This window comes from Prosopis cineraria, unplaced genomic scaffold (genome assembly GCF_029017545.1).
Source record: "Prosopis cineraria cultivar Desert tree isolate PC_DT_omini unplaced genomic scaffold, ASM2901754v1 PC4, whole genome shotgun sequence".
Taxonomy (NCBI): Eukaryota; Viridiplantae; Streptophyta; class Magnoliopsida; order Fabales; family Fabaceae; genus Prosopis; species Prosopis cineraria.
In genome coordinates this window covers 11673933-11745283 of record NW_026555335.1, presented here as the reverse complement: position 1 = coordinate 11745283, position 71351 = coordinate 11673933, and the positions used below count along the sequence as shown (strand labels likewise).

Below are 71351 nucleotides of genomic sequence, written 5' to 3'. Positions count from 1 at the left end.
AAGTATTTTTTGTTTTTTTTAGTTCTTCAAAACAATAATCCCAAAACAAATAAAAGATATTTTTATTTTTCTATCATTCAAAACAATCTTTGATTTTTTTTATTCTTCAAAACATTTTTTAAAAATATATTATCAGACATATTTCTTTTTTTTTTGTTTTTAGAGTGCTAAAAATTGTTCACAAAATAAGTTGCCAAAGAAGCCCAATATTTCTTATATGGAAATCATGGTTTTATTCTCAAGCCTCAACCACATAAAAACTCCAATGGATAGTTCAATGATAAATAATGATGAGGATAAATAAAGATGAGGAGAAGGAGAAGTAGAGATTAATATAATGTAAAAAATATAAGAAAAATTATGTATAAGTTTCATAGAAAAAACTTAATCACCAATTAGTCCCTCGAATTTGTTTTATTACCAATAAGTTTCAAGGGACCTGGGTGCACTTTAAAGATTGTGTGAAAAGACAAAGTTGCTCCCTTACTTGAATGTGTTCTTCTGGCTTCTATTGAATCCCAATTTCCAAAATCCCCAACACTTCTACTGCGTCTTCCTCAACCTTCACCACACCTCATGGTTTACTCGATCTCCATTGTCGACCTTCTCGTGTGGGGTCATAGCTTAAGTATTGTGCAGTGCTCCTCCACCTATATTTAACAATTTTTTTTTTGCTTCAAGTGCAAAACTCTTCTCTTTTCGTGCCTCAATTTCAGGTTCACCATCTCTCCCCTCCTCATCCTTCAATTTCTACTATCAACTAAAGCTCGAGTTGAATGGTTTGTCATAATGCTTGATCAGTGATTGCTTGTTCATTGAGTGTGAAAACAATGGGGCCTGCAGATTTTAGATGCGCAAAAATTGATGACTTTTATGTGCATCCATTGATTAAATGTGGATTTCTTATTTCTAGACCAACTCTCTAGTTATTGAATACTTTGTTGCGTCGTTTTCAATAGCATTCTATCCATGAAACTGAGAAGCCTTATAGGTCCCATATAAGTAGCTTTTTGTAAAAAAACATATATTGTACTAATGTTAAGTTAGTACATACTGGTTAGGATAATTTACTTGCATATTTCTGCATTGCTACATTCTCACTTGCCTTCTATTAGCAATTTTGCTCTATAATTTTTTATACACATGATCTCCCTATTTTTTCCTTTTAAAAATTTCATATCATCACTTAATTTGCATGTTATGTTTTGATTTACTTGCTTGTTTACTTACAAGATGGGGTCGCAACAAGATGCATTATCTGATGAGGTAGAAGGAATTTGCAAATTTAAAGAACTTGATGGTTTGGGTATCATGAGGGATGGACTTTGCGGATCAAATAAGGAAAACTAATTGAAGTAAAAGACATAACAAAATTGTTCTTGACATGATGCCAGTCTTCTAAAAATACGAAGTTTATTAGTGGGAAGCGAAATATAGCACTGGTGTTTGAAAACTTCTTGTGATGCTGCAATTAAGAAGGACTCTACACTTTATTCTAGAGCAAGACTAGATAAGGAATCAACTGCACTTCCCTAGTTAGCTAGTTTGTGCTAGATTTTTTTTTTTTTGAGGATTTTATTATCTTGTGGCTCATATTTCTATCGTTGATATTGCTGATGTAAAGTCTCACCTATTTTTTCTAAATTCTTTGACGGGGTTGAAGAGTTTGATTTAAATAGTTATTATTATATCGTGCATTATGCTGCTTATGCACATAACTTGGTTTTGGGCTTCTTGTTTGCTCAAAAAATGCATTGACCTGTGAATGGAAGTGCACTGAATTATTATCTCGTATTGGCTTGTTTGTTGATGGTTATGGACATGAAATTGTAGAAGATGACGTGCTCAGGGATAAACATGGGACAATGTTAATAAAGAGTTTCATATTATGGTAGAAAAGCATGGCTAAAATAGAGAAAACAGAGGGGTTCGTATTGTGGTTATTTTAAAAATGTGGATGAAACAAAAAAGGTTGATGCTTTTATACAAATGGGAGGTTAAAAAATGGCTTTGAAGCTTTGCTATGGGGTTTAGTAAGCCTTCTTCCTCTTTGGTTCATATTTAGTTAAGGTTTCAAAGGGGAAAAGAACCAAAACTTAAATCAAACTACTCAGTTTTCAAATTTACAAAACTAAATCAAGCCTCATTAATGATTGGTTTTATTAGATTAGTTTAATGTGGTCGGTTTTGTTTGGTTTTGCTCACTGTTAGCAATTAACCCTTATTTATTGGCTGTTTGTTTATATTATTTGTTTTATGTGTTTTTGCCGATTTTGTTTATCATTATTAATATTTGCAGAATCAACATAGAAGCCCTTGCTTATATGATCTTTTACCAGCAGCGACGATAGAAATAATGGAACTTAGACCTATTTGCTTTCTATTTTCATTTTTTATTTTTAAAAATTGTTTTATAACACAATTTTAGAATTGTTTTTCAAAACAAAACAAAAATTTATTTGGTTATACTAAATTAAAAATAATTTTAAAATTAAAAAATAGATTGATAATAATAATTGCATGTGCTTAATAATAATAATAATCATTTATAAATCTATAATATTTACTTTTGGGACCATGGCCAACAAGTTTGTGACTTGTATTAGCAAACTGGCATCAAAATGCTGCAAGAATGAGTGAAGAATAATGACAATCAAATATTGCTTTTCAGTTTGACTAGTGTTGGCCCCGGTGAGTTTCACAAAAATTAAGGGCATGTTTGAGTTTTCGTTAAAAAAATGATTATAAAAAATTAATTAATATTATTAATTTTAAATATTATTAATTATATTATGTCTTATATAACTAATTTATAAAATTGATTAATAAAATTAATTTCAATCAAAATTAAAATATAAAATTAAAAAGTAAAATTAAAAAATAGAATTGAAAATCATGTAAAATCATGATTTATATCAAAACACTCATTATACATGACAAAATTAATTATGAATCTAAGACCATGTTTTCCTTGAAATATCCAAACAGCAATTATACATACAAAAAATAATTATAAACCCAAAATAATAATTTTCTTAAAATTATCCAAACACCCATATACATGATAAAATTAATTATGAATCTAAAAATATAATTATCCTATAAGCTACTATTACCTATTTTTCAATTATATATTTCTAAAAAATTATCTAAAAATCGTATAAACTATTTTACAAATCATGATGTTGGGTTCATGATTAATTTTGAAATATACAAAAGTATTTGGATTTTTTAAGAAAATTAAAGTTTTGGATTCATAATTAATTTTGTCATGTATAATGAGCCTTGAGATATTTTTAAGAAAACATTAATTTTAAATTTATAATTGATTTTGACATGTAAGAGAGTTGTTTGGATATATTTTTACAAAATCATAATTTTAACTGATAAAATTGATTAATTTAATTATCCAAACACGCACCTTAACCTATATATATATATATATATATTTATTGGCATATGGTGTACATTTGGCTGTGTCAATGATGGAATAATGAAGCTATTATCGACTTTTAGATTTTTCCTTTCCTTTCTATTTAATTTGGGAGCCATTCTTGAAACTATAAGCAATATTAGATCATGATGGATTGAAAATTGATTAATGCTCTTTCATTATTCGTAAAACGTTGGATTCGATTATTTTGTTGTTTACGCATTACTCATGATTAGTAAGATACTCATACATGTAGCGATATATCGACTAACTTTTTTTATTAAGTGGACTAACATTTTAGCTAATGTCTGTATTTTTGATCCATTTTTAATTATATTATTTTTTCAATCGTAAAAATTGAAACCTCAAAAATCTTATACTGAAGAGTTATGTGTAGATGTATTCAAATAGTTATTTAAATTAGGATTAAGGGTAATTTTTGCTCATCAACTTTACCCATAGAGTCACTAGGCACTAGAAATTCAATTATAGATCAATTATGTCCTTCAACCTTAAATATTTCTTACCTCTTCACCTTGCAATAAACTCAGCTTTTGTTCACCTTTAGAGGGCATTCAATTTTTTAAATATATTTTTATTATAAAATATTGAATTAAAAGTTATTTTTGCCCTTAATGTTATCTCAAAGAATTAGTGAGTATCCTGAACTCAAATATTTTAGAATTAAAAATATTTAAAAATTGAAAGTAGGGCATACTAAAAGTGAACAGATGGTGAGTTAATAATAGGATGATAAGGGATGAAATATTTAACATTAAGGATAGAATTAACTCATAATTGATTTTATGATGCTTAGTAACCCTTCGAGTAAAGTTGAGTGATAAAAATAACTCTTAATTCTTTAAATTAATTATTAATTATCTTGTTAATCTCCAATCTTTGATCTACTCAAGAAGATATCAGACATTTTATAGCTGCCGACATTAATGGAGTTCATTTAAGGTTATCATTCACAAAATAAAAAAAAAGCAATTAATATGTAAAAATATAATATACTTTACCAAATTTATCCCTCATTCATGTGAAGCAATACATAGAGTTGGGAATTCAGGCAGGCCACCTAACTCCCTAAAAAACTTGAATAGCTAAACTAATCCTAAATTCGTTCAGGCTTCGAGCAACCTGAATATCCAAATTTTATTTTTTAAATTATGTTTAATTAATTTTTTACTTTAAAATAACTTATTTTATTTTATAAAAGATAAAATATTCTTTTATACTTAAACGATGTATAGGACTCAAATATATAGTATTTTAGTATAAAATGACCTCAAACTTAAATAATTAATTAATATTTATTGTATTATATATTTTAATAAGGAATATTTTTTATTCAGGTATCTGGGCCAAACCCAAACCCAATCGGGCTTGGCTTGAATTTTTTTCAAACATATTCGAGCTAGCCTAAATAGGTCGAACATAAAAAAAAAATATCTTTTTTCAAAAGCTTGGCTCTAAATTTTTTCGAGCAGGTTCGAGTTTGGCCTAAATTATACCATCCTAAGTTTCTCAATTGGTAATTATCAGTGTTTCCAAGGGTAATTTGATTAATTTAGATAAATTATTGATTAGCGAGGTTTATGAGAAACTAATATAGTTTTTGAATCCTTGGATAGCCTTAAAAGAGGGCTAGGTTGATGTTTGAGCAGGCCATGATACGGAAGGGAGTTTAAATTTTGGTGGAACTTTCTCTACCATGCGCTGCGGCGGGTGTGTTAATGCGTAACTTGAAAAACAGAAGAGAGAAAGAAGGAACTCGAGAGTAGCGATGAAGAGAGACTTGTGGCTGCTAGGGCTTGCTTCCAACATGATTTTGGAGGCCTTTCAAGCTTTATATATATTGGGTAAGCCTTCCTTTCTTCTCCCTCTGCCTCATTATGCAAAAATCTAGACATTTGGGGCAATGGGGGCTTTGATTTTGATTTTCTTGGATTTAAATCGAACCCATTGAATTATTTAAGGTCTTAGGGAGTTAAATCAAACTTATAACCCTAAGTTTATGAGTTTTATAATGATTGAGAATTTTTGTTGAGGGTTTGGATAAACCCTAAACATAATCTCGAGGTTTTGAGACGATGTGAGGAATTAGCTAGTGATTTTAGTGTGTTGGGATGTTTAATAAGATGGTTAGAGTGTTTGAAAATGATTGGTGTTGTTAAGTGAGGAATTTGGGTGTTATAGGCACTTAGAACCTAATGAGTTCAAGATTAAATGGAGTGATAATTGATAATTGTCACTTAATTGTGTAGATTGAGCGTTGCTCGAGCCATATCGTGTGTATAGAATGTGTGGAGCTACCGTTGAGCCACAGTAACCCTTTTGTATGATAAAGAATTGAGGTAACTATATAATTTATTGTGTTTATTAACTATTATAACTGTGTAAAAGTAAATACAAAATGATGAATTTGTGGTTTAAGAATTTTGTGCATGATTTGATATTGAAAAATAATATTTAGCATGAATATTAGTTTGTGAAATAGATTTTTGAAAAGTCATTGATTCCAATGAATATACATGTATGTGTGTGTGATATGAAAGTAAATGTTGTATGAATGTGGATAAAGCAGTGATAAGTGTGAAAAAGTATGATTATAGGGGGTGGGAGTTCACCCGAGATATGTGAGGATGCATGTGTGTGAAGATATGAGTAAAAAATTCATATGATCGCGCTGGTACCATGGGACATCCCGTGCAGCATTATATGGGACTGTTATCATGGGACATTCGGGCAGTCTAGCAATTCCTTAGTACTCGTTAGGGTGCAGTTAAGAGTCAATGATGCCTCTATCATAAGTATGTGAAGAGAGAAAAACTATAGTCCGTAGGTGGGTTAGATTACCTTTGGCCGGGTGTTTCTACCATCAAAAGTGTGCTTGGGTCAACAAGTGGTTGATCTAAGAGAGCCTATGATTTCATGTCGAAGAGTATTAGAAGTTCAGTGGTTAGATAATCATGCTAGTTTGAAATTGTGTGGAATTGTTATGAAAAGATGCATTCATTTCATAAATATAACATACTCGATAATTACCTTAGTTTTGATACTTTATCATGGTTATTTGTGGTAATAAGCATTTGATGAACTATATTGGTTACTGAGATGTTTATCTCACCTTATGGTTATATTTTACAAGTGAAGGCTTCGGTAGGGACAAGGGGAAGGAAGGGGAAATTGAAGAGTGAGGAGCGTTGTAGTATAGTTCTTCCTTTTTTTCTCTTTTGGGTTTGTAATGAATATTGACATTATATAATACCAACTTAGGAACATGACATTATTTTAGGATATCACTTGTATGAATTTGTGATAAATGTGCATATCTCAGTCCAATGATGATGTTGTGGATTAAATGTGTGTACTTGGCTAACTTACAATTACAAATGAAGAATTTGAATTGATTTGTGTGCCAAAATGATCAATTGACATGTGTGTTAAAATTTAATCCACCCCTTTGTATTATTGTCAAATGAGGGTTTGATGGTAATTTGAGTGTGATTGCTTACTTGTGTAATATGAATGAATTGTCATATTGTGTGTGGTCCATTTAAAGTGGTCAAAGTGTTTCTGGGGCTAATGGTATTTAGTAGTGTGAGTTGGATACCTTTGTGTATGTTTTGAGGTGAAAACGAATTATTTTGGGTTCAAGTGTCCATCTTTAAAATGAATGATTATTTGAGTGTGAGACTAGTGTCTTTAGTTAGAGGGCTCAAAGAGTTTCGTGTGAACACTTGAATCGCTCAAATCGAAAGTGAGATAACAAAATAGCACACTCAAGAAGTTCGGAGAGCTGTTATGACAACAGATTATTGTCATGACAGTAGGTGCGCGCTACGGCACGTGGTGGTTGTGCCGTGGCACAAATGGCCTTCAAAAGACTTGTCCCTCTGTGCCATTCGCCTTGGCAGGCACAACTTGCGTTGTGGTGGACAGGCTAGATTTAAAAAAAATTGATTTGTTTCATCTTGTTTTGAAGTGATTTGATTTTCCATGCTTCTATATTTGTGCTTAATTGATTTGTAACCATGGTTTGAGCTCAAACACTATTTTAAAAAGAGTTTCCTTGAAATTTCAATATTTCAACTTATTATCGTTTAAATCCTTAGGTTGTGATAACTCTTTATTGGCATTTAACTATTCCTATTTATCACAACGACGTGTAAGAGTGTTATCTTGATAATATCAAGACGAGCGTTACACAAATTACTGGCTCTAACAATACATATCCCATGATGTGCTAACAGTAAAATAATGCTGATTAAGGAAAAAAATAAGAAATTTATTATTAGATTGTGGTTTTGAATTCTTATAAGACAATTAATGCAAAGCAATTTTTTTGGTACAATGGAGGGCTTAGCCAAGAAAAAAAGAAAAATTGTTTTTGTTTTATTATTTTGAGAATTGATATTTTGTAGAACATATTATGAAAACAAAAAAAAGTGTTTTTTGCAATAATTCCATAATACTAAAAAAATGTTTTGTTTTTTTTATTCTCTAGAATAATATTTGATTTTTTATTCTTCAAAATATTTTCTGAAAACACATTATCAAACAATTTTTTGTTTTTTTTGTCCTTGAAAACAAAAAATTACATTTAGAATAGGTTGTCAAACAAGCTTTAAATTAGAGGAAATTGAGATCCCAAGTTATCCATATTTACTAAGTTCATCAGAAAATCTGAATCAGCCACTTGGTTTTGCTTCCTTGGCACATATTGAATGTTAACATATTGACAATTTGGAGGAAGATTAAGCTGCCACTCGGTATTGACAATTTTAAAAAGGAATTTTAAATTAAAGGGAGTGACAAACAGCACTTTTAATGAGTTATAAATATTGGGACTGATTTCGCTTATATAGCGTTTGAATTTCTAATATGGGACCGTTAAAGATAAAAGGAAAGAGAAGGGGTTGATTATATAATAAGGGTAAATTTTATTACAAATTTTATTTCTTATCATTTTCTATGGTTTTTGTGTCTTTTTCTATCATTGTTTTGATCCTTTTCCATAATTTTTGAAGCTATTTTTTTATATTTTTAATTAATTAACAGTCAAAATTAAAATTAACAACAAAGAGGAGATTGTAATGATTTCAAATATTTAAAAAAATATATATATATATATATATATATTAAAAATGAGTTTAAAATCTTAAGTATTTCTGAACGTTTAAAAGTTAAATTATCATTTTATATAGAACAAATTGCAATTCTATAAGCAGCTTTGCATACCATTACTTCATCACCTGACTGATGGTTTCTTTCATAGACTTGAACCTGCAAAATCAAAAAACATGTAACACCCTACAGGGTATATTTTTATATGGGTTTTTTCTATGCTAATGATGGGATGTTGTTGCACCTTAAAATTAATTCAGAAATTAAAACCCAAACTCAGAGCAATATAAATTTGCTCACAGCATAAAAATATATTTGAAAGTTGTCAAGGAATAACTTTAATGTACAGTACAGCTTTTTTTTGTCAGATAATAAGGTATAGATTTTTAATATAAAGTACAATAAATGAAAAATTGTCTCGTTTAAAAAAAAAAATTGTTGGGACCCAGAAGAAAGAAGCTAAAACCAAAAGATTCTTGACAAAGACATAACCGCAGGGGTAAAAATGCTTTACTCTTCTCAAGTTCAAGACAAGGTTTAAAAAGAATCAATGAGGAGGAGGAAGAAGCAAGGAAGCAGAGATTCTCATAACAACCAAAATGACTGATACTCCTTCCTAATACATACAGGTTGAGGCAAGAAGCCATTTGCTGCAAAAATCTTCAATATATGAGTTTCAAAACAATTTCAACATTTTTTAACAACCTCATTAAACAGCAAAGGTTTGTCAACATTAAGTAATTAAATCCAAATCAAGTGATAGCAGTGCTAAGCAAGTAAAGGATAAGAACTCCATTTCAAGAAGTTCAATATGGAAAATTTGAAACACTATTACCTCATAAAGTACACAAGCAACAAACAAGTTATAGAATCGGATGGTGTAGTTCTTTGTTTGTACAGCAACTAACCTAGAATTGCTGTCAAAGGCTAGCTTGCGTGCAAGACTTCCGCATATGTCTTTAGAAGATAAAGCAGGCTAAAAAGTAAGCATAGAGGTTGAATCAAGTTATCAATTTCAACAAATGTGAATATAAACATACAATTTTTATTGGAAACAAAATGAAGACATGTAAATAGGCACAAGATGTTTTCCTTTACTTTTCATCTTCTATAGGGTTATTCTGAAGTTGAAATGACACAATTTTAATCAAAGTAACTATAATTACCTGCTAGACTATAAGTGATATGGCTTTTGTATACATGTGACATGGGCTTTAGCCCAATTCTAGTGTTAGTTTGTTAGTCATACATATAACTATATGTGTACTGTGAGAAAGTTTAAGTTAAGATGATCAAAATTATAGATTTAGTACTCACTATAATTACTAGCACTATTAACTTCCTTTTTGATGCAGTAGTGATTTCAAAAATTAACCAATACAATTCACATATGGATTTTGAAAGGTATATGATACTGTTGTCTGCAAATCCAAGTTAAATGAGGAAAATTTTCATATTTCACATAAGTTAGAAATGGAATTGGAAGAGGAAAATATAGTATCTTTAAGATATCAAGAAGATTTAATCAACCAATGTATAAACTAAATTTCTCAAAATAACTCAGTTCAGTTAAGCATAACATATTCTTATGCTTAAATCCCCAATGGTTTTATTAATAAAATAAATAAGATCAGCTTCTGCATTGTGCATCATCAATTCAAAATAAACTGTTTGTCTACTAATGCACATGTCGTCTATAGCTATTCAAAGTTATAGGTCCGTATTAAATTTTCCAAAACTCTTACCTCCTTAAAAAAGCATATAACAGGGTCTGATTATTAGCATTGGTAGCATTTCAATTCATTAGAAGACAGTCAAGAAATAAATAGTCAAACACTAGAGAACAATCATAGGAGCTAACCTTAATGCCTGAGATTGACCTTGAGATTTTTATGGAAGGCATCTTCAGGACATGAATATGATTATCTACACATGATATTTGAAGACCCTCAATTAGCAAGCAAGTATGATCAGCTACTTAACATCCAATTATATGTTCTACTGTAAACAAGTTTTTCCTTATAGAGGAAAGTGAAGGATCTGGAGGATCTATGAAATACAGAAGTGGAGATCCAATTCTTGGTAAGAATTTCTTCTTTCCTGTGTCCAACTGCCACACCACAAGGACTCCTTCCTTCCCACCTTATAGAAATCAAAGCAATAAAAACAACAAATTATACTTTTGATGAACATCTAGCTAAATATATTTTGTATTGCTTTTGTAGAGAAAAAATTATTCATTACTCGGAAAGCTCTGAAAAAACTTTGAAACTCAAAGACATGTATGAAGTCATATGGAGTGCCAAACGGCTGTGGATGTTGTAATGTGAATCATCAAACAACATTGGACAAGCCATACGAGAAGTAGCTTGCATTAGATTAAATGATTTTGACTTTTAAGAACATCCTAAATCTGGCAAATAAGACAACAAGCTACTTGATTCAATAATAATAATAATCCATAAAACTTTTCCACATGCAGGGAGTACCTTTTATACCATAAGATACATACCTGAATACAAATAAGCTCCATGTGAAGAAAAAGAGAGAAACATCACTCTTGAAGGGTGCCAATGCCAAGTGGAACATGATTCAACATCATCATTGTCCTTGACCCTAAGTTTTTCTTCCTCATCATCAACTAATCTGCTATTCACTATTCCCCTACTAATTAAAAATTTTTATGTATCAAATCCTCTTTGGATTAAAATACTTCTAGATTCATCACCAACAACCACGATTCTCTCTATTGGGTGGAATGCAAGACATGTGAAGGCCTTTATATGATGCAAAGTAATATTCTTTGACGCAATAGTATTGTAGTCCATTATAGGAACTTTTCATATATGAAGCTCGCGCTTGTTTTTAATGCTCAAAAATTTTCTTGAAGGACTAGTGATCAATAACCCCAACCTTTTGGTCTGTTAAAAAGTGACCTACCAGTTATGCACCTAAAATCAATGGGTAATTAAAAAACATTACATCTTGGCATGATACATTAGTAATTCTAAGGACTTGTTTGGTTAAGGGGAAGAGAGGGGAGGGGAAGGGAGGGGAAATCTTAAAAAATTTCCCTTCCCCTCCATGTTACCAAATGAGGGGAGGGGAGCCCCTCCCCTCCTCCTCCCTCCCCTCACCTCTCTTCCCTTCTTTCAAACCAAACGCAACCTATTGTATATATAAAATCATTATCTTTATTTGCCACTCACGCTGTTCTAGTTGATTTCAAAACATGTGGAGCAGCTACTAACTTATCAAGAATAAAAAAATATCATGAAAAAATAGAGAAAACAACATTTTCTCCTGCTTGGCTATTGAGAAAAAAGTAAAAGAGAGAGAAAAGTGGGAAGAAAATATCATGTGAGACCCATATATTTTTACCTTTGACTTTTCTTTTCTAATATGAAGAGATTTTAGAAAAAAATTTCATTTTCAAATTTATTCACCAATTTTTTTATTGCTGCCTCTTGCTTCCATATATTTTTATTATGATATTTGTTGTGTAATTATATTTTGATCATGAACTTTTATTAAACAAATAATATATTTAATTCTTAGACTAAGTAGACAAATGCTAATTTTAAATTTTCAGCTAAGTATTTTATGTCTGATTGTAGCTTCAAATTTTAATATCATTATATATTTAATAATTTAATAAATAAAATTTTAAATTAGATAAAATAATTTTTTGTCAGTATTGGATAAAATAGTTTTTAATTATGTTTTTGTTCAGTCAATAATACATGATAAAAATTATTATATATAATATATTAAAATATTAAATTTTATCATATAAATATTTTTATAAAGAATAAGGTTATTATTATTCATATAAAATTAATAACTTTTATCTCATTCTTGTTTTCTCTCACTTAGCCAAGCAAAATGAGAGAAAATTGCATCCCTTCACTTTTTCTTTCACTCATTTTTTTTTATTCCTATTTTTCTTTGCAAGCCCAGTATAAATGAATTAATGCATCCGATTTATTTAAATATTTTTTTAGCGGAGAGAGAGGAATAGCTGGAAGAGGAGGTGCGTATGTTTTGCTTGTCACGGCAAAAGATTAGTTTTTAATTTACTCTCTCTACTTTCATTTATAAATTATTTTAATATTTTTATCAGAATTAAATAAAATTTTAAATTTTATTAATTTTATTTAAAAATTAAATAATTTTTTAACTTTACTTTTATTAAATATAAATAATTTAATATTTGATAAGCTCTTAACATTTAATAGGGATAAAATGATTAAAATAAATATAATAATTATTAAGGTGTCTTATAAATTATAAATATTAATGATTAATGATAATGATGATTAATCCTCTTATACGACGTCGTCTTCCTCTTCCCCGCCCACAACAGCCCAAATAGCCGTCTCTCCTCTTTCGCGCCGCGGCAGCGGCGTCCATCTTTTGGGTCGGTGGAACAGTTGAGTAAGCGACGGCGAGGTATACTCTATGGTTGTTCCTCCTCTTCTTATTTCGTATCAGCTGCCTAAGTGGCGAACCCGCCATCGCCCTGGGCGCTGCTGATTTATTTCCTTTCTCGTGGCATTTGGTGTTTAGGTGATTAGGAATAAGGGCTAGCGTTTTTATCTCTCAGCTGCACTTCTTGAGTTCTGATTGCAATTTAATGATGAATCTTGGAGTTACTGCTTTATCAGTGACGAAATTGGAAAAACCAATATTGGAAAACTTTCAGAAAGATCTTATTTGTCCACTGTGCTGATGGAGCTGTAACTTGATGGTTAGAGAATCCAGAAAGAAACCAGGACCAACTTTCTTATTTGTGCAATGTGTCTTTTCACTCCTTATGCTGTGCTTTTGTTCTCTCCTCCCATTTATCTTCGGTTCTACCCTCCCGAAAAATTGGGGCGCTCTTTGCTTAATTCTTTTACAGCAACGCAACCTCACTTTCTTTTCGTTCCTGCTTGTTTTCGATGCGTTGTTTTTCTTATGGTTGTTGATTTTTGTATTTCGCCTGTGTAACTAAATTTTAGAAAATCCTGTAGGGCATAAATGAAATTGACATGAGTAGAAGTCGTATAAACTGCACAGGTAGAAGCTTTAAAGGAATCAGTTGCCAGTTTTAACAAGATGGAGGACTTCCCTCCGTCAGGAGTTGAATTCTGGGTGGGCCAACGAGTACACGCATCTGGTGATACGCGGAGAATTGGTACAGTTAAGTATGTGGGGCCTGTAGAAGGCCATTCCGGCACATGGGTTGGAGTTGATTGGGACAATGGAGATGGAAAACATGATGGTTCCATCAAAGGGATCCGATACTTTCATGCTAGGTCTGAAAGATCAGGGTCATTTGTTCGTCCCCAGAATTTGAGCCAAGGCATTTCATTACTGGAAGCTCTTGAAATCAGATATCGGGGCGACTCTACTAAAGATGAAGAGGGTATATAAGGGATTTAAATTCTTATATTGTTAAATTTATATCGTTTGGTTGATGTTAGGAAAAAATATTGAACGTGGTCTCACATTGGTTTTCAAAAAAAAAAAAAAAAAAAAGAAAGGAAACCACTTCTATCAAGTTAAAGCTGTTTTTCTTTCCTTCTTTTGTTCTCTTGTCGTGTTGTTGAATGAAGTTGTTAATGACTTGAACTAGCAAAGACAAGTGGGGTAATGCTTAATTCTAATTCATCAATTTTGATGGAAACTTTGCAGTGTTTGGGATTTCATATTTATTTACCTTTCGGGATAAATTCTCAGTTTTGCAGCTATTAATTAATTGACTTTCTACTGAACTTTTGGATTGCCTGATAGCGGTTTTTGTTACTTAAGTGTCCACAGTTTTAGTACTTCATATGATATTAAACCACGGGACCACTTTCCATTATAACAACCATTTATATATTATTTTGAAGCTTTCTGCTACCCTTTATAATCTGTTGACTTTTAAGTCTGTGTTCTGTATATAGTTTCTTATTATGCTGATAAGACGCAGAAAACTAATTTGTTATGTTCTTTTTTCGCAGATGAAATGTATGTGCTTTCAGCTAGCAACAGACGAGTCTCTATACAACTTGTGGGTAAAGATAAAGTTAAAGATAAACTAAGTCGATTTGAGGAGTTGACCAGCGCATCACTATCATATATGGGGATCAGTTCCCCTGGGATTCCATGTCATATCAATACTACAGTTCCAAGTAAGCTTGACATCGATTCTAAAATTTCATTTTATTTCATTGCACACATTAAGATGAATGAATGTGGAAGTTATCTTCCATCCTGTTGAAAGTGTAGAATCAGGAATTTACTATGCTTATAGCTGAAACTATATTTGGAAGCTCTTTTTCTTTGTTCTATCTCTATATTTATATCCTGCTAGGCATTTTGGGTATAGGTAAGCAATTCCTCTGGATTTTGCTTGCAAAAGGGGGAAAGAAAAGGGCGTATAAAGAAGTCCAATCAAAATTGTCAACTTGCAGTTATGCGTGCGCACACACACAAAAATAATATCAAGAGAAAATTGTGAAGTTGAAAGCCTTTTTTGTGGAAAAAATTGATATCTCCTTTTTGTTACTTTAAATGTCACCTTTTCACTTTTTGCAACATTCATAAACTTGAAAATAAGTGGTGCCAATGTCTCAATGCCTATGATCACCTCTCTAACAGCAAGGGCTAGTTCTAATCTCTTTTTGCTCTTGGGAGAAGCTTTTTTTCTCTGAGATAACTTATGGTGAAGCATTACACTTTCTTATCCTTCCCAACACCAGGCCAGTGTTGCCTTGTCCTCATGCTTCAGTGGTTAATAGGGGCTGGATACTCATTTAACCTGCACTTCCTCCTTAAACCCCTGTTTCTTGGAAACACATTAAGTGAATTTTCCCTTTTGGTTTTTTGCTGCGTATTTGCAATTGGATCCACCTGTTTTTTCATATTTTTCTTTTGTTGCAGATATGAAAGAACTTGATCTGACTGGAAATTTGCTTTCTGAGTGGAAGGTATGTCTTAAAAAAGGGTTTTGTGCTCACTTTTTTGTGGCAGAAATTTTGTTTACAAATTTATACTGTTGAAGCTTGGGCTCGGATGCTTTTCTTTTGCTGAAACTTTTGTATGTTTAAGTTGAAGCACTTGCATTTATGCAATTATCCACCTCATGTTTGATATTCTGATTGCAGCTGATAGGAATCAATTATTTATGTTAGTTTCTTTTGGGAATATATTTTTAATTAAAGTACTAGTTTATATGATGTTATTGCTTAGAATAGCTGAAGGGTATGGCGGTAATGGGTTATTTTAATTACAAATCTCATTTGTTTCAAATTTTTACCTTTCTGATCCCTCTGAGTTCTCTGTGCCAAAGGCAGAAGAGCCAAAATTCAAAAAAGTTATAAGATTTGCTACTTTATGTCTGTAATAAGCATAGATGGCTGTCTCAGAACATTCATTGCATGTTCTGTTCCTCGATCTGTTTGCTTGGACAAGTACATATAATCTTCAAAGGCCTCACTTTATCAGTGCACCCAATGTTATTCACCACTTTATTTCATTTGTTTATTCACGATTGGTCATTTGCAGTACATTACTCTTCTCTTTGGTCTTTTCTTGATGACTCTATATTGTGACATTGGCCTTCCTTGACTGCCTCAAGTTCTATGTTGTATTTAAGAGTATAAGACATGGACGAACACAAGTTTGTTATTTTGCCAGCTTTTTAATAATAGTAATAGCAATTGGATATTCCTATGACATTTAAATTGAGAGGTTCCTTGAAGAAAGTACCAGATTCTTCTCTTTTCTTTGATTTCTCTTAATTAATAATATTCCTAAAAGCTTGATAAATGATAGAGCACAATGGCATCTTGCAATCCATGTAGCCGACCCCACCTAGTGGGATAAAGGCTTGTTGTTGTTGTTGTTTGTCTGTAGGGTGATATCTTGTCATCCTCCCTTGTGCTGCTCTTTTTTTCTCAATTAGTTTCTTTCCTACCACTGGCCAAAAAAAAAAAAAAAGTTGGTCTGCATGCTTGAAAGACGATTTTCATGTAGAAAAGTCAGAAGGTGCATTGGCTACTAATCATGTTGATTGGTGATTAATTAGCATTTCTCACTTGTTGATGATCTTTTGAAAGGATGCTGGTGCAATTTGCGAGCAGTTACCTCTTCTTGGGACACTCAACTTATCGAATAATTTCATATCACCATATGCATCAGGGCTTCCATTACTGAAGAACATCCATGTTCTGGTTTTAAATAATACTGGTGTAGATTGGGTGCAGGTGATTTGATCTTGTTTCTTAGTTTATGTCTTTCATAGGTTTTCTCAATTTTTTATTAAAATTCTTATTTATTGTCTTTTAATTAGGCAGGTTCAACTACTTGGACAATCATTGCCAGCACTTGAAGAGCTACATCTTATGGGAAATAATATGAGCACAATACTGGTATCTTGCCTTTAATTTAGTGGTGCTTGTTATATATCTTACATAGATTAGCTATTTAGTTTTAAATGCCTTGTCCCAACCAGCTTATTGGTTGATAACTTGAGAGAGAGTAGCTGAGAACACACACACCAACCTACAGCTAGCTCACAACTTGGAGCATAAAATTAAAATGTCCACGTCCAACACATCACCAAAATATTGCCAAATTGATGTTAGTTAAGATTAGATCCTACAATGCTAAAACAAGTAGCTCACTGCATTGTTGATGTCTTCTTTGGTATCACTCTGCCGTTTGTATCTAATTAAGGGAAGTTAGCAAATATTTCGTATATGGCAAACAGCTATTTAGGGGAGTCACACTATAATGTCTGTTAAAGTCATATGATGGAGACTCTATGGAATGGAAGTTCTCTTATCTTCCCTGGGGTATTTCTATTTTGACATTGAAATCATTACTCATTCGAACATAGTTGATTAATTAATTTGACTATACATGTTTAGGGTTGGTGCTATTTCTAGGTTGTACAGAAGGATAAAATTCCCCTTAGACTTTAATCCTCACTTTCATGTTTTATGTTATGATGTTCTACTGCTTTAAAAAAATATATAAAGAAAATTACTTTTCTAATTCCCCCCCCCTTCCCGTTCAGCCTATGTCTTCCACTGTGGTTCAAGGATTTGATTCGTTGCGGTTGTTGAATTTGGATAATAATTGTATAGCTGAATGGGAAGAAATCATGAAGCTCTCTCAGTTAAGAAGGTTGGTAAAAGAGAAAGTTCACGAGTCATTAGTTCCTTTTCATTTCTTTTGTTCTTTTCCTTCCCAAGAACCATTCTTTTGTATAGACTCAGTTTCAAGTCTAGTAATTTGCTGAATTTTCTATGTTGGTGTGATTTTAGTTTGGAGCAGCTTTATTTGAACAAAAATTGTTTGAACTGCATCCATTATCCTGATCATTCTGGGGTGGAAGTTACATGCCCTAAGCCTTTTCAGAATTTGCGATGTCTTCTATTAGGTAATTTGGTACTATTTCTTATAATCATCCTTCCTACTGTTAAATGTGTATCAACTGTCTATAAGTATTTTGAATTCATCTTTCAGGCGGTAACAACATTGGGGATATGGCTTCCATTGACTCATTGAATTTTTTTCCTAAATTGGTGGTAAAGTTCATATCAACCAGTGTTTATTATGCTCCGAAAATATCTATTTTGTAATTGTGGGTGGATTTGTTTTATGCAATTATCTAAAATTCAATACTTTTGGGTTTCAAGCATTATTGCAGCTAATTGGGCATAACTTTCCCTGGGTGTATTTTTTTTTTTTTTTTTCATCTGCAAGGTTGAAGTTTAAACCCTCGCCCTTTCTTAAGGGAACTTGAGTTCCTTTCTCTTAACCCAACCACCGTTCGTATTTGTGGGTGGATGTTATTATTGAAATCTGAGTGATCGAAAGGGAGAGAAGAGAGAAAGTGGCAGTCCCTCAGTAGCCTCTTCCTCCTCTTTCACATCTGTTAAAGCATTTTCTCCTTGATTTATTCCTTAACTGTGTTTCTTAATTCCTCCTTCTCCCTCACAATCCTCACAATTTCCTCCAGCATCTGTATCATTTTGTCGACGTCTCTTAGCCATTTTTCCATTGTCCACTCAGGGAATCTTCTTTCAATTTCTCCCATCATGATTCCCATCCCCCCCCCCCCCCCAACATCATCATCACTCTGATACCAAAACCCCAAGCAAAGATGGAGGTGACACAGAGGCTACTATCATCCCTCTGACTTTCACTTTCAAGAAGAGTTTGCCAGAAAAGTACACAAATGCTGAAATTGCTAAGAAAAGGGAATTGGGGCTTTGTTTTGAATGTGATGAGAGATTGCTGAAATAGCTCTGATATCAAAATGATGAATTCAGCTCCAGAATTATATTATTTATTTAGTAAAGATCCTACTGCTAGAATATAAATCTCACAGGATTGACTACAAATTTAGCTAAGCAAGAGGGGAATAAACCAAGACTCCCATGCATTCAATAGGCGTAGACTCTCCAACAGAAATTCACTGCCTTACTCAGGTTCCTACCGTCACCTTTAGTTTCCAGATTCTCTCTCATCTAATGGCCTGAGATATACAATTCCTCATTGCCCTCTAAAGTCCCACTTGGACTCTCCCCTCTCTTGTTCTTACTTTTCCTAGTATAAATTAAAATAGGCCCATCTCTCACTCTTCTTTCTCCTATAATATGTAAAGACTTGAGGCCCAAGTCCATTCCCATCAAAATCTGTGAGTGATGGAGAACAGAGAGGAGAGAGCTATGTCTCTGATCACTTAAGTACAAGGCCAGCATGATTAGTAGTACCAGCCATGCCCACTAGTCATCAAATCATTTTAATTTTCAACCTTGTGATCACAGACTCATACCATTTGAACATAGCTAAAAATTATTCAGGTTTTATCTTGTTACAGATAGAATGAAGCTATAAACAAACATCAAAATAACGACTAGACTCTGCAACCCACGTAGTCACACAGACATGCTCTATCCTGTGCTAGCTATTCTTGTTTTGTTTGATCATATCTTATGTTCTTATTATTTATTTTCAATAATTCTAAAGGATGTCAGGCTTTCTGAAAACTTAATTACTGACCCTGCAAGAGGTGGAGTTTCCCGATTTATTTTGATTGCAAGATTAGCAAAAATTCAGATTCTGAATGGGAGTGAGGTAAATTTTGGTAGATTTCTCTGTTCCATATTTGCTTACTTTATTTACTTCTGTTATGAAGGCTAATGTTTTTATATTTTATTTACCTTACAGATTAGCCCTCGAGAGAGGAAGGACTCAGAGATTAGGTATATTCTCATAATTTTGTGTTTCTATGTGCACTTTGCAACTAAAGCATGCTTTCCTATCATGAATTCTGCATGCTTGTCAAGCAACTTGTATTCTAGTGTTTTGAAGTAGTGCTGCTTTTGATCTGGATTTTACTTACTAACATCTCTTGTGCAGGTATGTACGGGTGGTTATCTCAAGGTCTCTTGCTAATCCTGAAGAAATCAAACAGCATCCCAGGTGAATTCATGCCTATTTTGTAGGGCCTTTTTTCTGGTTATGGTCTTGGGATGGAGATATGACAGGCTAACTCATTGTGTATTTGTATGGAATGCTTTAATAAAATATCACCAGCTAACGGTGTAGAATTTGCAATTTAATGATGTAAATTTAACCAGTTAACGAAGCCAGTTGATGCCATGAATTTGAAGTTTAAAGATCTAACCATCCGAGCATTTTGATTCACAAAAAATTATTGAGGGCAGCTGAAGCATTTCATAGATCTGATTGGATCAAAATGATTAGGGTTATCTGGTTTATAAAACATATCTGTGTTTAATTTATATTTTTCAATTGTAGGTATGTAATTTTAAGGTTTTGTGGTCACAGCTCGGTGGGCTGTGTTTAGCTATATCAGTCCTCCTGCTCTCTCCCTCTTGCACTCCTTTCTATTTCCTGCTATCTGACTTGGCTGCATGGTTGGGTTGAGTCCCATGTGATGCCCAAAAGACCTAATTCTTTCATGGGAACCTTTTCTAAAGGAAACATGAAATATATCATGGAGGATGGGAAGGTTTTAGATTGTAAAGTCGCATTCCTTATGGAAAATTGAAAAGTGGAACCCGGATGTTAAACTTTCATCGCAAGTTTGGTTTGATAACCATGATATTAATTGTTTATTAGCAATTAGTTATCAATTGCTTTATTAGTGTTTCTACAATTCTATACTTACTACAGGTTGTACAGTATTCATAGCCTATCACACAGCATATGTTGATCAGACAAAAGGTTGCATAACTCACAGACACCCCCCCCCCAAAAAAAAAAGAAAAAAACTATATATTCACTTTGTCATTTGACATGGAGACATGTTTTGGAATGCTTTTACATTGGGAGGTCTTGTGATATTTCCTTCCCTCCTCCATTCTGCTGTTTGGAGTTTTTTATTTTTCCACACCTTTTGATGGACCTGAATTTTTAGTTGCTTTTCTTTTATGAAAAATGTTTTAATTTTTAACTGTTATCCATGTAATCTGGTATTCCCTGAACATCAAGGACTCTTCGTCAATATTTTTGCTTCACATTGAGTTGTTTTACTGATGATTTCATTACAGGTTTTCTGAACTCAAGAAATTTTACGGAATTGAGGATGAAAGGACTTCAACTGGAACTTCAGGCCCACAAACAATGGCTTCAGGATTCTTGTGTAGGGATGTTACTTTTTGCATGAGTTTCTTTTATTGAACTTAAAATGGATGCTTAACATTCTGGAAAATTAATGCAGCTATCACCCTGAAGTGTGTGGGACCATCCATGGGTGAGAAGCCACAATTGACGAAGAAACTACCGGCAACAACAACAGTTACACCCAAATACTTTTCTACTATATCATGTTCTTTCTATGTAAGGCAACCCTTACCAATTACCTCATTTTTCTCAGGTCGGGAAGCTAAAATTGCTCTGTGAAAGCTTCTTTAAGCTAAAGTCCGTGAAGCTAAAACTTTATCTTCAAGAAGAGGTTTGTTTTTCATGTTGAAATATTGTGCTATTTCTTATTTAATTGCCGGATAAAATTTTTAAAAATCGGAAGCATCGCTCTCAAAACATTCATGGAAGGCCCTTGATTAATTTGAGGAATATTTTTCGCTGATGTGTTTGCTTATAAGATATATATACAAGTGCATATGGACAACTTCCTGAGCTATAGGTCCTGTAAATTAGGAATTAATGAAATGAGCTCACCTAGTTACTGCTCTTGAGTTTTAAATATATCCTGTCCTACTACGTGACAACCAAAACCATGATATAACGGCCACTAATTTGACTTTAAAATTAAAAGCAAATCATAATTAACACGCCCCCTCTAGCTTTAGTATAAATGTCAGTCATTCTTAGCTTGGATACTTGATTGTTAATGTTTGTCCTTGTCAGTGCTTTAGTAAATATATAAGCAAATTGTTGACTGGAAGTGGAAGTGATGTAGGAAATGTTGATAAAGCCTCCGTCAATTTTCTCTGTAATGAAATGTCTATCTATTCTCACATATCTAATATGATTGTGAATTTGTGATGGACTCTTTGCGATGTTGATAGCTGTTTGGTTATCACAATATAACTTTGCGACTAGTGAGAGCTTGTGTGATTCGGCATTTGGTTAAAATTCTATTTCTTGCTTTAATCATATTCGTCTTTGGATTTACAGGGCTCTCCACTGCCTCTTTTGCTTGACAACGACATGGCAACTTTCGTTGACCTTGGAATTGGTAACGAATCAATTATCATTGTAGATGAAGGAAGTTAACACATAAGTTCCTGCAAAACTCGAAGTGAAATTTTCTTCTGATTTGCTGCATTTAATGTTACAAGTATGCTTGCACGTATGTCTTTCAATTTCCCATGATAAAGACTTGCGTATTCAATTTCTTAGCTGGTACTTTTAATGGTAACCCCTGCTGATATGATTATTTGAAGTTCATATCTTGGGTTTTTTTTTTTTTTTTTGCGGATTATATAATTGAGAAGGTTTTTTTTTTCTCCCATGTGTAAACTGTTTTTCTATGAATGTGTCATATTTACCAATGTTTTCAGAACCAGACTCGATACTGAACCGAAAAAGTCAAAGGTTCATGATTTGCATGGTCCAACTAATGGTTGAACTGGTAACATAATAATTAAATTAAAAAATTATATATGTATATAATAATTTAAGTATAAGAAATAAATATGAATGTGTTACTTAGCTTAAAAATAAAATTAAATATTTTAAGTTTATCATGAGTTTATAAGTCACATGATATGACCTAACATTAAATGATTAAAAAATTGATCATTTAAAAAATTTGATAATTTTTTTTTAAATGTCATTTTTTTAACAGTTCGGTTTTCAATTTGATCTTGGTTTTCAGTTTGACCGTCGATTCAAAGTGGTTTAAATTGGCTCAACTTTGCCAATGGTATTTTTTTTTTTTTGGTTGGTTTGATTGAACTGTTAGCCTAGTTAGTTGATGGTCTTTGATCATCCAGTTTAATCTAGTTTTTTAGTCATTGATATTTACTTTTGGGTGAACAAGTTTATGACATGTATTATAAACTGGCATCATTTGAAAAATGCTTAATCAATTATTTCTTTTTAGCTTGGCTGGTGTGGGCCTCGTAGGTTTCACAAAGGCCAAGAAATCGGCTTCAATGTTCATAATTAAAAAAAAAAAGTAATAAGTTTTGTTTGTTACTCCCTTCAATTTAGAATTATTTTTTTTAGAAAAAAATTACTTTATAATCTTTCTTATTTTTATATAAAACACTTTTAATTATCTGATTGAAACAAGAAATAATTAAGTTATTGATTTTATCTTAAAATAAAATAAACTTGTAATTTTATTTTTATGTAAACAAAATTTTAAATTTGCATCACATTTCCTGTAATGAATTTAAATAAGAAAAATATTAGAAAAGTGTAATTAATATTCTATCAAGTCTCTTATAATAAGGATTAAATAAATTTTCTAAAAGTTGTTTTATGATAAAGATGAGATGGAGTATTAATTGTCTCTTTAGGCTTCCAAACCACTATTTAATGATACAAATTTTCTTATTTTATCATTAATGGCAATATAATATTATTAGCACATTAATTGAATATATTTTACATGAATTAGGGATAGATTTTGTAAATTATACAATTACGTTGGATAAATGACATAAAAATCAAGCTCCAACAATTGAATCTTGAATTTCTATTAATTTATTAATTATAATATAAAAATTGAATACTAATAAAACAATATTTATATAACCCAATTATTATAATTGTTATTGGCACTTCCTCACTGAAACTCCAAAATCGCTTAAGCGAGATTCTTCATCCCCTTGCTCTCCGGTTTCTTTCTTTCTTGCTTACTAACACAGGTGAGATTCCTTTTTTTTTTTGGGGTAAAAGGTGAGATTCCATTTATAATTTTTGGTGATTCCATTTAATTCTTTCTTATCTTATTCACGATTGTTATTATTTTGATTAAAACTGAGGCACTTCATCATTGAGGCCCCAGAATAGCTTAAGTGCGATTTGTTATCCCCTGCTCCCCCAATCGATGTGAGTCTTCCTTTTTCTTTTTTTCATTCTTCTAGTGACTAATGATTCCATTATTTTGATTAAATTGATCTTGTAGCCGCAATAATATTAATCTATGTGTGATTTTTGTACACCAATAGGCACTAAACCGGAGGCTCATTTAAATAATAAATTGGTCTTTGGTCAAAAAAATAATCAAGTGGTCCATAATGCTGTCACATTGCAAGGATTTTAAAAATGGAGAATGATAATAAAATCCCCAAAGAAAGAAATCAAGTCAAGACAGATCCGACAAATTTTTTTTGAAAATTAAATTTTAAAAATTAATCCAATATAAGTTGAGAGCTACATTTAGAATTTAATTATGTTATTTCCAATAAGAAAATATGAATTTGTGATTATTTAAATAAATATTTTCAACTTAGTTTTTAGAGAAAAAATTAATGAAAACCTAAATGTCATCAATTCTTTCTTTTAGGACTTAACTGTTACTCATTGTCCTAACATATTTTAAATAAAAAGAATGAGAGTTAAGTCCTAATAAATAAATTAATGACCTTCAAGTTTGGGAGGATAACCCAAAAAAAAAAAATACTTTTAAAATATTCAAATGACAATTAAGTATGATGAGATGTGATAATTATTAGGAAAATTACATATAGTCTCATTGAAGCAGCTTATTTAAAAATAATTCTCCGTGAAAATAAAAAAGTACAACAAGATCCTTTGTGATCTAAGTATAATTTCAGGTTGGAGTGAAAAGACACTACTACCCCTTAAATATAAATAATAGATTGAAATTGTATTTACTATTCATTTACAATTGTACCTTCACAATTTATGAGTAAAATTTTTTAATTCACAACTCTTATTTCGTATTTTACAGATAGTAGACTAAAATTGTATTTATCAATCATGTACAATTGTCGCTTCAAAATTTACAAGTAAAACTTTTTATTCACAAATCATATTTCATGTTTTACAAACGATAGACTAAAATTGTATTTACTAATTACTTACAATTGTAACTTTAAAATTTACATGTAAAATTTTTTAATTTACAAGTCTTATTTTGTATGTTATAAACTGTAGATTAAAATTATATTTATCATTTACTTATAATTGTAATTTCATAATTTATGAGTAGAACTTCTCAGTTCACAAATTCTATTTCATGTTTTATAAACAATAGACTGAAATTATATTTATTATTCATTTACAATTATAATTTCACAATTTACAAGTGAAACTTTTTAATTCACAAATCATATTTCGTGTTTTATAAATAATAGATTGAAATTATAGTTATCATCCACTTACGACTATAATTTCATAATTCACGAGTAGAACTTCTTAATTCACAAGTCATATTTCATGTTTTATAAATAGTAGAGTAAAATTGTATATATCATTCACTTATAACCATAACTTTATAATTTATAAATAAAACTTCTTAATTCACTTACAAATGTTCAAGTCTTTTGTAAATTGTCATATATTTTCTTCCAGTACCATGTACCTATCAACTTTTATGAAAAGTTTGAATACTGGACAATAAAAACCAAAATTTAAAGTGATAAAAACTTAAATTGAATAATAAAATCTTAACAGTTAGATTCAAATAAAGACTTTAGCTTGTAAAGTAAGTATAAGGACAAAGAGAAATAGGGTCAATCACAATTGATTGTGATAATGATGAAGAATCATGGATTTTGGACTAATTAAGAGCGATATAGAGTGAGCAATTGTGGACTAATAAAGAGAGCGTGCTTACCGTTTAATTTAGGTAGGGGGCATCTTTGTTATTGTAACTTAAGAGGTAAGGGTGATAGTATCTTTTCACCCCAACTTTAAATTAAACTCAAGTAAGAGACCTGCTTGTAATTTTTGAATTTTATAAAATTTATTTTAAAATAAATTGCTTCCACAGGACATATATTAATTTTTTCTAATTATTTTATATTTTTTAGAGACACGTGAGACAATTAATTTTAAGAAAAAATTATATATTAGTCCAATAGAGCAAATTTATTCATAAATAAGTTCTGCAAAATTCAAAAATCATAGTAAAGCCTCTTGACTCGTGAGTGTAATTTGAAATTAAATTGTAAGGATAATAATACTTCTATTAAGTATACATTACATCAATCAAATAATTAAATTACAACTATTTCATCAAGCAATTTACAACTATAATTTTAATTTTTTACAACTATGACCTCATATATTCAATAGTTAAATAATCATGCATTGCTAACAAAGTTTAACATTAATTATTTACATCTACTTCATCAATAATTTATAATTATAATTTTAACTTTTTATAACAGTAAATTCACATATTCAATTAATTTTAGATATATGAAGTTATGATTGTAAAAAGTTAAAGTTATAATTGTAAATTACTAATAAAGTAGTTATAAATTATTTGGCTGATGTAATGTATATATATGTTTAATAAAGGCATTTTACCTCAATTTCAAATTATACTCAAATCCTAAAGGACTTAATTGTTGTTTTTACATTTTGCGAGACTTATTTATAAATAAGTTTGTTCCATGAAATTTATATGTAATTTTTTCTACTTTTAATTTAAAAAGACTATTTCACCCCTTTAATTTTTTATTTTTTTTATTTTTTTAAAGTGCCTAAGAAGACGTTCTCTTCATGCGTTCTTCTCTTCATGTGTTCCGTCACTCTCTGTGTTCTTCTCCCTGAGTTTAACCATTGGGACTCTTTCTACAGACAAAATTTCAAACCCCACAAACCATCTTTTCAAGAAAACTTTTCTCCATCCACGCGTCCTCGTCCTCGTCCCTCTCCAGGCGGATAGGGAGATGGAGGAAAAGTTCCATGAAAAGGCGGTCTGTGTTTTTGTAGGTTTTATTCATGCAACTGTAATTTTTCTTTCCATGGTTTTTACTTGATCATGTTGCTTCCTCCTTGAATTCCTCTTTAAAAATTAATTTTTTTTGACATTTCACAAGTTTTTGATATAGATACTTTCATGACAACAATATGCAAGGAATTTGAAGGTGCTTATACCCTAATCTATTTTCTGTAATTCTCTATAATACTTGTTGATATTGTAATTTTTGAATTATCATGCAGTAAGAGATATACAAAACTTAGGAATATCTATATCTCATAGCCTAAGGAGAGAAAAGCATTATTTCATGATGAGATTTTTGTAATAGAAAATTCTGGTTCTGCAAGCAAATTCAATTTGCGTGGGCCAAAGCTTGGGAAGATGAAGATGAAGATGAAGATGATTTCCAACAACCTGAAGAACATGGTTCTGCTGCCTGTGGGGGTCACATAATTGATGATCATCATGGTAACTGTGGTCGTGGGTTTCTGCTATAAACTCAGATCTTACTTGCTATTGTGGAAGTGCTTGGGATTATTAGATTTAAATTTATGTTGGCATAAGGAATGTTCAAAAATTGAAGTATACTCCGACTTCATTGAAGCTATAAATCTCATTGTTTTGAGGCTCCAATCTTAATCATAAACGACATCATTTATGAAGCCTATTTTTTTTTTTTTATTACTAGGGACTTGTTTGTTTCAATTAATTTTGCTTGTAGAGATGTGCGCTTGTTTAAAATTATTTTTGTTTAATTGTTTTGAGAACTGGTATGTCATAAAATACGTTTTGAGAATAAAAAATAATGAAAACATGTGTTTTCACATTTTTCCTTATTCTCCAAGACAAAAATCTTGGAATAACTGAAAGATATTTTTTTTATTTTTCACAATACTTCTTTCATTTTAAATTATAGGACACTTTTAAAAAGTCTTTTTTGTCCCAAAATATAAAATACTTTGGATAGATTAAGGTTTCATTAAATGTAACAATTTTAACATTACCTTTTCTCTCTTTGTAACTAATTTTTGTCCCTTTTTTTAATATATTAATTAATAAATATTTTTAAAAGTTTATATTTTTATTTTGAAAAAATAAGGTTGTTAAGTTTATTTAATGAAATTTATTGATATATGAGATTTTGTCTAAAAATATCTTATAATTTGAGACGGAGAGAATAATATTTAATTTTTTTATTCTTCAAAATTTTTTTTGAAAAAAACACATTATTAAACAAATTTTTTTTTCTTCTAAAAAATAAAAAATTATTTTTAAAATAGGTTGCCAAACAAGCTCATAATTTGTAAAGCTAACTCTTTGCTAGAAAAGCTCATGTTTGTGAGAGTGCATGTTGCATCTCTGATTATTACCCACTTTTTCTTTTATAAGGAGGTGAATAATGATTCATTTGTCTCTTCTCCTTATAGATTACATATTAGTTTTTGATAGTTATGAACGGAGTTCAGTATTTTTGAGGGGGAAAAAACTTCCAAAGCACTATCCAATGATAGTTAATGGAATATATTTTACATAAATGAGGGACAGATTTAGTAAAATATGTTTTTACTTATTAGTTGTATTTTTTAATTTGCGTAGAAAAAATATTTTGAAACTAAGGGAGTAGAATTTTCATGTCGTATATATGTAAACATAAATGGGTTGGTTGAACATCTTTCGATTATTAGGATAGTTTGTCTTGGCTTCCCTACGCTCCCCACTCAGCACTTCCACTGTACTTTAGGATGTTTTGTACGGTTCATATTTAATATTTTAATTTTAATTTATATTTTTAAAATAAAATTAATAAATTAATAAATCATATCACTATGTTTTATATGAATGGTCCAAATTTAATATTAAAAATTTATAAAAATTCTAAAAAAATTTAATATTAAATCTTCACTATTCAAAGTATATCTAGATAGTTAAATTATGATTTTTTTTTCATAAAATTGATCACTAATATGGACAGTTTAGATTTAATATAGATAATCTAACTTTTATATTAAAAAATTTAATATTAAATATTTATTGTCCAAAGTATATCTAAATATGTTATTTTATTAATGAAAGTTATAAATTTCACCTATATTAATTGTTTATTTTTTTTACATCAATTTTGATGCCCTTAATTTCAATAGGAATAATAAAGTAATTTTATTTAGCTCTTCAATTTTATTTCAGTTCCCAAATAGTGAAATTTTATAATTTTAGTTTACCAATTTTAAATCTGGTCCAGATTTCGAAGAGGAGGGAAATGGGTAATTTTATATTCCTTTCCAGCCGTTCTCCTTCATGTAAACACAAATACGAGATAATAAAAAAAATTACTGAGCAGGGGAGGTTTTGAATATACATTATAAAAAAAAATACGAGATAATAATATTGGGCAGGGGAGGTTTTGGATATACATTATAATTACTTCTATTACTAGTATACCCAAAAAAAAAAGGACAAAAATGAAAAGGAAACACAAAAATTTCACCTTTGTAATATAAATGGACAAATAAAAAAGTAATCTTACGCAACTTCAACCTCAACTGCGGTTGACCTTTGGTGAAGGAATTGATACCCATGTTGATGCCAACCCGCAAAGTAAGAAGCTAAAATAGCAAGTCACTAATACTAATACATAAAATATGTGAGAAATCTACTCGTAGATCTGACTTCTTCTTCTTCTTCTTCTTCTTCTTCTTCTTATTATTATTATACTGTGGTCAACGCAAAATATGCGCTTTGTTCAACCAGTGCAAAACCTCGATATAGTTCTACAATCCAACGGGTATGGCAAAAAATCAGATCCATAAGACTGGAGTTCACATCAATGACTTTGTCATAGATCAGTTTTGTGTTTTGCACTAACAAACAGCAGAACTAAGAAATTGTGAATTCAAACTTTAGTAATTGATTGAATCACATCAATTTGTAAACGACCAGAATAAGGGATAAGATGAAAGTCAACAGTGCGTTAAATAACAACCAAGATAAGAAGGGGAAAGTAAGTTAGTTGGAAGGTTTGTTTTGATTTTAAATGCAAAACTTCAATCTCCTTTGTCTCATTTATTTTTTCCCAAACTTTACCTATCGTTAGATTTTTGTTCCCAATATAAATTATTAAAAGGATGGGCATTTTAGGAGAACTAGCAAACAACTTTTAACCCAAATTTTTTTTTTAAAAAAAATAGTACCTAAGGGAATCCAGAAAACTAAAACAAAAACAAGAAACGTTTGAGGTTTACATGCATTTTATTAGTGTCTTGTCTCTTCTGGGTGTTGTTTGACTTTCTATTGTGGTTCCCAAGCTCTTGGTTTTGTTTGCTGTTATTGCTCTACCTCGTGAGAATACAGAGAAGAAAGATGGCTAAAGGTTTGAAGAAAAGCAACTTCGAAGTGCTGGGAATGTGTTGTAATTCAGAGGTAGCTCTGATTGAAAAGATTCTGAAGGGTCTCCTTGGAGTGAAGGACATCTCAATAATGTTCCCAACTCGAACAGTCACTGTAATCCATGATCTTGATCTAATTTCTGAGTCACAAATCAGTGAGTACCATGTTATTCTTTTCCTTCAAAGTAGATACTTTAATATCCATAAAGCATCACCTATCATGATTTCTGATATCATAAGACTTCGGAATCACGGCCCATAACATGAGAAATGAGGGGAGATATATATCTACTTGAAAGTTCCAGCAAGACACAACCCAAGCTCATATTTTTGTTTTCATGTCTGCATAATTTGTGTGACTGTCAGCTGATGCACTGAACATGGCGAGGCTTGAAGCTAGTTTGAGACCAGAAGGAAAGACTAAGCATGAAAAGAAATCACCAGCACCAAGTACTTTGGCTTGTGGCTTGTTACTTGCACTTTCTTTTTTGAAGTGTGCTTATCAACCTTTGGAATACTTGGCTATCGGTGCTGTTCTTATTGGCTCACCTAGAGTTCTGTTAAGAGGCATAGCTTCCATCAGGAATCTTTCACTTGATATCAACATTCTGGTCCTATTAGCAGGTGATTATTTTCCTTGTTTGGATTATATATTTATTGAAACACTGTAGTTTATTCACCAAAGAAAGTATAAAAGAATGCTAAATTCTAATCTACGGAGAAAGAAAGTAAAAAAACTGTGCATTATGACTTGCAGTGTTTGGTACTCTTGCTTTGGGAGATTTCTGGGAAGCAGCAATCATCACCTTCCTATTCTCAATAGCTCAATGGTTAGAGACAGTAGCAAGTTACAAGGTTTGAACCCATCACATCTCATTACAGTGTGTGTAAATGTACTTCAGATTTCAGCTATGACGATGGATAAGTGTCTATATTGACTTTTCTTTGTTCTACAAATTAGCCAACTGGCTTGTTTTCAAACATGCTAAGGAGCTTTAGAAGGAAGTTAGCAGAATCCCATTATTTCTTCTGTTACTCTTAATTGGAGGTGATTGCAGCTGAGAATTTCTCTATATCCTTAGTTTTAAATCTCAAAGTAATTTAGTATCGTCACTCTCACATAAAATATCAGTTAGATGATCTTGAGTCTATGCTCACTAATGACAAACATGGTCAAGTGACTAGCACTTTATCAAGGTAAGTTTAGATTGAGTTTATTTCAGACTATATTTGGATGAAGGAGAATCTATGAGAAGGGAAAGAAAGGTAAACTTAATTTTATATTTTATTCTTGATTAAAATTAACGTCTGCTGAATCTCTTGGAGCTTCCAAATAGTCAACAGATTCATGTTACCATTTGGCATCTAAGTTCTCAATGTATACTTTTTTCAATTCACAGGCTATGGCCGCCATGTCCTATTTGACAAACATGACTCCTCAAAGGGCCATTATAGCTGAGACTGGGGAACACGTTGATGTCAATGAAGTTATAATCAACACTGTCCTTGCAGTCAAGGCTGGTGATTCTATTCCTCTTGATGGTATTGTTGTTGAAGGAAAATGTGAAGCCGACGAGAAAATGTTGACTGGAGAGTCATTCCCTGTCAGCAAAGAGCTGGGTTCGACTGTTTGGGCAGGCACTATTAATCTAAATGGTTTAAGTATCATTTTTCTTTTGGATCCCTTTTTAACTTCGTCCTCCAAGCAATTCTTTGTCTTAAGTTTGAATTTATTTTCTTGTAGGTTATATCAGTGTGCGAACAACTGCATTGGCAAAAGATACAGCAGTGGCAAGAATGACAAAGCTTGTTGAGGAAGCCCATGCCAGAAAATCCAGAGCTCAAAGATTCATAGATACCTGTGCAAAGTACTATGTACCAGGTCTGTGAGCTTCTGGTACCAAATTGTAGTCTAGAAATCTGCTAGATACCTATATATATATTGAAATATTACTTCATCTCAAAATCTTAAGAAGAAGAAACATGAATAATATTTGATTTCAACTACACGATGAATGGATTATTACTATAAACTATAACACATTCACTCACCCCAAAGCCCTTTATTTAGGGCACCAGTCATACCCAGTAGCATAACTGAACACCTGAGATGTAATATAACCATTTGGTCACAGGAAGTTCTAATATCATGCCAAGATCACTTTATGATTCTTCCTGCCAATTCAAACTCGTTGTTTGACAAGTGAAAGCAAAATACTTTCACCAGCAAGCCACAAGTTCAATTGGCTGCCAAAGACCACCTTAACTCATCTTTTCCTTCTCCAATGAAAACAAGGCAAGTGCAAAGCTTTTAGCGCTAAACACTACATTATTGGATTGTTAACAAAAATTTCCTCCGCATATCATGTTTTTATTAGAGAATCTAGAAACAAAAACTTTACTTAATTCTAGCTATATCATACTATGATATTATATCGTCGTCCATTGACCAAGCATTTTCACTGATTTAAAGCTAAATTGCAGGGGTTTTCTTGATATCAGTTGGCGTTGCTGTGATTCCCCTGGCGTTAAGGGTTCCCAACATTAAGTATTGGTGTCACATGGCTATTGTGGTTTTAGTAAGTGCATGCCCTTGTGCTCTTATCCTCTCCACACCTGTTACAATCTTCTGTGCCCTCACAAAAGCTGCCACAAGCGGTTTACTTCTTAAAGGTGGAGATTATGTAGAAGCACTTGCTGGGATTAAGATTCTGGCTTTTGATAAAACGGGCACATTAACAAAAGGGGAGTTCACTGTCACAGATTTTTCTGCCGTTGGAGATGATATTAGCATTCAACTGTTATTGTACTGGTAACTTCTATTAACAAGGCATAAACATGTTAATACATTGGAGCTTGAAAATACATAATTGGTTATAGACTTATAGTTGTCATTAAGACCTCTGGGACAATGATAAGATTCCGGATAGAATTCAGATTTATTCAAGAAGGAAGAAGCAAAAGATAAATTAGGATTAAATTTATTTAATTTAGTATTTTATTTAGTTTTAGATATTTCTTCAGATTTTATTTAGTTATTTAATTCTTTAGATTCAGATTTTATCTAGTTAGATTTTATTCAGTATTTTAGATTTTAAGAAATTTTATTTAATTATCTAGTTATCTAGATTTTATTCATTATCTTAAATAGTTATCTAGATTTTATTTTAGATTGTATTTAACATTATAAATATGACTAGCAACCTTGAAGCTAGCATACTAGAAAATTAATAAAACAGTCTTTCAAACCTTTTGGAGATTCTCTCGAGCGTGGCTATTAAGAAAAATATGGAACGAGATTCTTGTTCTATATCATCTTAATATATTTATTCTAATTATTTCTTCCGGTTATTGTGAGTCCCTATCAATTTGGCATCAAAGCCATGGTTACTACTCGTACGGGTCAAGAAACAAACCATCCTGACAATTCATCCAATCATTCACCAGAATATCAAGACTTGATCATTTCAGATCTAGCTGTCATAGCCTCAAGACTCGAAACTCTTGATTTATTAAAAGAGAAAATAGAGGCACTCGAAGCCTCTACACTCAACAAAGGCAAATATGCCCAAGAGGGCTCCCGCAAGCGTTATTATGAAGAAGAAAGTGAAGAAGAGCAAGAAACTCATAGACGTAGCAAATTTCATCACAAAAAAATTGAATTCCCAAAATTTAGTGGAGGTGACCCACGAGGTTGGTTCTTGAAGGCTGAAAAATACTTCAAATATTATGGCACACCTGAAGAAGATAAAGTAGACAAAACTTCATTGTCTCTGGAAGGTGACACCCTTGATTTGTTTGCTTGGATTAGCCATGAACAGACACTTCATTATTAGGATGAACTGGTGACAGCTTTTTAGGAGAATTTTGGACCCCCTGAGTACCAAAACCCTGACGAATTCCTGTGCAGCATCAAACAAGAAGGAAGCGTGCAAGAATACAGAGCAGAATTTGCCAAACGATCATCGCCAGTCAAGAATTGGCCGGAGCACTGCCTACTCGGTGTTTTTCTGAATAGACTGAAGGATGACCTATGCGCAGATGTACGTATTCACAAACCTAAGAGTGTTTATCGAGCTATGAATCTTGCACTAGAGTTTGAAAGGAAGCTTCTCTCTTGTGGGTCCAAGCCGAACGTTCTACAGACCCAGAATCTATATAATTCTTCCTTTCCCTTCGCACGAGAACAGACGACTCAGGCCCAGAAAGCTTCGACAGCGTCTTCGAACTCTTACAGAAACCTAGCAACTTTTTCTACATTCAACATTACATCGTCGAGCTTGGCCAGACTAGCTTCCATGGACGTCGAGCACCTGCGCAGGAGGGAGAAGGGCCTATGCTTCCGTTATGGGGACCCATTTCGACCTGGGCACCGATGCAAGAGTTCATTCTCTTTAATGGAGGTCACCGAAGAGGGCGAAGAGATTATTCCTCCACTCGAAGACACTGCACTTGAAGAATAGAACCACATGGAGCTAAAATTTCATTAAATGCCATCCTGGACAGTAACTCTGGGTCAACAATGAAACTTAGTGAAAGATTAGGCTCTCGACAGGTGTTATTGTTAGTGGACAGTGGGTCTACACACAATTTCATCTCTGATGCATTAATCCAAGAACTTTATCTACCTACTCAATCTATTTCTACTTTTGGAGTTCAAATCAGTGACAGTAGTATTGTGTGTTGCAACTGAATCTGCAAAAATGTAGAAGTAGAACTGAAAGGTCTAACCATTAAGGAAGATTTTTTCCCCTTCACTCTAGGGGGGCTGATCTAGTTCTTGGTATTAAGTGGCTAGCATCTCTCAACACAGTGCAAGCCAATTGGAATCAACTCTTTATGATTTTCTAGATAAATGGTAAGAGGTATAAGATGCAAGGAGTCACTAATACTACTAGAGGTGCTCAACTTAACTCAATGCAACAACTTGAAGCTTCTGTTGACTCTAAACCTCTCCAATATTTCAACCCAAAACTTTTAATTGCAGCTTTCCTATCTGTTTTTGAAGAACCCACAAACTTGCCACCATTTAGAAATCACTCATATGCCATTACCCTACTACCAGGGGCCAATCCTCTTAATTTACGACCATACAAGTATCCTCATTATCAAAAAACTAAGATTGAGAAGCAAGTTGAAGAATTACTAAAAAATGGGTTCATTCAGCCCAGTTCCAGCCCATTTGCAAACCCAGTCTTGTTGGTTGCAAAGAAGGATGGTTCATAGCGTTTATGTATAGATTATTGAAAATTAAATAGCATCACAATTCCAGACAAATATCCAATTCCCAATATTGTTAAGTTATTAGATGAGCTACATGGGGCAATTTATTTCTCCAAATTGGATTTACGATCTAAATACCACAAAATTAGGATGTCACCTGATGATATTTACAAAATGGCGTTTCGAACCCACTCTGGGTACTACAAATTCACAGTCATGCCTTTCGGCTTAACTAATGCTCCAGCCACTTTTCAAGCGGCTATGAACGATTTATTTTGTCTTTATTTGCAAAAATTTGTATTGGTATTTTTTGATAATATTTTGATCTACAGTGCCTCCTTCCAACAACACTAGGATCACTTGCACACTGTCTTGCAAACACTACAGGAAAATGTGTTTTGTGTCAATTTAAAAAAATGCTTTATAGAGAGGCTAAGAGTTCCTTTTTTAGGACACCAAATTTTTGCCCAAGGAGTAGAGGTGGAAGCTAAAAAGGTGGAGGTAGTACGTGAATGGCCTATTCCAAAAAGTGTAACGGAGTTATGTGGGTTTTTAGGCCTTACTAGATATTACCGATGTTTTGTGAAGAATTTCGGGATTATTGTGAGACCCCTTACTGAGTTGACTAAGAAGGATGCCTTCTTATGGTCTGAACCAACTCAGAAGGCCTTTAATCGCTTGAAACTTGCATTGATGATGGCACCTGTTTTACACTTGCCTAATTTTGAAGAGGAATTTACAGTTGAATGTGATGCATCCACCGAAAGGATTGGGGCTATACTGTTGCAAAACAACCATCCCATTGCTTACTTCAGTAAAGGGTTTTCTTTCTCTAACCGCTTCAAGTCCGCTTATGATCGTGAACTCCTTGCGTTAGTGCTTGCAATACAAAAATGGCGTCATTACCTCCTTGGGAGGCATTTCTTTGTTAAAACAGATCACACCAGTCTTCAATATTTACTACAACAATGTATCACCATAACACTCAACAAAGATTGATCATCAAGCTTTTACCATTTAATTTTACTATTATCTACAAAGTAGGAGTGGAAAATAAGGGGGCTGATGTGTTATCAAGATGACCGCAACACGCAGATTTTTTTTGGTTGGCAATCCCCTTTACGCCTGAGCTACATGACCTCCCCTCTGAATTGGCCTTAGATCCCTTCACTAATGCAGTAATGCAGGATTTGCAAAACAATCCAACATCTCGTCCTAGATTCCACTTGGTTAATCAAAAACTTTTCTATAATCACCGAGTAGTCATTCCTTATTCATCCCAGTTATGACCAAAGTTACTAGCAGAAGCCCATTCTACTATCATTGGAGAACACGGCGATTTTCTTAAAACATTTAAACGTCTCTCGGAGAATTTTTATTGGTCAGCAATGAAAGCAGATGTGAAAGCATATGTGCGACATTGTGTCACTTCTTAGCAAAAAAAGTATCAAACTCTGGCACCAATAGGACTTCTTCAACCCTTACCTGTACCCTCTCAAATTTAGGAGGACATCTCAATTGATTTTATCACAGGTCTTCCAAAGTCTAGTGGGTTTGCAGTTATTTTAATAGTGGTGGATCGTTTGAGTAAGTATGCCCATTTTCTTGCTTTTTCACATCCTTACACTACCAAGAAGGTTGCCACAGTCTTCTGTGAGGAAATTATCCACCTACATGGGATACCTTGGTCAATTGTCTCTGATAGGGATCCTATCTTCATGAGCTCGTTTTGGCAAGAGTTATTTCGATTAAGCCCGACCCAATTGAAGATGAGTACTGCTTACCATCCTCAAACAGATGGTCAAACAGAAGTGGTCAACCACAGTCTTGAAGCCTATCTGCAATGTTTTGCACACAAGCAACCCAAGTCTTGGCACAAGTTCCTTTACTGGGCAAAATACTCATACAACACAGGTCATCATACGTCAACCAATCATTCACCTTTCAAACTGGTATATGGGAGAGATCCTCCTCCCCTACTTCCTTATGTGAACGGAGAAACACCTATAGCTGACTTGGAAGATCAACTTGAAAACAGAGAGGCAATGATTTGACTTTTGAAGGATGATCTGCGCAAGGCTTAAGACCGAATAAAGGCTTATGTAGACAAGCATCGAAGGGAAGTCGAGTATGCTGTGGGCGATGTTGTGTGGTTGAGAGTACAGCCTTTTTTCCAACAGTCCCTTGCCAAGCGAAAGTTTGAAAAATTATCACCGCGCTTCTTTGGGCCCTATAAGATTCTTCGAAGAATTGGCAAAGTAGCTTATGAATTGGAACTGCCAACAGACGCTCGTATTTACCCTATTATCCATGTATCTCTCTTGCGCCCGGCTCATGGGATGGATCCACCGCTTGCACCAGCTGCCTTACCATTATCAGCTAATTTTGAGTTACATGTACGACCTCATCAAGTCTTAGATCATAGATGGACTCATTATCATTCGCTTGAACTATTGGTGGAATGGCATGAGCGACCTGTCGAAGAAGCGAGCTGGGAGGACTACGACCTATTGCATGCTCAATTCCCTTCTTTTCAACTTGAGGATAAGATGAGTTTTCAAGAGGAGGGTAATGATAAGATTCTGGATAGAATTCAGACTTATTCAAGAAGGAAGAAGCAAAAGATAAATTAGGATTAAATTCATTTAATTTAGTATTTTGTTTAGTTTTAGATATTTTTTCAGATTTTATTTAGCTATTTAATTCTTTAGATTCAGATTTTATCTAGTTAGATTTTATTCAGTATTTTAGATTTTAGGAAATTTTATTTAGTTATCTAGTTATCTAGATTTTATTCATTATCTTAAATAACTATCTAGATTTTATTTTAGATTGTATTTAGCATTATAAATATGACTAGCAACCTTGAAGCTAGCATATCAAGAAATTAATAAAACAATCTTTCAAACCCTTTGGAGATTCTCCCGAGCATGGTTATTGAAAAAAATATAGAACGAGATTCTTGTTTTCTATCATCTTAATAGATTTATTCTTATTATTTCTTCCGATTATTGTGAGCCCCTATCAGACAAGTTTATTTGTTCACGATTTATTTAATCTATTTGGTCCTTATAAATCAGGTCTATATCTAAGAACCTCTTAATAATTCTATTGCATATCTCTAAATTCTAACTTGATTGAGCTTATGAATACCTTTTAGGGTTTCTAGCATTGAGAGTAAATCAAGTCACCCTATGGCAGCTGCACTTTTGGAATATGGAAGGTTACATCGTATCAAACCAATCCCTGAAAATGTGGAAGAGTTTCAGAATTTTCCAGGGGAAGGAGTTTATGGTAAAATCGATGGGGAAGATGTCTATATTGGCAACAGGAAAATATGTGAGAGAGCTGGCTGTGAAAGTGGTACTGATAACACTATCCTTCAAACTTCAACCATTGTTCCTCACAGATTTCATATCATGAATTCATTTAAACGTTCAATTAATTTTATGCAAGTCAATCATCCTTACAGTATTGTTTAATTCAAACGTCGAGATACAGAGTTCCTAAGCAAAGAACAAAGAAATGGTTATATATGCTGCGGAACAACTCTAGTTGGAGTGTTCAGCCTATCAGATACATGCAGAACTGGAGCTTTAGAGGCAATAGAAAAGCTAAAGTCTTTAGGCGTGAAATCAGCAATGCTGACAGGAGATGGCACTCATGCTGCTACGCTTGTTCAGACTCAGGTATGCCTATAGTAAACTACATGAGGCTTGTAAATAGTGATACTTAATATGAAATTTGTCAGAGTTTGAACTCATGGTTCACTTACTTCATTGCAGCTGAATCATGCTCTAGACATGGTTCATGCAGAGCTTCTACCACATGAAAAGGCAGCGATCATAGAGAATTTCAAGAAAGAAGGGCTGACAGCCATGATTGGAGACGGTATAAACGACGCTCCAGCATTAGCCACAGCTGATGTGGGCATCTCAATGGGAATCTCAGGTTCAGCTCTCGCAGTAGAGACTGGGCACGCAATTCTCATGTCAAACGACATCAGGAAGATACCTGAAGCCATTGATCTAGCAAGAAGGACATTCAGAAAGCTAGTTCAGAATGCCGTTTTCTCCATCGTCACAAAGGGTTTGATCCTAGCTTTGGCACTAGCAGGATACCCACTGGTTTGGCTCGCCGTTTTGACTGATGTTGGGACCTGCTTGCTTGTGATTCTCAATAGCATGTTACTCCTGAACGAGAAAAAACACAATAACAAGATAAAACCCAACAAACCCAAATACGGGTTGTTCGTAACGGACAAGAACGAGCCATTACTTGAAAAGCAAACTGATTGCAGTGAGGGATGCTACAGCAATGTCTCTCGTAAAGTTTGTTGTTCTGATTATGGGCCCTCGAATCTGAGCCTGCTCGAGGAAGGTCATTGTGGGAAATTGGTCTCCGAAGATATTGGGATGTTAGAGACCTGCAATGATGGTGATGGCTGTTGCAGTGAAGTCAGGTTTGAGGAGGAGTCTTCATGCAGAACACAAAGCGGCTCTAACTGTTGCCAGATGAAGTACACAGAAGCGAAGTGTGGTTCTGGGAAATGTGGAAGTCGTCAATGCTGCGAACAATCCAGGAAGACATGCTGCGTCGATCGAGTTTACATACCAGAAATTGTGATTGAGTGATGCCTGCTTGATGATGAATGAGTCTCCAAATCCTATTCACGACTTCATTTGCATCGAAGTCAAGAGGGATAGATGTAGGGGACTTGATTCACCGCAGCGAGGGAAGGAAGAGATAGGATGGTACAGATCAGAGCACCCATTTCTCTCTCACAAATCTTTCTTCCTGATGTTGTAAGAGAGTGGTGACTGGTGTCACTCACAAATAGTTTTGTTGACTTGTTCCTTGAAATGGAACGCGCGTGACACTTCGATATACTATTATCATGTACTTACGTAATTCCAGTATCGTTGGCCAAAATGGGACAATTCTATGCGATTTTCTATTTTTCTTTTCATTTATAAGGTTCAAACTTAACATATTATTTAATGGAAATCAAATCCCTACCACTTAACACAACCACTATAGGTTATAAAAAAAATAATATAAAAATGTCTTTTATATTTTGAAATAAAAATAATTATTTTAATAAAAACATAATTTCTCCATTAAAAAATATAAGACATTTTTTTTTGAGGAATTAAATGTTAAAAAATTTAAAATATTTTAACTTTTTAAGGAGTAACTGTTAAATTTTTTTAAAGTACCGCTATTAAATAAATTATTCATATTTTTTAGAGTAAAATATCCCATTAAATAGAAATAAATATGAAAAGATAAAGTTCATTTAAAAATAATTAATTACTTTATTAAGGGTGAAATTTAATTAAAAATAATTTATATTTTTAAACGAAGGGAGTAATATATTTATAAACAATCCAAATTTATTTTTACTATTCATTATCATAATATTTTACGCCAGTTTTCCACGTCAATAAACAAATATATTTTTTACTTTTTAGTTATCTTACACACACATAACAAAGGTAACTAAGATTTATTATTATTATTAGAGAAAATTAGCTCAATGACATTAAAAAGTACAACTCTCATAAATTATAGATAAGGTTTTTAAATATTTTGGAATATGACACATTCCTAAAATTAATTAGATATATTTTTTTAATTCTCAGAATAAATTTATTATTAAAAAATATATCTGATTTAATTAATCTTTAACTGACTGGATCTTTCATTTTTATCATTAAAAATCATATTGTACATACTCCCTTTCTGATTTATCATCTTTGAATATATTTTTCATTATATTTTTTGATCTAATTTTTTCGGATCATCATATTCATCTCTCGTACACTGCTTTTCTTCATCGAAATTTTTGATTTGATTTGCTCGGATCACCATCTTCATCGCAAAGCTTTTCCTCTCTCTCTCTCTCTTTGTTTTTCTCAAATATTACAAAGAGGACATTAAACATTAAAAAGAAAACTTCATTTCTAATTTGCAATATTACATCACTAATATACGGCAATGATAAACAAATTGATAAATTTTCACTAACATGACTTATATGTCGATGATATATAATAGTATATCACTTGTATACTATCATAAATCAATATAATTAGATAATCAGATATAAATTTATTTATAATTGATATGTAGTATTGTAGATCAATAACACAAAAAACACATAATTATTTGTTCAAAACAGATCAAATATAGTTAACAAAAAATTTTGGACTCTTGGCTTATCATAGTTAATCAAATATTTAAACTAATAGAATAAAAAATCATGAATCTGTAGCTCCATTTTCCCTCTGGTTTGCTCTATTTTGTCGAGTACTATCGATGTATCTCACCTTGCGTTTGTTTCTCGTCATCATGACTGTGGCTCACCCACACTCCTCTACTATCTCGCTTTTGTCTCTCTCGCGTTGAGTTTTGTCTTCTCTCTCGTATTTGTCTCTCTCATTCTAGAGACTTCTTGCGTATTGAATCTCCTAGTATTTGGAAAAAAAAAGAGCAAATATTAAAATGGGTAGTTTTGTAAATTAATTATAATCTAAATATTAAAAGGTCCATTTTTAAAATTTAAAAAAGATAGGCTATTTTTTTAATTAATCTTATAATATGGGCTATCTGTATAAAAATTCTTTATTATTATTATGATAGTAAGATTACATCCAACGTTAATCTTTTTAAACTATATTATCATTTTTTATGTTACCAGATATCTTTGAATTTTAGTGTTTTTAAAAAGGTTAAAAATCGCCATGCAATTTGCTATTCATAAGAGAAAAGAAAAAAATTTATATATAGGTCCTGTAAAGCAAATTTATTTACAAATAAATCACACAAATTTCAGAAACTACAACCAGGTCTCTCGGGACCTAAGTACGATGAGAAATTAAGATAAAAAACAATAATGCCCCTATTACATTATATCAGTTAAATAATTTACAACTACTTCATCAGAATTTTACAACTATAACTTTTACTTTTTACCGCTATAAGTTCATATGTCTCATAATTAAATTGATCAGTTCAACTATTAAATATATGAAGTTACAATTGTAAAAAGCTAAAGTGATAGTTTGAAAACTATCAAAGATAAAAGAAAGACTAAATAAAATTGAAAAATGCCATGTCTACTACTATTGTGATGAAAATAATATATACGATAAGAAAGAAATAACCTAATAATGACTATTTAGAATAGTATCTTATCAAATAATATCTCTTAATAATGGCATAACAAATAGCAATATAAATTACTGATAAAATAATTATAAATAATTAATATTAAACTTTATTAATAATAAATAATTATTTAATTGTTAGATATGTGAAATTATAATTATAAAAAGTTGAAATTATAATTATAAATTGCTGATAAAGTTATTGTTAATTAATTATTTGATTGATGTAATATAAATTTAATAAGAATATTATTGTTTTTGCAACATAATTTTAAATTATACTCAAGTCCTAAAGTACTTGATTCTAATTTTTAAATTTTATAAAGACTTATTGATAAATAAGTCTACTCCACAGTATCTATATATAATTTTTAAACTGAAAATATATCCCCATGCAATACGGTGCAGATTCTATTTTAATTTTTTTTAATAAAGTGGATATTCTAGTTATTATATACCCATGCTGTAAATTATGAATGAGAACAGATCGAATTTTCTTATTGGACCTCAAAGCCTATGTGTGCGTTTCATTATTCAATTATATTAGATGTCTAAGATACAAGTGTTGATCCTAGTAAAATGGACTATGACGGTCTAAATACAAAATCTCAAGTTTAAATCCATATAAATATAGAGAATGCCTTTAAGAAAAGTACTCTCAATTAGACCCAATAATGCTTAAATGTAACCCAATCAAAATCATTAGAAAAAAGCCTAAATAAGTAGTGCCATTTGATTTCTGCATGTTCGGAAATCATTTAATTCTTGAATAATGCTTAGGCAGAAATGCCCTTGTCATCCTTATTTTGTTGCTTTTTTTTTTTTTTTTTGGTAAGGCTGTTTAATTGGGTCAAATTCTTTGTCTATCATAAGAATTCAACTCACGAGAAACTAGATCCTAGAGTTGTCAAATACATCCCTGTGGGGTAATCTCTGAACAGGATGAAGTACAAATGATGTCTCCGAACAAAATAATTAGTTGTTTCTTTGGACTTATCTTTCCTTGCAAAACAACCTTTCTTTCCTCCAAACACTCTTCATAGGGAGATCATAGATGGAGGTATCTTAGGATTCACCGGTAACTAGAATCGAGAAAAACTAGTGTGTCATGAATGACCAAATTATTCTGCAATCATAAATCATACATAAAAAATGCATTAGATAACATTGCCAGCCTTAGAAGGCAAATATTGTCTCCTTTTTCCTTCATGATCAAAAATAAACATTAACAGGTACCCAACTCAACCTTAGATTAGAGGTTGTAAAGACAAAAGAACAAGAAGTCTGACTTCGATATTACTTGATAATAAGATTTACATGGATCAGCCTCAGCTTCTGGGGTTGGAAAACAACCGAAGAGACCATATCAAAAGCAGTCGGTCAAAAAACTCTGACATGCCAGACCCTTTTGTTGTACAGCACTTTAATGAGAACTTTCACATCTCACGTTCCATAAATCCTGCACACCAGCACAGACTACAGGCTATGAAAGGCCAACATTTCAAGGACATAATTACTGAGAAGTATAGCCATTACCAGCTCACTAATGCATATTAAGCACCCTGTACTTTGCTTGACATTTCTTTTGCTTTGTTATCCCCCTTTTCCTGCAGGGAATAAGCCTCAAAAGAATTCAAAATCAAATATGATGTGCAGTAATGACTTACTGAAATCATGTCACTAAGCCAAATTATATGAATGCTTTGGCTCCTCCAGTTATAAACATCAATAATCAGTTGAATCAAATGCAAGATGCAGGGATCATTTACAAGCCATGGTTATTTGACAGTGAATTCTACCCTTCCTCTATTTCATTATCCTTTTGAAACCTATAGATGACAAACCCATTCAATTGGAGACATAATCTCCCCCCATAGTAAACTGAAAAGCCTTAGCTATGCCCTCTTTTCCAATATTGAAACTTAAAACCAATCATAAACTCGATGACCACCTTTTCACCAAAAGCGAGCAGAGGGACAACTTTAGGAATCTACTCGGTTCTGAATGAGCTCAGATTATTACCAGGACTATAGTCCATTGCAAGAGGGGCAAAAGTATATCTCCATGCCCACCCTTTATAGCCTCAAAACCATCATTCAATCCTCTGTGGCAATATAGCATTAAATTTTCAGCACCCAAATTCCAAAAGAAGTTCTGCTGCTTAACACATTGAAACAAGGTGATAAAAGAAGAATGTCCAGATTTCAAAGCCTTGCATGCTATTGCAGAGAGCTTACTTCGATTTTGAACACAAGTATTTTAGAAATTAACATATAATTGCTCACCATTCCCTTGCTTTCATAATAATCATCTAGTGCCCATTGGTACTTGGATTGGTTCAAGCCAAACCAGCGTGCTAAATGATCATCCAAACTTGAGTGCACTGTCGAAGTAAAGGTCAGCAAATAGCCAACAAAATTGAACAAGCAAATCAATCAAAATGGCGTAATCTGAAGTCATGTAATAGAATCTGAAATCATCACCAACACTAAAAAATGGGCAATATATTCATTTGTACTAGTTTTATTTTATTTTATTTTATTTTCGGTGAAGCACAAGATTTAATTTATGAAACCCCCCAAAAACAACGTATTTTCACCAACCAACACCCAACTACAGAATCTTTCATTTTCACAACTTCTACAAACAAGAGAACCTGAGAAGATAACACCCATGATTTCCTTTACTAATGCATCTTGACAAATGAATGGGTTTAAAAAAAAAAAAAAAAAAAGCTACTTAATTTATCTATTTTCGTACCCAAATAAAAAGTGAAAAAAGAACTCATATATTCAACATTCCCAGAAACTATAGTTAGGACTGAACTATCAGCAGCAGTGCGCACACGAGTAAATTAACAGCCAAAAAGAGCTAAAATAATGTCCAGGGAAACCCAAAAAAAAAAAAAAAACTTGTTTGCAAAAACAGTAAAATAACAACAACAACAACAACAACCATGGATGAAAGACAAAATATCAAATAGCAATGCAAAACAAAGACAAAATAAAGCAAGCATTGTTCAACATGCCAAGACAATCGTAATTCATGTCCAAAACGACAACATACCATGCTGCACCTTAGTAACCGCATTCTTGAAAAGCCCGGAGACGGAACCAGAATCAACAGCAGGCTTCTGAAAGACCTGGGGAGGAGGCTGAACCGGGGGCGGAGCGATCTTCTTGGGGGAGTCGAAAACGGCGTCGGAGGGCTTGGGGGTAGAAGGTGGGGTCATGAAAACAGTGTAAGGGCCAATTTTGCCGATGACAGGAGGAGGAATAGATTCCTTGTTGATAGGCATTGTTTCAATGAACGATTGTGATTGATGGAAATTGGAAGGAATCACAAGAATTTTGGGATTGGGACAAGGGTAGGGAAGACGAAGACGAAGACGAAGTGAAAGATGAGATTAAGAAGAGAAGGAAGTGAACCCACTGAACTGTACACTGCACGCTACTCCAAGTGAGGCGGATCGTTGTCTTCCCTTCTGCTTGCTTGCTCTGCTTTTGCTCGTCTTTTCGCTGTCCCCACCTCAAGGATATATTTGGAAATTTAGAATTTTATTTTATTTTTTTAAAATGGAATTCCAGCTCAAAATTAAATGGCAGGCGGATTTACAAAGTTGTCAATACTATTTAAAATGAGAAAATCACTCTCATGTTTCGCGCAATAAATTTAAATACTATAAGTAATTTTCCCATTTTAAATTTGTTTTTCCCTCAGTAAGTCACCTTTTAGCCTTTTCCAAGTTGCAAAATTTGGAACATGAATTTATTCTAGATTTTGGAGGTTAAAATTAGTGTGTTTGTGATCGGCTGATTTATACATGCATCCCTATCACCATCATGTTTCATGTCATAAATTTTTGAGATTGAAAATTGAAATGATGGCTTGGACCTTGAAGTGTAGAATCAATGACATATTATTTGCTTCTTGGGGAATAAAGGCATCTTAGAGAACTTGGAAGTGGAGAAAGCAAAGCTCAAAGAGAGAAAAGCAAGCTTGTGCACATCGTGACCCTGCTTTTCTACAACTTCCTTTTTTTTTTTTAACAGATTTCTACAACTTTCTTAAACGCCTGAGAAGATGTTTAGATAAATTTATTTTACTAGTCATCACAATAAATTCATCGTCAAAAATATAAATTCAAATGTGTCTTGTTTAGTCCTAATTCCAGCATTAAATCTTGGTGTTTATAAACATGTGAGATGCTTTGTAAATTTTAAGAGGGGATATATAATGGACTCGGCTTCTCTCCTTTAAGAGAAGCCTCCTCTGTCTCTCCTTTGAGGCAGAGGCTTAATCTTAATTTAGACGGTTCAGATTTAATTTTTTTCAATTTTAATTTATATTTTTAAAATAAAAGTAAAAAATTGTAAATTTTTTAATAAATATATTTATCAATCTAACAATCCATATTTAATATAGATGATTTAAAATTAATATTAAATTTTTTTAATAAATTTACTGTTCTGTTCAAAATATATTTATACTGTCCAAAATATATTTATAAAGTTAATTTAAATTTTTATATTAAATTTAAAATATCTATATTAAATATGAACTGTCAGATTGATTTGTATATTTATTAAAAAAATTTATAATTTTTATATATATATTTAATTTAAAAATAAAAATAAAAAATAAAAAAATTATTAAAAATAAATCACTCAAATTAAATTTAAATGGTTTAAATTTTTTTTTTTCCTCTCGAAAAAGAGGCAGAGGAAACTTATCTTAAAGGAGAGAAGATGGCTACATATATAATGGTTAAAAAGTGATTTACTTGCATCAAATAAAAATTGTTTAGAAGTGAAATAGAAAGGTGGGATCCACAGAGAAAAAAAGAAGAAAAAGTACCAGAAAAGTAAAGCATCCTTTCAAAAGCAACCTTTGAAAAGTACCGTCAAGCGAAATACTCCTTAGTTTTTTGCTCAAAAAAAAAAAAAAAAGAAATACTCCTTAGTAGGAGCCAATTAACTCGTTTATATAAATTTTAAAAAATAGTTAAATTAGTTAGTTGTCATTAATTTGTCAAAATTTCGCGACAGTTCTCCTCAAATAGCTCTCCCAATTCATGAGAAAAAATTAACAAGACAGATAAGTGAGATTGAAGTCTTGAGACAAATTCTCTAATAACCCACTTGGTGTACTAGAATTGATTCTAGAAAAGTAGGAAGGGAATCCAAAAAATGAGCTGTTTATGTTTGATATATTAGAACCCACTTCTATCAAATTAGAACCAAACAAAATAATAGGAATTCACACTCAACGAACAGTTTTTTTAGGGCGGGGGGGGGGGGGGGAGGGAGGGAACCGCTTCCTACCACTAATTGATTAAACATAGCTTTGAGCAATCCAGTTTCGTTAATTCGTTCCAATCCAATTCCATCCAGTGAATGCACAGCCTTTATTGATACATCCAAAACTCTAGACTCCATTATTCTCGACAAATCTAGCTTTTATATACAGCTAGAACATGAGTCTCATGCTTCATACATATCATAAATTATATTATTCACAATTTATAAATAGTATCAACTCTAAAAAATTTTATCATATATAGTTCGGTTTCACAAATTATGCAAATCCTACTAAAGCATACGATGTTAATCCTGCACAAATGAGGTCCAGGATTATTCAGACAAGCTGTATAATATAGATGTATGTATGTATGTATGTATACACACATAAATTGCACACCTCTAAACATACTGGGTAAATAAAAATAAATAAAACTTCTTTTCCGGCCTGAAGCTAATAGGACATAGAAGGACAGAAAATCAATTCAATCCACTCCAATGAAAGTCCAAATGGTTTGACAATTTGAGGACGAAAATAATAAAAAGAAAAAAAAACGCAGAGAAATTAGAGCTCCAGATTATTTATACACATGTTGAAACCATAACTTGAGGTTAACCTGCAACAAATCTCCCGAGCAGTCCAAATCTGAGCCATCCACCACCCAATTCGCAGCTGACACAAAGTGGAAACTTTGTTGCATACAATAATAATTACGTCACTATGAACATGCAATTTTTTTTTTTCTCCTTTTGTTTTCCCGGTTCACATTACAGGATTTAAACAGGAACAAGACACGTTAAATCAAGTCAGAAACTAGCCTAATATGCTCTACCTAATTGTTATCAGATACTAATAATCTATTCAGGAAGAATAATTCATTGTGCGAACTGCGTACTGAAGGGCAAAGTCTCACGCAACCTCAAAAAGCAAACACGGTCTCATGTCACTCGTTCAAAAGTTCTCTTGCCAGAACCGGTTCAACCTTACATGAAAAATGCATCGAGCACACAACTTAATACAAAAGTTCTGACCAGAGCATTGCTTGTCAAGTCATCAGTGACCAAACCAACCTTTAGCCGCCAACCGATGCTCAGTGATTTTACACCTTTGGAATAGACCCTCTTGGTATTCCCTTCATTACAGCTAGCAATTTGTTCATTCACTGAATCCCTAATTTACAGAACTTGCCAGAGAAAGCTCATGAAGCTCGCTTAGCATCCATTCCTCCCCCGTTTGACCACCCAGTACAATAGCTCTCGTTCCTCCAACAATACATGTGCTGTGTCCCCAAGCAAATCTAGGAGGGCGCCCCGGTACATTTAGGATTCTCCATGTAGGTTTCTCTTCGGTTGGGTCCAGGATGTAAAGCTGGGAGGCAGAGTGAAGACCCGCAACCGATCCGCCAAATATCAGGATTCTCCCACCAGGAAGACTAACTGCTACATGATCAAGTCTAGGAGGGGGAGCGATGCCCCCAGGATTCCCAGCACCGGGCATTCCACTCCCAGTTACACATCTCCAACATGGTTCCTCCTCACTTAGGTCCATGGTGAATACATCACTGGAACGAAACCGCAAGGGCCCACTCTTAGCAAGACCTCCAAACATTAGTATTTTCCTACCACCATAAACAGATAGTGTGTGCCCCAGACGAGAAGGTGGAGTCCATGCCACAGGTATCTCCCTCCAGACGGGTTTCTCCATAGACAGATCAAGGAGGAATGTGTCACTCAAAAGTACTCCCGAATCTGCACAGCCACCAGAAACTATCAACTTAGTACCATCAAGAGTACAGGAGCTGTGCCATGATCTTGGAAGCGGAGGTGCCAATCCAGATATTTCACGCCAAGTGGGAGGCTTTGCATCCAGGTCCAGCACAAACACGTCATTGAGCAAGCCCTGCCTTCCACAGCCTCCAAATACAACCAAATTAGAACCATTCACGCAGGAAATTGTGTGGCCCCAACGACCAGGAGGAGGAGAGCTCACCTGGACGTGCTGCCACTCTGGATTTTTTGAGTTCAGATCTAGCACAAAGGTGTCATTCATAGGCTGCATGTTAACCCCTTCACCACCAAATAAGACAACTCTATTTCCAACAGCACAAGCACTAAAATTACAGCGTGAGGGTTCAACAGCACCTCCAACAGTCAGCTTCCTCCATGCTGCGGCTTCAAGAGTGGTCAACTCCCTTGCTAGTCGAACCCACCCAAGTCTCTTTGCACCAGGTACAGTCTCTAAAACACGTGTAGTTTCACTGCCCCATGCATTTTGGCACACCATTCTCCAAAGGTTTTCATTTTTTGTCACTTCATATAATCGCATGCAGACAGAGCCAACAGAAGCAATATCTCTTGGAGTTAGGCGGGCAAGTATCTTGAGAGACAGTACCTCATCACTCAATTGCAGAATCCCACAGACTCCACGAGATACATTACGGTCCCCAACTGGAAGAGGACTCAATGTTGAAAGAGCAGTACGAAATTGATCAGATGATTTGGCAGAGTCCTTCATTGCAGGACCCAGAACAGGACCAAGATCAATATTTGCCTCTGTGAAGAACTGGATTCCAATGACATGTGTTATAGTCTCATCATCTCCATATATAGGTGTCAGCCGCAATCTGTTCATCAGTGGAGATCCATCTTTCCTAAAGTTCAGTAACTCACCTTGGAACTCAATCCCCTCCTCAAGACATCTCCTAATTTCTGAAACTACAGCAGAGTCCACTAATGGATGCCTTCTTTTAGCAAATGGCCCCCGACACTGCAAGAATCGACTGCAAAACATTTGGAAATTATTAAAAAATAAAGCAACATTCAATTAGCAGCATCCAGGAAGAGACTCAAGTGAGCAAATGATGCTAGAGGGCAATTATGTATTGATTAGCTCGTCCTATAGAAATCCCCATCCTTTATTTTCTTTCATTTATTTCCCGTGGAAGTATTCAAGTCAGAATACCCTTTTTACTTCAAAGAACATAAGAACTTAAAAACCAACACGCAAAGACAATAAAGTAATTCTGTACACATGACCTGTCACTGTCAGTTCACTAAAGCATCTTAACCCTAATGAGCTTCATACAAGAAAATTATATTATTTTGGAAATCCTAACCCATCGCTGTAGGCCAATGAAAACAAGCATAAGCCACTCTCACAGTTACTGTAAAGAGATTATATCCATTTCTTTTAACTTCCAAGCACAAAGCTTGCTCCTTAATCATGAAGCATGAGACAAAATAACTCCAAATAGGTTGATCCCTACAACCCCCCCCCCCCAAAAAAAAATTATAGACATGCACACCATAAAAAAAATAAAAATTTGAAGGCCATTATTCTATATGCTTCATGCATTAGCTATAGAAACAACTAGATATGCAAGTCATGCTCAAGTTTATACTAAGTCTACACAATCAATAAAGTTACTGATTGGTAATTAAAAATGATACTGGCATTGTATCCAACTAAAGACTCAATCTACTTGCAAAAATTAAAATATGTTCATGCTAAAGGCCAAGGAAGAGCATCACAACATAAAATCAAACAGCTCTTGCAGTAAGGAATAAAAAGCAAAACTAATTTCCCATCATGGCTGTCAAAATTGAATCAATTCAAATTTAAAAAATAATTAATTTTCTTAACCAAGTGAGTGACTTACAAATAAAAACCAAATTACAAACTACTAAAGAATATAAGGACAACATAAAAAATCAGTAAAACTATAGGAAGCAAACTATAAATGCGTCTACTGATGTGACAAAAGATTATTTGCTACATGTGCAACCCGCTTGCCACATGACTACATCAGCTGTTAGTGATAGTGCATTGATGACACTAATGTCAGAACTCAAAAAAAAAAAAAAAAAGCCCGTGAAGATTCAGTAGCAAGCTTACAACGTGCAGAGACCTACCTATATAGAAACTCTATAACGCTATAGGCACCAACGCATTAATAAAACCTAAATAACTAATGAAATATACATACTCATGAAAGGCATAATAAAAATGCATCAAAAAAGGTAATGCATTTTGACAGAGAAACAGGATATTAGGTAATAGCATATCCAATTATCCATTAACATCCCGTTTCAAGTAATAAACAACAGAGAGCTTGACAAAAAAAGCACAAGTGCTGACCCACAGAATCCAAACAAGTCCTTGCAGAGAACGTCCACAATAGTTGCTTCCCCAAAACAATCAAAAATAAAATTAAAAAGAAACAAACCAGTGTATCAGCAAGCAGTTTCAATATCTCAAAACAAGCACATTTACTAACAATTCAGAGCGGCAAAAGGAACAAAGAAGATTGTGTTACTTGTTAGTGGTTCATTCATGCTATTGATCACTCGTATGTACCCACAGGAAAGCATTTTGCATTCATTAAGAAGCAAGAATATAGAATATGCCAAAAGTTGACAAATCTAACCAGAGAAAGAACTCATTCATATTCATAATTAAAAATAATATCAATTATTATCAACATGAATAATAAAAAGATTCCAGGCCGGAAAAATAATTAATAATAATAAAAGAAAAGCTTCATTAAAAAATGAAATCAAAAAACAATTTTAAACTATCAAGTCATCAAAATCAATAATGCCCTGGGTTTCATCTCATGACAAATCTTAGGACTAGAATGACTTCTTTCTTTTTTGATCGATAAGGTATTGCAAAAGGGATATGCAGAAAACACATCTGCCATGAAAACAGGACCCTGCAGACTCTAGTAAAAGGAAAAATGCTGATGAATTAGACACTCATTCAAAAGCACTTGCGAATAATAAAAATTTGATCTCACACAAATATATTTACCAAGCGTCACTGTCATGAAAAAATAATAAAAACAAGATGCTGAACAAATATAGCACTAGACATGAAATTTAAGACTGAAATCCCTTTCAAAAGGGCAGTGTGCGAATATAGCATCAATTGTGGCATGGCCCAAAGTTAAATCATATGCATGCTAGATCAATAAGGACAATCGCAGGAATCATGCTATGTGAAAATTAAGCATGATGTGATTAAGAGATGGGAGGCAAACCCACTGATCATGAGAAATTCTCAAACAAATTTCTCCACAACTGCCTGGCACCATCACAGTGCAGAAAGATGATTGGCAGATTCAAAACAGTCCTAATAAATGAAATAAAAACTTGGAGGCAAGGTTTATGTGGTCAAGACACCTGCAGCAATTCACTTCTACTAATTATTAATTCTATTAATTCAAGCTTAACCGTAGAGGAGGCTTTAGCCTGACATAAAAAATCTTCATGGGAATTATGAATACAAGGATTATAAGTTTAAAGTGCAAAACAATCGTGCAAGTGCAATGAAGAAAACTAGAAAAGTTACATAGAGTCAAAAATACCAAGAATAGAAATCAAACCAGAAACTTCTTTAGTATTGGGGTTCCTTAGAAAAGGAAAATTCCAATAATTGAGAGTCACAAGGTTGGGACTAACAAAGATAACACTTTGCAGCAGAGTACCAAGAAACAGAAAGCATTTAGCAAGGTAGAAAGAAAATACAAGAGGGGAAAGAACCAAAGACAGGACTCCTCAATCCACAAATCACCTAACTAACGGGTGTGGAATCATAGCCCACACTTGAAGAGAACAAAGAGATCCAATGGAACACCAGATAAATGAATTTCCTGAGACTTCCTTTAGCAGCATTAATGTCAATCTTGGCATCCTAAATATTATGATGACCTATATCCTAATCACTTTATCCCACAGGGAATGCGATTTCAAATGAAAGTCCCACAACTGTTAGCCAGAAGTGAATTTTCTTCCATAGAAAATTACTAACCCAAGGCCAACATGCCTTGGCTTACAAAACATTTCAAAACTTATCAATTATCCCCTTTGTGACCAGAAGAAGCCTCTCATTAAAGCAAAACATAGATGGGAATAATTTACAGACAGACCTGCACAAGGGCAACATGCCACACGCCCACACCCCTGAAAGGAAAATAAGCTTCCTCCCAGTTATCAAGTATTATCGAAATGTTTGGCTGAACATGATCCCAGGAAAGTGGTGGTTCAAGGAACACCACCCAAAGGCACCTTAAAACACACCCCAGCCCACTCTAAAATCTCATAATCAGCCAGCTTAGCTACAGCAACAGTACTCAACATTTAAACTTGACAAGCAATTCTTAGCGAAGTTCATGAGCAGTATGAGCAAACCAGTAGTAGTTCATGATGTATATAGGATCTTACATGTGCTCTAACAGTCTCTTTCATCACCAAAAGGGTTATGGCAAAGCATGGTCCAATTTTCTTGACACTAATACGGTAATACCCTAACCACATCTGGACCAAAACGGATATGGCAATGCATAGTCAAATTTTCCTGACGCTAAATGCCTCTACCGCATCTGGCAAATACCACTACCTTCAGATGTTGCCCGCTTCACTCATATGAGAATAAAATAACGGGACTTGCTCAATATATAGACTCAACTTGAATACCAAAAGCAGACTGGATTATAGAATTGACCAAATATATAATCTCTCTGCCATGTCTTCTTAATTAGCACCCCAAACCTAAAAGTCAAAACCCTAAACAATACTTTCTTTCATTCTATAATTCCAACATAGGGTAACAATAGCCATAACCAGTCTCATAGTAAAACGTCATGTCATGTTTATTCTATCATAAAACCTTGAATGCCCACTTTACAATTTATCATGAACAAGTTATTTGTTACTTTTTACTAGTACACAGAATATCACAACAGGATTAAATTGAACCAATATGAATTATCAAAATAGTTAATAAAGCATTTCCGACCGTTCATAAATATGTTCTCATTTTTTAATATGCCGGAAATAAGTTAATATATTCTCATTTCTTGAAAGAGCCAGACAAGTGAGGAAGCTATCATATGCACCATGTTAATAAATGGTCCTGCCCATATAGCTTTGAAATCAGCCCTATTTAAACCAAAAAATTACGCCCTTAAAGGAGCAGAACGCTTGTAGCAACATCGCCCTGACAAGGAGAGGACCAGAATATGCCATCAAGTTCTTCAATTATTAACCCTATGAAGGGGAAAACAATAGAATTGTCAACGTTCTCAGACACTTAAGACAAGAGCAAGGGTTTTGAGCCGGAACCTTGTAGTTGGGCAGGCCTAAACCAAATACCTAATATAACCAAAACCAACTCGCAAATATGATGTGATATTTCATATCCACACATCTAACAAAAAACAAGTAACAATTCAAATACAATAATAGAAACCAAACGCCAATCAACTCCAGCGAAATGTGTCTCCAGAACTCATTTCCCATGAACAACAACCAAAGCAAGAGGAAAAGCAAATGAGTAAAATTAGTACGAGCTCAAAAACTGACCAGTTACGACCAAGCACTTCCTCTGCTCGATACCCAGTAACCATCTCGAACACGGTATTGACATAAATAATAGGGTGGTCAGGCTCTAGCGCATCAGTGACGACGAACCCACAGGGAGTCGTTTGGAGCAAGTTTTCCACCGGGAAGGGGAGTGGGCCACCATCGTTGAGCATGAAGGTCTCGTCCTCGTCGCCGCTTAGATCCGAATTGCTGTCCCACTCCATGTGGCTCGAAGAAGCAGAAGAAAATAAGTTCAACCCATGGATGGAAAAAAAAAAAAAAAAAAAGATGAAGCAAGGACGGGGGGAGAGAGAGAGGGAGGGAGGGAGAGAGAGAAAGGTGTTAGAGAAAAGGTTCAGAGGTATAAAACGAGTGGCGTGCAAAGTTTGGAAATTTAGCTGAGAATGAGATTTTCGGGAGAGAGAGAAGGGACTATTTGTGATTTACAAGTGTGCAATCGCACACCCAATACGAACCAACTGTGGTTTCTTGTAAAAATCTGGAGATCGGACGATCGGGTTCGGTTGCTTGTGTAGGATTTGGTGTCTTCCGCTTACCATTCTCCCAATGATTTCTATTGACGATTTATTTGAGATATATGTTGGACCCAACAAAAATTAGGGGATATTTTGATTTTGATTTTGATTTAAAAATAAAAGCACATATATGTGTGTGTGTGTATCATATAGACACGTATGTACATGCACATATGTAACATCACTATCATCAGTATGAAACATGAATGGGAGCATCAGTATGTTGAGCTATGTTATCAAAAAAATTTAACCTATGTAATATATATACACACACACACATATATTAAAGTGAAATAAAAATAAACTGTTATTATTTGATGTGATTTTAGAAATAAAACTACATATATCTTTGTCTTAAATATAATATACAGTAATAATTTACTTTTCTGAAATATAATACTTATTTTGTTATTTTTAAATCTTGATATAATGTAAGAAAAATATTAACGATACCAAAAAAAATTGGATAGAATGGAACCAAATAAAAATAGTAAACTTAAGGAGTAAATTTGCTAGTTAATTGAGTTTGCATTTAGTTTAAATTTATAAATAAGTTGATATAATTTTATAAGCTAGAAAAGTAAAAATAATAAACTTAAAAAATTAACTCAAGAATTTGACAATAATATATAAAACTAAATAAATGTCAAAAAATGAAACTAAATTTTAAAAAAAAAACTTTAAAGGAATATATTCATCTCAAAAGTATTCAAAACGAAATCAAATTTACAACATTAAAAGGAACCAAATCAAATTAAGGGCCCTTTTTATTTTATTTTTTTGCTGGCGAAAAGTTAATTTGTGAAAAATTTGTTTAATAAAAATTAATTTAATAAAATTTAATTAATGTAATAAAATTTATATTTAGATATATTTTTTAACAATCAATTTGGTAAAATAAAAGTTATTTAAATAATATATACTCTTAGATGTATAATTACTGAAAAAGGATATGAGTTTTCCTATAAGTAACTTTTTTTATGCATTTCTTGATGCATTAAAAAATTGATTTACAAATAATTTATGAATAACATACTTTTCCAAAATTTTTATAAGTATATTGATTTCATAATTTACATAAACTAAATCATGAACCGTGATTTAAGAGACAGAAAGTGTACATTTTAGTTAAAAAAAATATCTAAAGACCCGTAAATTCATAATTATATTTTAAACAAATACATTTTAAAAAGAAATGGTTTTACCTAAAAAAAATATAAAAAGAAAATAAAATAAGATTACTATGCAATTTAAACTTTAAACTATATATTCAAAGGTGATCTAAACCATAAACTTTTAAAAAATATATTTTAAATTCTAAATAATTAAAATTAAGATAATTTTACTCTCGCTGTTAAATTTAAATAAATTTTTATAGGCTTAATTTGTGATTTTCACCAAGTGAGAGTAGGGGGGAGAGAAAGAGTAAAATTTGGTAAAAATTTGTACAGTAGATCTCAATTTTTTAAAAACTCATAAATGTTTGTTGAAATTTAACAGTGAAAGCAAAGTAATCTCAAATTAATTATTTAGGATTCAAAATATATCATTTTAAAAGTTTAAGATTCAAATCACCCTTAGACCTATAATTTAAAATTTAAATTATATATTAACGTTAAAAAAATACTATTTTGCAAGGGAGAAAGAAGCATGGAGGAAGATGAAAAATCACAAATATAAGAATGCAAGGGAAGGGATGGCAAGGTGAAATACAAAATTATGTACATGTTTTAACACCCTCAATTATTACCCAACACTCAAATGTAAAATATGAGTTTCAAAAGCTACCTACCGTCACATCCTCAAACGCCAAATTCAACATCATTTCAAATGCACTTTCAAAATGCACATTCATTTTCCAATTTTTTTTCAAATAGCTTTTAACTCTTTAAAAGTGCTAAATGTTAAGCGAAGGATATCCAAATGGTGACTAACATAAATCAATCAAAACTTACAATTCACTTCTTGTGCCTTCATGGCTTGTATTTGGCCAAAAAAGATTTTATAAATTTTAGTAATAAATCATTACTTCTTCTCACTGTATATATAATATCTAAATTGAACATTAATTTAGTGTATTTTGCTAAAAAAAATTAAAGAAAATATAACTTCTAGTCTCGAAACTTCCTTTCAATTATCAATTTATTAAACTTTAGTTATAAATAATTTTTTATTGCGTACATGTGTCTTTTTATTAGAGACAATCATATTTAAGATATGGCAAGAAACTAAATGCAATTATAAATAATTTAATCTACATCTTTTTGGGGTCATGAAAATATAAGTGCTAAGTTTTATTTGGACAAATAGCTATTTGTAAACCATTGTTGTAAACTAAATTAATAATTAATTTTTTATAAGTTTAAAGTTATACACTTTTTCGATTTTGTTCTCATTTTCTATTCTTAAGAATTATTTGTAAAGGGTTACTGGACAATTTGTCCTTTAAAATTTAAACTATAGATTATGAGCGTCCAAGACTCTAAAATTGTTTTTAGTAAAATATTTCTTTTTAACTTTTAAAAATGATGTTATTTTATTCCTACTATTAATAAAAGTTAATTTTGACCACCAGTTAATTAAAAAATAACCTCAAAATTATAGAAAAAGATCCAAAAATTATCTCAATCTTTATCTGTAATTTTTGGTTCCTTTCTGTGATTTTTAAAGTCTTTCTTTATCATATTTTAATCAACTAATAATTAAAATTAACTTTAGATAAAGGCGACATTGCACATTTTCAAAAGTTTAAGGACAACTACACCAAAAATAAGTTTAAGGTTCTGGATGCTCTTAAACATGTAGTTCAAAGGCCAAATTGTCATTTAACCTTTTTTTAAATCAAGATAAAAGAAAATTTTATTTCATTATATTAATTTAAAATAGTTTTAATGTAAAGTCTCAACTTTCATCCTAGGCTTTACTTACACATCTATACCTTAACTTACAACACAATACAACATCAAAGATAATATTAGAAATACAGCTCATAAACTATTTTTTAAAATGTAAGATCTTGACTTTGTAGAAAATATGTTAAATAAAAAAGGCTAATGAAAGTGTAGACTCCATTCCCACTACTCAAACAATCAACAATTATCTTTCTCAAAAATAGGCCATGCACTGCTACGACATATGACACAAAGCAAAATGCCCTAGTTCTATGTCATATGTTGTGGCTTACACACCATGTGTTGCGGCACATGTATCAGATTCTACTGTCATGGAAAATTTTTTATACGAATTTTTACTGCCGCCATTTTCATATCCAACATTTGATTGGAATAATTCAGGTATCTACACAAAGCTCACAACATAATTTATCTAATAAGATAAGTTTAGACATGATCCAAAGATCCAATTCTAAATTAGACATTTAGGTGTAAAAAATCACTTTTTCAATTCGAAATTTGGCACTCTAAGTGTTCAATTCTTATTTTTTGCATCATTAGACCACTTTGGGTCTTGAACTAAATCCAAAGGACTAAGTATACTTAATTAACACAATATATTATGTATATCACATCAAATACATATTTTAGCCTCTTCATGGCACATTACACACTTGTAATCTTATGTGAGTATCACATGCGTTCACATACGCACATCCATACTCATTACACTTTCATGCCTTTGACTTTCACATATGAGGCTAAATCTCACCATAAAATCGGGAATTATAAATATATTGGACTCATACTGTAACATCCTAATTTTTATATAATAAAGAAATTGTGGAATTTAGGTTTTGAGGAAAAAAATGATAATAATAGGAATTTATATTATTTGAGATTATTTAGAAATAATATTATGGTTAGGTATTTAATTATGAATTTAAAAATTTAAATTTAAAACCACATAAGCAATATTTAGTTAAGATATAATACATAAATAATTTTTTTATGTGTGTGTTAAAAAAAAAGAAGAGAAGGTAGAAGAAAAAAAAAAAAGGGGTGGAAGGTTGTTATTTCTAAGTCCCACATTGGTTAGATGAGGGAAGAGAAGAGGTGCCTTCATGTATAAAAAGGAGGGGGTGTGTGCATTAGGAAGCATGAGAGGCTAAGATGCAATTTAGAGAAAATTGCAACTTATGGCCCAAAGGTTTGAATAATTAAATTCAGACTTATAGTTTTTTTTAATATAATTTTGGGACTCACAATCCCATTTTTATATTATTTTTCTCTCTTCCTCTCACGTTGCTCGGCGTTTTCTGCAAGGGGGGATTATTTTCTTTTTCTTCAGGTATGTTCTAACTTTCCTGTTTAGATTAGCATTTAAAAATTTATTTAATTACAAAATTAATTTTATAGTTATTTTCTAAATAATATTAGCTTTCTAGTGATATGATTATTTTGTAGGATAGAGTAAATATTTTTGATTAGGATTTTTCTATAGGATAGTTAATCTGATGATATGATGGATTAAAAATATAGGTTAAAACTCTTAGAGATATAATAAATATTATAGAATATTTTCTTGAGGTTGAAACTCATGTTTAAGAATTTTTGAGTTAAAATCTAGATCTATATGGTTGAATTTATATGGAATCTGAGATGTAGGGATGAACCTCTGATTATTAAATATTTATTTAAGTATGAATAGGTATTTTTGAGGTTATAGAAAGGTGATTTGAGGCTTCAGGATAATTTTAAAATTTTTAATTTATTTTTGGACGAATTTTTAGAATATAGAAGGATGAAATTGTGATACTAGAAGTGATTTGAGGATAAAAAAAAAATAGTTTATTAGGGTACGAGAATTTTAGAAAAGAATTTGGGAAGTTAAATGAGGCATAAATCTTAAATTAGTGTTAATATGGATTATAGATCTAAGACTTTCTAACTATTTAAATTAGAGTTATTTATTTTAATGTAAAATTAATATATAGTATTGTGAAATAATTATGTAGATTATATTGACAAAGATAGTGGTGAAAAAGGAGTTGTGAAGGGGAACTTGTTATTCAAGACACAAGGTAACCATTATTAATGTGTTGTGATGAGTGTGTTTGTGAATGGTTATGTGTTGTTTTATTGTTTGGAAAAATTATGAATTATTGAAAATAAATACCGTTATATACTTGTTTGAAATTATTGCCAAGTGGGTCAAAAATTTATTTTTATTTATCATGATGAGATATTATTGTTCGGATATATTTCTGTTTGGATATTTGAATGATGCATGACTTGTCAGGGTATTTTAATGTATGGTGTTAATGAGAATTTCTGTTCGGTTAATTATTACCACGTGGTAAGCCCTCATTGGACCCAATGAGTGGCGTGTCGCTTGGTCCAACTCACCTTTGGCCGGGTGATTTGGCGTCCGAGCATGGCGAAAGGAGGATATAAGGTGCAGTCATGCAAATTAAATACTTGTTCGGTTTGTTTGAAAATATTGTTCGGTTAAATGTTTTGTGTGCCCACTTAGCAATCGCATGATTAGTTACATCGCATGCATCATTACATATTAATTTTTGGTTACTGGGACTTTTAAGTCTCATTCCCCGTGGTTAATATTTTTACAGGAGCGAGTCCGGCCGAGAAAGCACCAGAGGTGTAACTATGGTGTATGAAACACCATCTTTTACGTTGCCTCTTATTTTGGATTATACAATGTATCTTGTGCCAACTTAGGACATATCTTCTTTGTGAAGCATGTAAACTCTAATCCTTTTTATTAAAAGTATTTATTTGACCAAGAGGATTATGTTTGTCTCTCTTGATTCATGACCTAATTTAAATATCATGCCATGAGGATCCTGTCTGTCCCTCATGGTTCTAATTGCTTTTTTGAGATATTTTAAGACCTGTGGTATATTGTCTTGGATGTATCGTGGTAAGAAAATTTTCTACTATGATAATGGTTTTAATAATTTGCGAAAAATCGGTCTGTAAATTTGAGGGTGTTACATATTGGTATCAGAGCATTATGTTTCGAGCCTCTATTTTAGTAACACTTATTTAAATTTTTGTTTGAAACTATTATTTGTGTGAATTTAATATGTATTTATTATGTGTGGTGCATTGCATATAGTCGGTTGGCAATATACATTGTTATGGTGCTTCTCATTGTATGGCCATTATATAGCTAGGCTAATTTTATTATTTATATCTTGTATCCTTTAGGAGGGGAGAGAAAATGCCTGTTACTCGTGGTAACTCAGGATTCCAACATGAGCACCTACCACCGCCACTGCCAAATGAGGAGCCTGACTTGGCGAAATTGAGAATGCTTGTAAAAACATTAACAGACAAGGTTCAAGGATACGAACAAGAGTTGACAGAGCTAAAGAGGCAAAAGGTAACTGAAAATGGGGATAGGGCTCATGTTGAGAGTCATGTGGGGAAGGCAGTTCCTCACATCCTGCCACTCCGAGAGATCATGAGTCTAGAAGGGAGAAAATTAGGCAGGAGGAACAGAGAGCCCCACCGACCATTACTGATATGTGTGGGAAACTGTTAGGAAGTTTAACCCTCCTACGTTTGATGGTAACCTTAAACCATCCGTGGTAGAGGAATGGGTGAAGAGACTCAAGTCCATCTTTCGAGTAGTCACATGCACCAGCAATCAGAAAGTACAAGTAGCATTAGTGCTCCTAGTGAAAGGAGCAAGAGATTGGTGGGAGACAGCAGGGCCCAGGGATGATTCTACACTCACCTGGGAGGAATTCAAGGAAAAATTATTCAGGCATTACTTTCCATCAGAGTTAAGGTCTGAGAAGGAAGCGGAGTTCCATGCCTTTAAGCAAGGGAACCTCGATGAGGACACATTCATTGCTAAGTTTCAGGAGTTATCTAGATACTCCACGTACCTGCAGTATAGGGATGATTCTGAATGGAAGGCCAGCGCTTATTGGAGAAGGCTAGACCAGAATTGAGGGAGCAATTGGCTCATCTAGATATCCGAGATTATGATGAAATGTGCATAAAATTACAAGTAGTAGCTCGCAGTAAGAAGGAGGTCGAGAGAGAGAAGAGGGGTTATTCATATAGTAGACCCCCAACCTACCCTCGACCCACCGGAGGCATTATGAAGAAAAACCATCAGGGTTCGAGTAGCTCATAGAACCAAGGAAGGCAGAAGGGTCCATTTCAAAGGGGCCAAGGACAGAGGAGCTATCATAGTAGTTATCACGGGTCACAGAGGAGCCCAACAATATCTACCCCTACCCCGAGTACAGCGAGCTCTCACAGTGCACTAAATGCGGGCGTCGTCATTTCGGACATGCTGGGTCTGTTACATTTGTGGGAAACCCGGTCACATTGCAAAGTTTTGTGGGACAACCAGGGCTCAAATATGAAGAACCCTTCCCAACATCCTACTGTCTCTGGCCGTGTGTTTGCTCTTACTCAGGACACCATGAACTCCCCAAATGCCATTAGAGGTAACATCAAAATCCTTCATCATGATATTGTTGCACTATTTGATTCGGGTGCTACACACTCTTTTATTTCTGAAACTTGTGTAAAGAACCTTGATTTGCCTGTGTGTATTTTACCTTTTGATATGAATGTGTCTACTCCTGCGGGAGAATCTGTGAGGACTGCTAAGGCATGCCTTAACCTAGTAGTCGAGTTTAAAAATAGGAAAACAACTATGGACTTAATTATCCTACCACTGAGAGGTATGGATGTAATTGTGGGAATGAATTGGATGGCTGCAAATGGTGCTATCCTAGATTGTAGAGAGAGGAGTGTGTCTTTATCTTCTTTGTCAGTGACCCCAGTCGAGACTCAAAATCATGTTTTCTTGTCGGCGGTGCAAGTTGATAGATGTATGAAGAAGGGTTGCCAGGCCTACATGGTTTTCTTCTCTATCCAAGCTGAGATTGATGAAGGCGTGAAGAATATCCCAATTGTCAAAGAATTTGCGGATGTATTTCCAGACGAAGTCTCCGGTTTACCCCCAAAGCGCGAGGTAGAGTTCTCAATTGAATTGGTACCCGGTACAGGGCCAATTTCTAAGGCTCCTTATCGGATGTCCCCTTCAGAGTTAGCGGAACTGAAAAAGCAAATTGAAGAGCTACTTGAGAAGGGTTTCATCAGACCGAGTGTTTCACCTTGGGGATCTCCAGTCCTTTTTGTAAAGAAGAAGGACGGAAGCCTCCGATTGTGCATTGATTATAGACAATTGAACAAAGTAACCATCAAGAACAAATATCCACTTCCGAGAATCGATGATTTGCTGGATCAGCTTGTGGGATCCGCAGTTTTCTCAAAGATTGACTTAAGGTCAGGGTACCACCAATTGAGAGTGAGAGCAGAGGATATACCTAAGACAGCATTTCGGACGAGATATGGGCATTATGAATTCATGGTGATGCCGTTTGGACTTACGAATGCTCCTGCGGTATTCATGGATTACATGAATAGGATCTTTCGACCCTATTTAGATAAGTTTGTAGTAGTGTTTATTGATGACATTCTTATTTATTCAAAGGATGAGGAGGCTCATGGTGAGCATTTAAGAATCGTCTTGCAAGTTTTGAGGGAACATAAGCTTTATGCCAAATTAAACAAGTGTGAATTTTGGCTCCAAGAAGTAAAGTTTTTGGGCCATGTTGTGTCCAGAGACGGAGTTGCGGTGGATCCTAGCAAGATTGATGCAGTGATGAAGTGGGAACAGCCAAAATCTGTGACGGAGATACGAAGCTTTCTAGGTTTAGCAGGTTATTATCGTCGCTTTATTAAGGGATTTTCACAAATTGCGATGCCCTTGACTAAGCTGACTAAAAAGGATGCCCCATTTATTTAGACTAACAAATGTGAAGCTGCTTTCCAAGAATTGAAAAAGAGGTTAACCACTACTCCAGTATTGACTATTCCTAACCCTGTGGTGCCGTACACTCTGTACACTGATGCTTCTTTAAAGGGTTTAGGATGTGTTTTGATGCAAGATGACCGAGTGGTTGCCTATTCCTCTAGACAGTTGAGGCTACACGAGGAAAATTACCCTACACATGACTTGGAGTTGGCTGCAGTTGTGTTTGCTCTGAAGATATGGAGACACTACTTGTATGGATCTAAGTTTCAAATCTTCAGTGACCATAAGAGCCTGAAGTATTTATTTGATCAGAAAGAGCTTAATATGAGGCAGCGACGATGGATGGAATTTCTGAAGGATTATGACTTTGAATTACATTACCATCCGGGTAAGGCTAACGTGGTAGCTGACGCCTTAAGTAGGAAGACTATTCATGCTGCACATTTGATGGTTCATGAATATCATTTGTGGAACATTTTTCATGATGTTCCAGTGGATGTGATTGAACATCAAATGGCCGTGCTCCAGGTAGCAGACTTTGAGAGCAAATTTTGGGAAGATCTCAGAGTCTCACAGCAGAGTGATGACTACTTGAAGAATATAAGGAAGGAGATAGTGGCAGGTAAGGCCCCAAATTTTACCATCTCTGAGGACACAGTGATGAGGTATAAAGGTAGAGTTTGTGTACCTAATGATCCAAGATTGAGGAATATCCTTTTAGAAGAGGCTCATAGGAGCAAATATACAATTCATCCGGTATAACTAAAATGTACCATGATTTGAAGCGAGGTTGGTGGTGGCCAGGAATGAAGAAAGATGTAACTGAATTTGTTTCTAGATGTTTAACGTGTCAGAAGATAAAGATAGAACATCAGAAGCCAGCTGGAACACTGCAACCGTTAGATATTCCAAAGTGGAAATGGGATGATATTTCCATGGATTTCATCACTGGACTGCCAAGAACACCCTCGAGTAAGGATGCTATTTGGGTGATAGTAGACCGACTCACCAAATCAGCTCACTTTTTGGCGATCAAGTTTACCTCTACATTAGAGAAATTTGCTGAGATATACATTAAGGAGATAGTTAGACTTCATGGTATACCCTCTAGAATTGTGTCAGATCGTGACCCAAGGTTCACTTCAAACTTTTGGGGTGCGCTACAGAAGGCTATGGGTACCAGACTGAGTTTTAGCACCGCATACCACCCCCAAACAGATGGACAAACAGAGAGGACGATCCAGACTTTGGAGGACATGTTGAGAGCTTGTGCCATTGAACTACCAGGTAGTTGGGATAATCATTTGCCATTAGCTGAATTTGCTTATAATAACAGCTATCATTCTAGTATTGGGATGGCGCCTTATGAGGCCTTGTATGGAAGGAAGTGTAGATCGCCTTTGTGTTGGACAGAATTAAGTGAGAGGAGTATCATTGGTCCAGAAATTGTAGAGCAGACCACCCAGAAGATTGCAATGATTAAGCAAAAATTGCTAACCGCTCAGAGCCGACAGAAGAGCTATGCTGATAAGAGGAGACGGCCGTTAGAGTTTGAAGTAGGAGATCATGTATTTTTGAAGGTTTCTCCAGTGACAGGCATTGGTAGATCCATTAAGGCAAAGAAATTGACACCTAGATTTATGGGCCCGTATGAGATCTTGGAGCGAATTGGATCTACTGCATATAGAGTTGCATTACCTCCACAGATTGCAGGTATCCATAATGTGTTCCACGTATCACAGTTGAAGAAGTACAACCCGGATCCCTCCCATGTTATTGAACCTGAAGAAGTAGAATTGAGGGAGAATTTGACCTTTAGATCCGAACCGGAGCGAATTGAGGACTTTAAGGACAAACAACTGCGCAATAAGACCATCCGACTCGTGAAGGTGATTTGGAAGGGTGGAGCCCTAGGTGATGCTACTTGGGAAACCGAGGAGAGTATGAGGCGAGATTATCCACATTTATTTGCTTAGGTACATAGTTTCTAAGCTTACCAGCTTTAAATTTTGAGGACAAAATTTCTAAAAGGAGGGGAGAATTGTAACATCCTGATTTTTATATAATAAAGAAATTGTGGAATTTAGGTTTTGAGGAAAAAAATGATAATAATAGGAATTTATATTATTTGAGGTTATTTAGAAATAATATTATGGTTAGGTATTTAATTATGAATTTAAAAATTTAAATTTAAAACCACATAAGCAATATTTAGTTAAGATATAATACATAAATAATTTTTTTATGTGTGTGTTAAAAAAAAAGAAGAGAAGGTAGAAGAAACAAAAAAAAGGGGTGGAAGGTTGTTGTTTCTAAGTCCCACATTGGTTAGATGAGGGAAGAGAAGAGGTGCCTTCATGTATAAAAAGGAGGGGGTGTGTGCATTAGGAAGCATGAGAGGCTAAGATGCAATTTAGAGAAAATTGCAACTTATGGCCCAAAGGTTTGAATAATTAAATTCAACCTATAGTTTTTTTTAATATAATTTTGGGACTCACAATCCCATTTTTATATTATTTTTCTCTCTTCCTCTCACGTTGCTCGGCGTTTTCTGCAAGGGGGGATTATTTTCTTTTTCTTCAGGTATGTTCTAACTTTCCTGTTTAGATTAGCATTTAAAAATTTATTTAATTACAAAATTAATTTTATAGTTATTTTCTAAATAATATTAGCTTTCTAGTGATATGATTATTTTGTAGGATAGAGTAAATATTTTGATTAGGATTTTTCTATAGGATAGTTAATCTGATGATATGATGGATTAAAAATATAGGTTAAAACTCTTAGGGATATAATAAATATTATAGAATATTTTCTTGAGGTTGAAACTCATGTTTAAGAATTTTTGAGTTAAAATCTAGATCTATATGGTTGAATTTATGTGGAATCTGAGATGTAGGGATAAACCTCTGATTATTAAATATTTATTTAAGTATGAATAGGTATTTTTGAGGTTATAGAAAGGTGATTTGAGGCTTCAGGATAATTTTAAAATTTTTAATTTATTTTTGGACGAATTTTTAGAATATAGAAGGATGAAATTGTGATACTAGAAGTGATTTGAGGATAAAAAAAAAATAGTTTATTAGGGTACGAGAATTTTAGAAAAGAATTTGGGAAGTTAAATGAGGCATAAATCTTAAATTAGTGTTAATATGGATTATAGATCTAAGACTTTCTAACTCTTTAAATTAGAGTTATTTATTTTAATGTAAAATTAATATATAGTATTGTGAAATAATTATGTAGATTATATTGACAAAGATAGTGGTGAAAAAGGAGTTGTGAAGGGGAACTTGTTATTCAAGACACAAGGTAACCATTATTAATGTGTTGTGATGAGTGTGTTTGTGAATGGTTATGTGTTGTTTTGTTGTTTGGAAAAATTATGAATTATTGAAAATAAATACTGTTATATACTTGTTTGAAATTATTGCCAAGTGGGTCAAAAATTTATTTTTGTTTATCATGATGAGATATTATTGTTCGGATATATTTCTGTTTGGATATTTGAATGATGCATGACTTGTCAGGGTATTTTAATGTATGGTGTTAATGGGAATTTCTGTTCGGTTAATTATTACCACGTGGTAAGCCCTCATTGGACCCAATGAGTGGCGTGTCGCTTGGTCCAACTCACCTTTGGCCGGGTGATTTGGCGTCCGAGCATGGCGAAAGGAGGATATAAGGTGCAGTCATGCAAATTAAATACTTGTTCGGTTTGTTTGAAAATATTGTTCGGTTAAATGTTTTGTGTGCCCACTTAGCAATCGCATGATTAGTTACATCCGCATGCATCATTACATATTAATTTTTGGTTACTGGGACTTTTAAGTCTCATTCCCCGTGGTTAATATTTTTACAGGAGCGAGTCCGGCCGAGAAAGCACCAGAGGTGTAACTATGGTGTATGAGACACCATCTTTTACGTTGCCTCTTATTTTGGATTATACAATGTATCTTGTGCCAACTTAGGACATATCTTCTTTGTGAAGCATGTAAACTCTAATCCTTTTTATTAAAAGTATTTATATGACCAAGAGGATTATGTTTGTCCCTCTTGATTCATGACCTAATTTAAATATCATGCCATGAGGATCCTGTCTGTCCCTCATGGTTCTAATTGCTTTTTTGAGATATTTTAAGACCTGTGGTATATTGTCTTGGATGTATCATGGTAAGAAAATTTTCTACCATGATAATGGTTTTAATAATTTGCGAAAAATCGGTCTGTAAATTTGAGGGTGTTACATATTGGTATCAGAGCATTATGTTTCGAGCCTCTATTTTAGTAACACTTATTTAAATTTTTGTTTGAAACTATTATTTGTGTGAATTTAATATGTATTTATTATGTGTGGTGCATTGCATATAGTCGGTTGGCAATATACATTGTTATGGTGCTTCTCATTGTATGGCCATTATATAGCTAGGCTAATTTTATTATTTATATCTTGTATCCTTTAGGAGGGGAGAGAAAATGCCTGTTACTCGTGGTAACTCAGGATTCCAACATGAGCACCTACCACCGCCACTGCCAAATGAGGAGCCTGACTTGGCGAAATTGAGAATGCTTGTAAAAACATTAACAGACAAGGTTCAAGATACGAACAAGAGTTGACGGAGCTAAAGAGGCAAAAGGTAACTGAAAATGGGATAGGGCTCATGTTGAGAGTCATGTGGGGGAAGGCAGTTCCTCACATCCTGCCACTCCGAGAGATCATGAGTCTAGAAGGGAGAAAATTAGGCAGGAGGAACAGAGAGCCCCACCGACCATTACTGATGTGTGGGAAACTGTTAGGAAGTTTAACCCTCCTACGTTTGATGGTAACCTTAAACCATCCGTGGTAGAGGAATGGGTGAAGAGACTCGAGTCCATCTTTCGAGTAGTCACATGCACCAGCAATCAGAAAGTACAAGTAGCATTAGTGCTCCTAGTGAAAGGAGCAAGAGATTGGTGGGAGACAGCAGGGCCCAGGGATGATTTACACTCACCTGGGAGGAATTCAAGGAAAAATTATTCAGGCATTACTTTCCATCAGAGTTAAGGTCTGAGAAGGAAGCGGAGTTCCATGCCTTTAAGCAAGGGAACCTCGATGAGGACACATTCATTGCTAAGTTTCAGGAGTTATCTAGATACTCCACGTACCTGCAGTATAGGGATGATTCTGAATGGAAGGCCAAGCGCTTATTGGAGAAGGCTAGACCAGAATTGAGGGAGCAATTGGCTCATCTAGATATCCGAGATTATGATGAAATGTGCATAAAATTACAAGTAGTAGCTCGCAGTAAGAAGGAGGTCGAGAGAGAGAAGAGGGGTTATTCATATAGTAGACCCCCAACCTACCCTCGACCCACCGGAGGCATTATGAAGAAAAACCATCAGGGTTCGAGTAGCTCATGGAACCAAGGAAGGCAGAAGGGTCCATTTCAAAGGGGCCAAGGACAGAGGAGCTATCATAGTAGTTATCACGGGTCACAGAGGAGCCCAACAATATCTACCCCTGCCCCGAGTACAGCGAGCTCTCAGCAGTGCACTAAATGCGGGCGTCGTCATTTCGGACAATGCTGGGTCTGTTACATTTGTGGGAAACCCGGTCACATTGCAAAGTTTTGTGGGGACAACCAGGGCTCAAATATGAAGAACCCTTCCCAACATCCTACTGTCTCTGGCCGTGTGTTTGCTCTTACTCAGGACACCATGAACTCCCCAATGCCATTAGAGGTAACATCAAAATCCTTCATCATGATATTGTTGCACTATTTGATTCGGGTGCTACACACTCTTTTATTTCTGAAACTTGTGTAAAGAACCTTGAATTGCCTGTGTGTATTTTACCTTTTGATATGAATGTGTCTACTCCTGCGGGAGAATCTGTGAGGACTGCTAAGGCATGCCTTAACCTAGTAGTCGAGTTTAAAAATAGGAAAACAACTATGGACTTAATTATCCTACCACTGAGAGGTATGGATGTAATTGTGGGAATGAATTGGATGGCTGCAAATGGTGCTATCCTAGATTGTAGAGAGAGGAGTGTGTCTTTATCTTCTTTGTCAGTGACCCCAGTCGAGACTCAAATCATGTTTTCTTGTCGGCGGTGCAAGTTAATAGATGTATGAAGAAGGGTTGCCAGGCCTACATGGTTTTCTTCTCTATCCAAGCTGAGATTGATGAAGGCGTGAAGAATATCCCAATTGTCAAAGAATTTGCGGATGTATTTCCAGACGAAGTCTCCGGTTTACCCCCAAAGCGCGAGGTAGAGTTCTCAATTGAATTGGTACCCGGTACAGGGCCAATTTCTAAGGCTCCTTATCGGATGTCCCCTTCAGAGTTAGTGGAACTGAAAAAGCAAATTGAAGAGCTACTTGAGAAGGGTTTCATCAGACCGAGTGTTTCACCTTGGGGATCTCCAGTCCTTTTTGTAAAGAAGAAGGACGGAAGCCTCCGATTGTGCATTGATTATAGACAATTGAACAAAGTAACCATCAAGAACAAATATCCACTTCCGAGAATCGATGATTTGCTGGATCAGCTTGTGGGATCCGCAGTTTTCTCAAAGATTGACTTAAGGTCAGGGTACCACCAATTGAGAGTGAGAGCAGAGGATATACCTAAGACAGCATTTCGGACGAGATATGGGCATTATGAATTCATGGTG

General features: G+C 33.6%; 4 protein-coding genes and 2 long non-coding RNA genes across 10 annotated transcripts; 4 read left to right on the top strand and 2 right to left on the bottom strand.

The window, feature by feature from the left end:
- Window positions 1–12903: 12903 nt before the first annotated feature.
- Window positions 12904–22491, top strand: LOC129309095 (tubulin-folding cofactor E). 5 transcript variants are annotated; one of them, XM_054950467.1, is made up of 16 exons: window positions 12904–13018; window positions 13582–13976; window positions 14557–14727; window positions 15479–15525; window positions 16657–16803; window positions 16894–16968; window positions 17619–17728; window positions 17869–17984; window positions 18071–18132; window positions 19580–19687; window positions 19781–19815; window positions 19973–20035; window positions 21130–21221; window positions 21300–21376; window positions 21456–21533; window positions 22217–22491. In XM_054950467.1, exons 2-16 carry the CDS (start codon window positions 13667–13669, stop codon window positions 22313–22315), a joined length of 1590 nt encoding a protein of 529 aa, XP_054806442.1. In that variant the 5' UTR covers window positions 12904–13018; window positions 13582–13666; the 3' UTR covers window positions 22316–22491. The 5 variants fall into 5 exon arrangements, with proteins under 5 accessions (XP_054806442.1, XP_054806446.1, XP_054806445.1 ...); XM_054950470.1 differs by having other exon boundaries at window positions 12927–13018; window positions 13628–13976; XM_054950468.1 differs by having other exon boundaries at window positions 13000–13018; window positions 13136–13976.
- Window positions 22492–26773: 4282 nt separating this feature from the next.
- Window positions 26774–27627, top strand: LOC129307831 (uncharacterized). The gene is made up of 2 exons (XR_008592488.1): window positions 26774–26958; window positions 27082–27627. It is a non-coding gene; the product is annotated as an uncharacterized LOC129307831 (long non-coding RNA).
- A 2433-nt stretch (window positions 27628–30060) lies between these two features.
- On the top strand, window positions 30061–40468 carry LOC129309556 (putative inactive cadmium/zinc-transporting ATPase HMA3). The gene is made up of 9 exons (XM_054951169.1): window positions 30061–30489; window positions 30701–30958; window positions 31092–31189; window positions 31735–31990; window positions 32079–32216; window positions 32819–33146; window positions 38718–38920; window positions 39059–39246; window positions 39343–40468. The coding sequence occupies exons 1-9, from the start codon at window positions 30309–30311 to the stop codon at window positions 40189–40191; spliced, it is 2499 nt and encodes an 832-aa protein (XP_054807144.1). The 5' UTR covers window positions 30061–30308; the 3' UTR covers window positions 40192–40468.
- Window positions 40469–43842: 3374 nt separating this feature from the next.
- On the bottom strand, window positions 43843–46209 carry LOC129309543 (uncharacterized). Its single transcript, XM_054951154.1, has 4 exons — window positions 45796–46209; window positions 45015–45112; window positions 44266–44336; window positions 43843–44188 (listed from the first exon to the last, which is right to left on the bottom strand). Exons 1-3 carry the CDS (start codon window positions 46025–46027, stop codon window positions 44283–44285), a joined length of 384 nt encoding a protein of 127 aa, XP_054807129.1. The 5' UTR covers window positions 46028–46209; the 3' UTR covers window positions 43843–44188; window positions 44266–44282.
- Window positions 46210–48494: 2285 nt separating this feature from the next.
- On the bottom strand, window positions 48495–55957 carry LOC129308661 (adagio protein 1). The gene is made up of 2 exons (XM_054949945.1): window positions 55395–55957; window positions 48495–50809 (listed from the first exon to the last, which is right to left on the bottom strand). The coding sequence occupies exons 1-2, from the start codon at window positions 55616–55618 to the stop codon at window positions 49201–49203; spliced, it is 1833 nt and encodes a 610-aa protein (XP_054805920.1). The 5' UTR covers window positions 55619–55957; the 3' UTR covers window positions 48495–49200.
- A 4052-nt stretch (window positions 55958–60009) lies between these two features.
- Window positions 60010–61628, top strand: LOC129308096 (uncharacterized). Its single transcript, XR_008592537.1, has 3 exons — window positions 60010–60172; window positions 60840–60905; window positions 61455–61628. It is a non-coding gene; the product is annotated as an uncharacterized LOC129308096 (long non-coding RNA).
- Window positions 61629–71351: the final 9723 nt, after the last annotated feature.

What these genes read in the sequence shown, in the direction of transcription:
- LOC129309095 (XM_054950467.1), top strand. Translation starts at nt 13,667, where the DNA reads ATGGAGGACTTCCCTCCGTCAGGAGTTGAATTCTGGGTGGGCCAACGA. An exon ending in AACTACCGGCAACAACAACA is followed by an intron (nt 21,377 to 21,455) that starts GTTACACCCAAA and finishes CATTTTTCTCAG; the next exon opens with GTCGGGAAGCTAAAATTGCT. An exon ending in AACTTTATCTTCAAGAAGAG is followed by an intron (nt 21,534 to 22,216) that starts GTTTGTTTTTCA and finishes TTGGATTTACAG; the next exon opens with GGCTCTCCACTGCCTCTTTT.
- LOC129308661 (XM_054949945.1), bottom strand. Translation starts at nt 55,618, where the DNA reads ATGGAGTGGGACAGCAATTCGGATCTAAGCGGCGACGAGGACGAGACC. An exon ending in GAAGTGCTTGGTCGTAACTG is followed by an intron (nt 50,810 to 55,394) that starts GTCAGTTTTTGA and finishes AATGTTTTGCAG; the next exon opens with TCGATTCTTGCAGTGTCGGG.
- LOC129309556 (XM_054951169.1), top strand. Translation starts at nt 30,309, where the DNA reads ATGGCTAAAGGTTTGAAGAAAAGCAACTTCGAAGTGCTGGGAATGTGT. An exon ending in AGGCACTATTAATCTAAATG is followed by an intron (nt 31,991 to 32,078) that starts GTTTAAGTATCA and finishes ATTTTCTTGTAG; the next exon opens with GTTATATCAGTGTGCGAACA. An exon ending in GAGAGCTGGCTGTGAAAGTG is followed by an intron (nt 38,921 to 39,058) that starts GTACTGATAACA and finishes GTCGAGATACAG; the next exon opens with AGTTCCTAAGCAAAGAACAA.
- LOC129309543 (XM_054951154.1), bottom strand. Translation starts at nt 46,027, where the DNA reads ATGCCTATCAACAAGGAATCTATTCCTCCTCCTGTCATCGGCAAAATT. An exon ending in GGTTACTAAGGTGCAGCATG is followed by an intron (nt 45,113 to 45,795) that starts GTATGTTGTCGT and finishes TTACTTCGACAG; the next exon opens with TGCACTCAAGTTTGGATGAT. An exon ending in ATTATGAAAGCAAGGGAATG is followed by an intron (nt 44,337 to 45,014) that starts GTGAGCAATTAT and finishes TATTCCCTGCAG; the next exon opens with GAAAAGGGGGATAACAAAGC.